Source organism: Aulonocara sp. 'chitande type north' Nkhata Bay, linkage group LG13, assembly GCF_057382095.1.
Source record: "Aulonocara sp. 'chitande type north' Nkhata Bay isolate Kocher_YH1m ecotype deep benthic linkage group LG13, A_spYH_male_GT1.1, whole genome shotgun sequence".
Taxonomy (NCBI): domain Eukaryota; kingdom Metazoa; phylum Chordata; class Actinopteri; order Cichliformes; family Cichlidae; genus Aulonocara; species Aulonocara sp. 'chitande type north' Nkhata Bay.
In genome coordinates this window covers 11,729,385-11,792,376 of record NC_141356.1, presented here as the reverse complement: position 1 = coordinate 11,792,376, position 62,992 = coordinate 11,729,385, and the positions used below count along the sequence as shown (strand labels likewise).

Genomic DNA, 62,992 nt, shown 5'->3' with positions numbered 1-62,992 from the left:
AACAGTGTGAAGCTGCAGCGAGAGCTCGTCCACCCACAGCACCGATGCTCCTCGACATACTGGTTCAGGTGTTCCCTCCAGGAAATTACTTATGGAAATAAAGTTTGTTGCTAGGCAGCATCGTCCAAAATGTAGTTTACTGGAAAATAACTTATTAGTTGCCCAGCAACATTATCTCATTGGCTGTGCTTGGAGACGTTGAGAAAAACTGAGAGGTCCGCAGTGAGGGGCGTAAACTGTTTCAGTTCATGATTCACACTTATTAACATGTTCATCATCGGGTCGAGAGGACACGGAGAAGCTGCAGCCTCACAGAAAAACAGAGAGAAGCTGGACCACAGTGAAGACTAACAATGATGAGATGAGACAAAGGAAAGAGTTCGCATTAAAGGAGTTTCCAGTTTATTCTTAGTAGTTTTTACTTTACTTCATTTACTTACAAGAAAATTGTTGAGGGTACAAAACTCTTCCTGTCCTGTGAATGTGTACTGTTAGATCTACAGGTGTTTGTTTTTGTAGCTGTCCAGTGTGCAGCAGCTGACGGGCATATTAGCTATCTGGCCTCAAAGGTTCAATTAGCACTGTATTTTTAGCCTATGCAGGAAAAGACATGTCCACAGGTGACTGCTTGGCAACAATGGCAACCATGTGTTTGTACAGTCATGTGAAACTGTGTCCCTTATGCACCACAGTGTCTCAGTCAGGTTCAGGTCTGGACTTTAACTGGACCACTGCAGCACCTTGATAGTTTTCTTTTTCGGACGTTTTGTTGGAGATTTGCTGCTGTGATTGGGACCTGCAGAAGGACAGAGACCACACCCCAGCCACACACATTTAACAGTTAATGAGCTCAACTAAACAAAAACCTCTGAGCATAGTTAAACCCAGCAATTGATTATATAGGAATACTTTTACAGTGATATATGCTACAGTTAAAATTTCCAATAATTACGTCAACATATATATATATTATGTAAGTAATTACAGTAAGAGAAAAATTCTGATTCCAATCTGATTTCAAACTATTCTATATACTCAATTTTTTTAGTTTTTACTGTCTTTTGTAATCTAAGAAGAAGAGTTCTGCCTTTAAGTACAGAAGCCCCGCCCCCTTCTGTTGTCCATGTCCAAACCTTCTGTTTGTTAGAGGCAGCCAATCATGAAAAACTTGGCTAAAACTGTTGTTTTGTTTTTGTTTTTTTCAGTGGATGAACTTGGGGCAGGACAAAGGTCCAGTATGAGATAAACAGGGACTATTTTGAGATGTGAATCAGGAGAGAGGCACCCAAAGCAAGCAGCGTGAACAGCCATCGTATTTATCTGTTAACCTTTCTTATTTCATTCCTCACACATCACTTCTGTCGTTTTCCATGTTTACAGCTCAGTGAAACATCCTGAGTGTCTCTGAGGGGAAACTCTCCCAAAGTGTGCAACACATTTCGTGTCACGTCTCGTCACAGCCAGGTGTTGTTAGGGTCTGTGACACCTGTCTACAGATTCAGAATGTAAACATCACATTCACGCTGCTCCCCGAGGTAGTCTGACACAGAAATGTAATCAGCTTTATCACTTCATGTTTTTCTTCTCTATATTATCAAATGTGATAGCTCGCTGCATTAGTCATGCACCTCACAGTCTGTAAGACGTTTGGATTCATTCACTACAGATTTCTCTTTAACGCTTCAAGAAAATTAACAAAAAAAGTGCAACAGCAAAGTGAATACAGGCACCAAAATCTGTGGCTGGTCCCTCTGCGGTCAGTAAGATGATACGAATTTTCAAAATGACCACAAATATTTACCTAAATGTCCATTACTACAGAATTTCAATCACCAGATCAATTCAATTTAGTTTTATTTATATAGCACCAAATCACAACAACAATCGCCTCAGGGAGTTTTATATTATGCAGTAAAGACGCTACAATAACAGAGAGCAAAGCCCTCGACTCTGATGGCGTCCACAGGGGCTACTGCGACTTGTACACGTAGCTGTTCATACTTTGCTTTCATACTGGCAGTAGTGTGAGCTAAGGGATTTTCAACTAGGTACATAGATGTCATTGAACTGTAGCCCCAATGACATCTTTCATATTTTTTAAATAAAACTACCGGGTCAAAATATGGATCACAAGTCCCCAGAATTATAGGTTCTCTCCATATCTTCCTTTTTGCTCCATGGACAGATGACACTGTTTTCCTGCAGTACTACTGACTGTTCACTATTAGCAATCATAATGGAGTAATGCTTTGCCCGCCAGGGTAGCAAGTAGGTCACATGACTGAAAACTATGACTATGGGGTTCAGTATCATGTCCAGTGTAACACTGGAGACTGACCTGCCAACATCCCAATTAGTTAATTGGCCACTCTGTCTCCTGAGCAGCTTCTAAAAGTCATAAGTGAGAGTTGGGCAGGTAGTGAGGAGTGCTTTCTAAAGTCATCATCTGCACATGCCATTAAAGATGATATGAAAATGCTCAAGTCTAGTTGCCTAGTTAAGAGTCACTGGTCATCTAAAACTTATAAAGGTTTCTGGGCTTTACCAAAAAAATGATCTGCATGCCAAATTTGGTACTTTCCCTGGAATATGAAGTCATCTGTGGGACTAAAAATCCTGTAAAATACAAATAACCATGTGTTTGTTATTGCAGAGTGCATGTCAGTGTGTTTGTGAAGCAACTGTTTTCTGCTACAGCTGATAACAAAGACCGTGAGGTCAGCTTGGATGTTGCTGTTTGAGTCTGAAGCGATGTGAGGACCTGTCATCGCCACCTCCCTGTAACCCCCACCACACGGCAACACACATAAACACTTCGTGTGAAAGCTTAAAGAGAAACATCTTGGTGTGTATTATTAGACACGGGGAGCTTGATGGCAGTAATGAGGGTCTTTAAGAGAGTGGAGATGTGTCGAGATTATCCACAGGTGTTATACTTGCACAGGTCTGCATGTTGGCGTATGCAGGCATATATGGACAAACACTAAAGCAGCAAATCAGAGAGATTCATTCCTCAGGTTGAAGGGGTGACTGTGACTTCAAGTGTGCACATGTGATCATCCTCATAAAATCAGGGGCAAAGATCAAGTTCAGAAAGCCAGCACCTGCTGTAGTTAGACACACACACACACACACACACACACACACACACACACACACACACACACACACACACAACACCCTATACAAGCTATTTCTGTGTGACACCTCTGATGGTAAACAATTCATAATTCCCCTCTAATCTCCTTCCTGCCTGATAGAGTCTGACACAATGGAGAGAAGTTACTCAAAAGAGAAATAACATAAATAAGTAAAAAGGAAAACAACAGCATCTGGATTGAAATGTTTCTAATTTTCATTTTCATGCATGTTTCCTATGAATTTCGCTATAATAAAATTGTAATCATTATGATTAACATGTTGGAGCAGACGTCACAGTCAACCCACTGCAGCTGCTCATAGATTCTGTTGGCAGAAAAACAGAAGAAACGACAGACTCGTGTTCTGTTGGATAAGTGTAAGGTGAATTTCCAGCTTTCCCCTCTTTCCCGGCACACTCAGTCCATTTGTATGTTCGCGTGGATGCTTCACCACCAGTGCTGTTACCAGTCCTCCATCACCAAGTCCCACCACTAACCACACTTCACATTAGTTGCAGCAAAATGTTCTTTTCATCTTCACATTATCTCAAACTGATTAAGTAGCTTTGGGACAATCTGGACCAGTGTGTTACACGGTGCTAACTTGAGTTTTGTGTAATTATTTCACGATTGTGTCAGCAATGAAAAGATTTTGTATATTTGGAGGCCTCGATGAACTGTTCTGAGAGACAGAGGCATACATTGCCTCGGATGTTCTGTTTTCATTGAAGGAAGGTGAGAAAGTCCCAAAGCTTGCTTCAGTATTTCAACCCTTCATAATTATGAGATACTTGACCTGCTGCAAGGGTGACCACACATGGACTTAAACTTGTCACAGAGTGGGTGGCATAGGAGATGGACTTGGTTTGGGTTCAAAAATGCTAAAGAGTTAGCCTCAAGAGATCCAGTGACCAAACTACAAGATTAACCTTTGCTAAATAAGAGAAGCCTGATGAATAAGGCAAATGTCTGGTTCTTATTTTGAGCTATAAACACAATCTTTTTTTTACCTTTTAAAGAATCCCTTCAGATGTAACTTTGTTTCTATTTTAAGTCTTTGCTCTACATGCTGTGGACGGCACAGAAGCTAAACCAGACAGTGAGTCTACAGTCCTGTGGCATGTATGCTGTGTGAGTCTCGTGGTGTGTGTTTTCGTGAATACGTATCCTGAAGAATGCCAACTGCTCACCATGAACAGGTGGAGCGGGTGCTGGAATGGGTCCGTGTGGAGGAGAGGCTCGCCGGCGGCGAACAGCAGCTCCAGAGGAATCCGAGCTGGTCCTCAAATTCAAGGTTAAAGACAGGAGGAAGGGAGGGGAGAGCTAATAATTAGAATAATAAAATGCTTCTTGTGTGACAGCCTCTGCAGTGTGTGCTTATACCCATGATTGTGATATAGTTCGACTTTTATTTTCAGTCCCTTCATAAAAAGGCTCACACAGAAAGAAACCCACAGTATTAAGTGACCTGTCCAAATTTCAGCAAACAAATTACTTAAGAAAAATTGTCTGTTTTATTTTAAGACAGAAAAAAAATGCTTGTAGATTCATACAAATAATTTTTATTAACAAATAACTATATGAATTACCCCCTCCCAAACACACACAAAGTCTTGAGATAATATTAAGTGATAATATTAAAATGTTATCGTTTCATACACACAAACATGTTTCAGTTGCCTCCTGCCAAATTGTGTAACTGCAGTTCCCATAATGGCCACATGAGGTTGGCTCCAAAAGTGAGTCAATCCCCACAGACTCAGACAATGTTACTCAGTGGGTAATGTCATGGTGGTAAACAGCAGTCATGAGATACACTTTGTTGTCAAGTTGTGAAACTGAGTATTAAATAAAACTGAAACTGTCCACTGCAGTCATTACCCGTTCTCTTTACTCGTACTTCCTTGTTCTCTGTCCTCTCTTGTAGTTCTTCGTCTTTGTGGAGAACTTGGCTATGGTAGTTGACTTTCCAGTTACAGGTCAACACTGAAACTACGCTGTTGGCTTGTCTCTGTGTAGCCTCTGTGTTCATTGAATTGCCATAATCCATCTCTCAGACATGCACGACACCCAACAGAGTAACACCGTTGCTTTGTTTGTGTGACACATGCAGTTCTTCCACATCTCTTGAAAAACCTCATAAAGAAGACAGTGAGCTTGCAGATACGAATGTGTATGGATGTTTCATAACTGGTTAAATCTATACAAATCCTTATTTGGCGTACTGATGTCTACATGTTTTATTTTACTGGCCATTCATCCATCTATCCCCTACCGCTTGGTGCAAGCAAGCAGTGATGTCTATACTTCTGTCTTCCTCGAGCTTCCAGGTGGATTGCCACCTCATGATAGCAGTTGGGGTGATTTTTAGAATAGAATAGAATAGAATACCTGCATTTATCTTTGTGCAGGTGTGCCCAAAGCAAACGGAGGTGTGATAAAACAAACTCAATGAACAACAATATCTTGCTGGCACAGGGTTACTGGGGTCCAACCCTGGAGCCATGCTTGGGGAGCAGCTCGTGGACACAGCACCTGGTAGCTCAAAAAAGCCGATGAGCTTCTCTTCCTGAAGCCCAACACCTGCAGAAAGACAGCGGCCCAATTCCCAGTACCCTAAACTAGCTGTAGAGAGCAGTTTTTCTTCTCGCTGTGTTTTTTATTGCATTTAATACTGGCGAGATTAACCTCAAACATAATTTTTCTTACTTTTCTTTCTAGAAATATGGTGAATAAAGTTTTTCATTGCAATATTGTTACAAAGCAGAAACATTTATTGTCAGTTGTCTGAGTAAAGCTAACATTAGACCTGATAAGCTTCACCAGACTGTGGGGTAGTATAGCAACAAAACAGCTGAGCATCTTTTAGGGAAATGGGGTGTGTTTTATCACTTCAGTCAACTTTTGTCTGTTTTCTTTTTTAATCACAGGCTGGAATATTCAAGTATCACATTATAGGAGTAATAGAAGGAGGTGGTAAACGTTTACTGATTACTCAAAAGTAATTAATCATGGTCCTCTTTTACTACCGCCCTGCTGCCCGGAGCATAGCTGTGGTCAGAGCTGCAGTGCAGAGGGATTTTCGTGCAATAGTACCCATCACACCCTGATATTAATCCCAGTTTGGTATTTTCTGACTCAGCTGCTGTTCAGCTGCTGCACGCTTCATCAAGAGGGATGGCCACTCAGCCCCCACATGTGGCTGCCTACGATGGATTGCTTGTGCTGATGGAGCAAAGGGACTCAAACGTTCCTTGGTACGACCACAACGATAATTTGGGTAAAGACATCAACATTTTAAAAGATTAACAAAATTAGTGCCACTTCTTATCAACAAGGGTTTTTAATGTGAGGTAAAGTACTGAAAACAACAAATGCTCACTGGTGAGCGAGCACTTGGTGATCGTTGGGGAGAAGAACTCCTTTTTAACAGGAAGAGCTTTGAAAGATGAGGAACAAATCCCACTCAAATCTCATTTGGACAGTTTCTTGTACCACTGCATGTCCACTAATATGTTGAATTTGATAGGAAAGATACGCTTGTGGACTGAAAATTAAATTTAAAAAGAAAATGGGCTGCCATCCATCCCAGCATGCTCTGGGCAGGAAGTAGTCTTTCTCTCTGGATGAGAGGCCAGACTGTGACATGGTAAAATGCAGTTTGGAGCTAAAAGCTGAAGCCTGATTTCTTTGTTTCTCTTCAGCTCACTAACAGAAACTTTGCACATGGCTATGTAAAACCATCCATCTGTGGAAGTGTCTTTGTGAATGTGACTGATGTAAACCGGAGAATAATGAGTCATTCAAAGTAAAAGGATAACTGAGGATGAGTCAGTCAGCCGGGAAACTATTGAACGAGCCTTTGAGACAGGAAATAAAGATGAGGGGTAGAGGAATAGACGGGGCGAGATGAGGAGCAGGAGAAGAAAAGGAATTGTCAGAATGAGAAAAACACAAAAGAAATCAAATGCATTGAAGTGCCAGAAAGGAAAAGGCGGCAGTGAAAATGAAAAGAACGGAGTGGATCAGATTGGAAAAAAGAGGACTGGAAGAGAAGCATTCATGAGGCAGTGGTCAGTAATTGGGGGTTCAGAAGTCAGCCCACATTCCTGTAGAGTGAGGATATAGAACAATTGTGGCGAGCAGTGTAAGCAGGCCACTGAAACACCCCGAGATTGTCCAAGACAGAGAAATAAGGAGGACAGATGCTACTCCTTCTACTCCCTTTAACAGCATTTGGACCAAGGAAGTCTCCTTTAATATGAACTCTTCACATATTGTTAAATTGCGTCACATTTTCAGTAGCTTGGCTCAATAAGAACGTCTTTTGTCAGGCCACCAGCTTGTCAATTTATTAGTCACTATTTGATGGATCACTAGATGTTCTGTACAGACATTTATGATCCCCAGGAGAATCATTTTAATAGGACTGGCAATCCAACAAGCTAAGGTTGAGATTTCTTCTGCTTTTAGGGGAAGAACTCAGTAACCGTGGGCTGAGCTGACATTAATCTGGTGCACACATTCGTATCCTCCCCGGGATGATTTGTCCTTACTCTGATGATCCCTTGACTTCACATTTCCATTGAATTTGAGTTGGAATACCGGCAGCAAAAGCAATATTTATTAATCTTAAAAATGATTTAAATCAGTGTCTGTCGCTGTGTGAGGATACGGGGTTTCTGGATGTGGCAGATTCCCATGGTATCTATGAGACAGGTTGACAAACGGATACGTTATCATGGTCCTCCAATTTGTTTCGCTTCCGCTCTGCAGTCCTTTCCGCTCTCTTTCTCCCTGTGTCTGTGTTGGGTGCATGTTAACCAAACCTCTATTTGCAGGGATGCAATCCTTCTGGCATTCCCGCCCTTTGCTCCAGCACACCTGTAGGTAATAAGTGCACCTGCGCATCATCATCTGACTCCACTGCATATTAAACACAGGGAAGACCTTCATTCTGCACCTGACATCGTTGGTTCAGTCGGTTTCCCACCTTGTACTTTTGGCTATATTTAGAATTCGTGACTGAAACTTACCTTCCTCTCCTTCAGTGCAGGAAACCCTGGCATGTTTGTGGAAACGGGGTTTGTGAGGGTGAATCTTTTGTGGAAGGCCAATATTTGCTGGATTGTTGTTTATGGACCCAAGATGGAAAAATTTTTGTTGAAGTATTTTTTCCTGTAAATAATCTGATTCTGAAAGTCCTGTTTGAGTCCACCTGCAGCACTATCTGCGGCAGAATGATAAGGTCAGGTATATCAGAATACTTTATTCATCCCGAGGGAAATTATGAACTCAGACCCAATTCTATGTTTCCCCACCCAACAAGAAGCTCCGTTAGAAAAGCCCAAACAGATGCTGCATCATTTCTGGAAAACAGGACACCATGTTTCAAAGAGTCATGCAGTTTGGAGGTATCACACTAAACCCAGTACGACTCCTTCTCCTTCCACGGTCCTAGACACCTGGTCTGCTTCCTCCACCACCCCTGGAACACTCAGTGTTTTGTGGCCTTCAGACGGCAGTGCCACACCTATTCATCTGACAGTGCTGAAACTGTTTTTCTCAAAGTGGACACGCACTGCTCAACTCTTACCCTGGCTTTGTGGAGTTTGTCTCTAAGTTCAGGAGTGTCTTTGAAATCTTGAGCTGCAGTTTATAAACTCTTTTTTAAAAATGGCAAGCTAAGAGAAGTGTGTCTAATTATTCTACTGAGTTAAATGCAACATCTTCCAAGCCCTGGTAAATGATCTCTGAGAATCTGAGAAATGTGAATTGACACAGTTTCCTTCCAGGTTGCATCACTGAGAAGTGACCCAGTTATGGTCCAGTCAGTAACTGACAGGCCCATTCCTTCCATCCCAGGTTAGTTTATCCTCTGGTAATTTATCCTCAGCTCAATGGACGGACTGAGAGAACTAAACAAGAACCGGAAGCAGCTGTCCGATGTGTGGTCCTCTATCTCAGCTTGCTTGGACTGAGTATGGAAACAGTGAGACCCTGACCTCATCTGCCAGCGGCCTTTCACCGTTTGAATCATCCTTGAGTTACCAACCACCTCTCTTACCAAACATTGAAGGTACGAGTCCTGTTCCTTCTGTTTAAGACCATCTGCGCTGTTGCGGGACACTCTGGCATGAGACTCAACCTGCCCTCCATGAGAACCAAAGAGAAGAATAAACACATCACGATCACAGTCGGACCCCTGCTCCAGCCGACGTACCAGGTCAGAAAGTCTGGCTCTTAACCAAAAATATTCCATTACACACTACGTCAAAACTGTCTTCAGATTTTACTGGGCCATTTGAAATTGAGACTATAAGTAACCTTGACTCTGTCCATCTACTGTGAAACATGAGAATCCATAATGCCTTTCATGTCCTACACATTCAGTCCATTAGGATGATGATGATGAAGATCGGCTAATCAAATACATTTGATTAGCTGATCATAAATGCATACCAGAGAGAAAGGGGTAATAATGCACAAGAGAAAGTAATCAGACTTAACCAGGCAAGAAAACACAGAAGCCACTGGAAAAAACTAAGGATTACAGGCCTGCATCAGCAGGCTGTTATTGTCTGTGTTTAGTCAAAAACAGCCTGCAAAATGATAGCAAACCCACTTAAGAAGCAAATACTATGAGAGGTTAAAAAAAGAGTCAGCAATTTGTAAGACAGATGCAGCGCTATCTATAAAAATGATTGCATATATATAGCTTGTGTCTCTATGTAGAGTAGTGTCAGGGTTACACAATAGATTAACTGTGACACTTTCAGGGATTTAAATAAACAGATAAAAATACAAAGTGGTGAAACTGTTGCCATCCTAAGAACAGCTTCTTCTCTTTCTCCCCCACATACACTCGTGCTCTTTATTGATTCTTAGTTCTTCTAATTTTGTCTTCTTTTTCTCATCTGATATCCATCTACTCCTTGTACGTATTCAGCCCACCTAATTTCACAGATGCTCTCAATTCTTCAATCACGTTGCTGCTTCTCATTCTGTTCTTTCGTTATCTTAAATTCACCACAGAATCATTCTCTTCCATCTCCATCATTTTGTATCTTCTCCAGCTCTTTTATTCGTTTGCAGCTGTCTCAGTTTCTTATCCCTGTATCTTTTTCCTTCTGTACCTTATTCTTCTGACCTGTCAGTCTCCCTCCTGTTTTCTCTTTAATTGTCTCTCTCTTACTCGCTTTCTTATGTTCAAGCTTTTGCCCTAATTTGAACTGACATAAACTTCAACACACACATTCTTACACTTGGCAATAATTGGTCTAATGAGAGCATGTAATTTTTTACCATCAGTTGCACTGGACCATGGGTTTTACATACTTCTGATATATTTGCATTAGTATTATTATACTGTGCACTAGAAACATTTAAAAGACGTAAAACACAATTTAAAACATAAATTAAATCCCTGAATATTGTTTTATTCACCTTTATCCCCAAACCTCCAGTATACTCCAGTCTAATGGAAGCCTTAAAGTTAAGTCAACATTTCCAGCTTTAACTTCCCACGACTGAAACGCTGCTTGTCTCAAGTTTCATTATCTGTCTTGTAACTCACCGGCCTTCTGGGAGCCAGAATCATGATGATCATTAATAGGGGTGCTGGTTTTATTGTTGCCTCATTATAGTAACAAGAGGCTGGAAAGCCTTTGCTGTTCATGTGTCATTTTCATTTTGTCAGGTCTGTCCTGGCAGGAACTAATGCATGAAGTCTGGGTGCACTTTAATAAGAACAGCCTCCACCTCTGGGATGAGATTCCCAAAACAATCTCCTGCAAGAAAGAGAAACACTCTTTTTTTAGGGGGGGCTGGAAAGGCAGCATTTTCATTTTTGGAATTTTACCATCTCAACAACTCTCCCTCTGCAGGACTGGGAACTTTGTTTCCATGGTGATACATTCCACTTCCCAAAACAGGAGGTCATATCCCACAGGGAGATGTCACTGAAGACTTTTTGTTTCCCCTCCTGCGGCCCCTTGTGTGAGTCAGTGCTGAACCAACAAGTGTACTAAAAGCAAACATGGGAAAATCTAAGATATTCTTCTTCTTTTAAGATTAATTTTGCAGTCATAAATCAAACACTGACATTATGGCCTGTCCACTAACTTACTCATGTGTGAGTCAATAAAAAGAACCTGAGGCCAGTGGTTCCCAGAGGGTACCTGAGGTGAATTTGAGTGTCCTGGAGTGTTTTGTGTTAGCCATATTTATGACTGCACTAAAACAATGAACAGATTTACTGTATCAGTATTTTGTATCATCAAACTATAATGATTGTAGCACATGTATATCTGCAAGCGCCTTGAGGCGACTTTTGTTGTGATTTGGCGCCATATAAATAAAATTGAATTGAATTGAATTGCATGTTTGTTCCTGAACTCCTCCTACATGACTAGTTTAGTCTTGATGAAAGTTTTTAGTAGATGCACCTATGGTATTAATTTAATTCATTTTGAATTATCACATCCCCAAAACTTTCAGAAAATTTGACCTCTTACCTTGATCGAGGTCACTGAGATTCAAATTTGTCCAAGATTTTTAGCAGATACATCTATGATATCAATTTGAAGCTCACACATTGCCTCAGAATCGAGTTATCGCTTTCACACATACGGGCAACCACCTAAAGACCCCACCATCCTTTTACAGCTGAGCGGTAAAAACTGTTATGCTGGAGAAAAATCATTTTATCAGTTTCCACTTTTGTATAATGTTATGTAAGATTCAGTTAAGTGTCTGTGAAGGTTCTCAGTCATCCAGGTCATCGTAGTCAAAGGAGCTTGGAAAGAAAAGCGTCTGGACTTCTTTAAGTTACTTGAAGACGTTTCACCTCTCATCCGAGAAGCTTCTTCAGTTCTAAGGTCAAATGGTGGGGAGTCCCAGATTTAAACCTAGTGGGAGTTTCCCCCCACAGAGGGACAAAAGGACCCCCTGATGATCCTCTAATCGCCTGAGCCAAGGTGTGAAACTGGGTGTGAAACAGTTTCACACCTTGGCTCAGGCGAAGTCCAGACGCTTTTCTTTGCAAGCTCCTTTGACTAAGATTCAGTTAAGCATCAATCCTAATGAACATATTTGAGTACGGGAAGTAGAAATGATGAAGGAGTACTTGAGTCTATTGAACAGGCCTGTGGGGGTACTTCAGATGAAGAAGGTTAGGAAGCACTGCACTAAGTGATGAATTAATGACATAAGTGTCTGTAGCAGATATCACAATCCAATTCATTCTCAAACTAGTTTCAAATGCTGCCATTCTAAGAGATCTGAACAAAGTCTTTGTCACTGATGCTTCAGCAGTATCAAACTACAGAGGTCTGTATTTATTAGCTCGAGAGCCTAGAGCAAGGTTTGTCAGCCATTTGGGTTTTCACTTACTGATTAAATTCATTTTCCCTCACCTTATACTTGGACACTGAAGAATGACACTTACCCACTGCATTTAAACCTGACTATTTTGTAGGGAGGTTGCAAAGCTCTTTCTCGGCATTAGCTAAACCTATACCAGTGACCCTGGGAAACATCTTAGAGTTTGTGTTCTATTCACTCTTTCTGTGTAACCACCATATTTACTGTGCTGAATGAATGAGTTAACAAATACCTGCAAATTTTGATATGTTTCCATCATCCTGGGTCCTGTCTGCATCATGGCTATTGAAGATTGCCTGGAATAGTAAAAATTAGCAGCATTAAAAGTTTCCCCACACACAGACTTCATCTGGGTGAGCCCAGGTATCAGTGCTGACTTTTTTTTTTTTTTTTGCCTATCCAAAGGAATGACTTTGATTGATTTATTGGTGGACAGCCTCTTTATTCTAGCCCCATATTCTGGCCCTGGTCTGCCCTGTTTTGTGTTTCCCCAGCAGCTGGTGTACCAGTCTCTGTTGTGGCTCTCCAGGGAGATTCTCCTCCCGTGTTGGGATAGAATTCAATTGCACCATCTTGGACTGCAGCTGCTTAATGTATTTTTTTATGCTCCAGAGATCAGTAGTACGCTGGAGGGCCACTCTAACTGGAGCCTGCAGAAGGCAAGTTTATCAGGACTACAACAGAAAATGGATGGGTCAGGCCGTTTCTCCATGTGTAAAGAACGGAAACATGTATCCATGCACTTGGATACACCTGCATGGGAATGCCCTGCTCCTCCCACACCCACTGCTGCCAAAACAGAATCAAATCCTGTGGGAAACACACACTTACACCTGCATTATTGTTCAGACTGTCGTCAGAGCATTTTTAGCATCTGATTTAAACAGTAGCTGTCAAAGACGAAGAAAACTTTTTATACATCCTGCTCATTTATGCAGTTCTGCAGACGCTGTGCTGGTCTGTTCTGGTGAAAGAAGATGTTCTCGATTAACTGGTTGATTTGCCAAAACAAACAAATGCATACAATACAAATACAAGAAGTGAGCTTCCTCCAAAGGGTGACTAGCTTTTAGTGTTGCTCCTCCCAGTCCAAACATGCCAGTTCACGTGGTTGGGGCGTCTGACCAGGATGTCTAATTAACACCGAGGGGATGATGGACCAATTATATCTCTGTGCTTACACTGGGGAAACTTTGGTATCTCCCCAGAAGAGCTGGACAACATAGTCATGATAAGTCAAGGGCCTTATCCATAATTTAGAACTTGTTTGGTGCAATATGGTTTTTCTATAGCTGAAATGTTTATTTTGCTCCACTTTGGAATGGGAAAATTGCACAGTATGTGACATGTGATATGCCCTTCTTTGGAATAAGCCACAATCTACAATTTGGAATCAGACCCACATTTCCTCTAAACCTGTTGAGTTGAGCTGCATCAACACTGAAAATGCTTTGCTTAATGTGCCGGCTGCTTTCCATATAACTAACCATAAATAATCTTGGCCTATTGCAAATGCAACACACAGCCTGTGGCAGTCTTGGTTGTTTAAATATTTTTTCTTTGGACGGCAAATAATTATTTTCGTTGACTGAAGTAAGTAACAGGGATTTGTACATCATGAAAAGCCTTCTTTTAATGCATAACTCTGAGCCACAAAGTAGTGCACATCCTGCACCAGCAGGTTCTTGGCCACTTGAAGATGCTGGTCAGTGATAATGACCATTAACCAGTGCTTGCCCTTGACGACAGAGCGAGAACGAACTGAGCGGTGAATGGATAAACAAACAAACTGAATCATCATAAATCTATTATTTAATATTTATTACTTTTTTATTATAGAACTAGGAATAAAAAATACTATAATAATAATAATAATAATAATAATAAACTATAATAATACTAATAATAGAATTCTGGATCAGCACCATGATGCAAACTTGTGGCCATAACATATACAGTATGCTGGAGAAGGCATAAAATGTCACTGTGTATATGTGTGTGTGTTTTATGTGTGTCCTTTACACTTCAACGATTGCTCCTCAACATGTCAAACAGACACCATGAGACTGTAGTCTAGTCTCCCTGCTTGATTCAGATGACAGCTGTTCCTTCTTCAACGAGACTGTATATTTACCCAAACTTATTATCTTTCCAGAACAGAGTGCTGATGAAGCCCGAACACACCAAACTACAAGTTATCACAAAATGCCAGAACTGTTGAGCATTAAAAAAACCTGACAGGGGAATATGGCCATCTATTTTATACAGTCTATGGTATAACCCGAGTTAATTAATAACTGGGATTTCGTCACTTACTCGTGTTTATAATTAAGTTGTGAGAAATGTTGCCTTAAGAAGCAAACAGTTTTTCTGTGGCAGCACACACCTGCACGTGTCTGATCTGATTTCAGGACGTTTCTTTCTCTAACGCATAAACTCTGCAGTCACATCGCTCGCTCGGGTCTGGCCAACTGAACAAAGTGAGTAGCGGCGTTGATCGCTACACACCGCGGCTCGGTGTGTGCATGTGCGTGTTGTGGGCCAATAGCCACTCAGTTACACAACTGCTTTCAGTTTCCGAGCCCTGCCTGCTCGCCTGGTGGTTCCCCGCCCACCGCTGCTCTCTGCTGCCTGCCTGCCTCTCTGCTGGGCGGACTGGGGCAGATCCGAGCCGACCAGTTCCGTGTTTCTCTGCTCACCCAGTTTACGGAGCAGACCGTACCGGAGGACCGGACAGCGTCACGGTGGACATTCCTGTCCAGCAGCGGCATCCGTAACTCCGGGGACGACGGGAAAGTGAGCGCGGAGGTGAGTAATGTCTTATTGCTGCTCATTATTTGTGCGCGGACGGAGAATCCATCAGCCGCCGTCGGTCGCGTTACGTTTCAGCCAAACTTTGACGCTACTGGCTGTCCCTCCCTCCCCCTTCTCTCCCCTGCTCCCCCCTGCTCCCTCCCTCCCCACTAACGCAAAGTGCGTCGCGCACACATGCGGGGATCGCGGTATGTTCACGCAAATGTATGCCTGGCGCTCCTCGTTTAAGGCCGTGACACGAATCTCCGCAACTTTTATCGTCGCTGCGATCCGCGCACCGTAGGTGTGCAATCGCCGAGCAGAAGCTGCGACGCGCGAGCGCGAGCGTTCGCGCGTGCGTCACACGTCCCACTGTGTCGCTGCAATGTGCGCGTGTCGTCCATTGATGTTGTTTTGACAAATGTGACGTAGACCGTGACGCGCCGTAACGATGAGATAAGCAGATTCTGTGTGTGTGTGAATAAATAACGCTCGCGCGTCTCTGTGCGCGTGCGCGCGCTCCTAATCTCGTCGGGTGGATTTCTAAGCTGCGCACTTGAGATTTTTCTAGCAAAAAGCGAGACGCGCTGATGAGCGTGGAGTGGAGTACACGCTGTTTCCTCCGTGGACTTTGTCCGTGCAGCGAGTGGGCTCCCTCAGTCCAGCACTGCACGCACACCTGACGTACACGCAGCACCTGAGCCGTGTGTCCGGGTTCCAAACTGAAGGAAGCGGCGTGAGGGTAAAGTGCACCCGGGATGACGAGGAGTCACCGTCTTCCTAAACGTCGTCCAGTTGTTTCTCTTTGCAGTTCTGACCCTGCAGCACAGCCCGCATGTAACATCGTGTGATACAGCCGGGTGTGTGCAGGTGGTGGGCCCAAAGTTTGCGCTCAAACGCTCACTGCGTCCGTCTTTGAGCCAAAGGTGAGATTGGCTCAGGTGTCAGCTTGGTCAGTAAGCTGCATCCATATCGTCTATGCTTGTACACAAATGTGGCATAATTGTGTTATGCCAATAATTGCAGATGGTAAATGGGCTGGTTCTTATATCACGCTTTTCTACTCTGAGCACAACAAGCACTTCACACAACTTGTACATTCACCCATTTGCACAAGCACTTTTTTTTTCCTATGCTGTTTCTAAGTGCTTCCTATCTAACAGTCACGCACTGATGGATGCATCGGAGACCAACATGGGGTTAGTATCTTGCCCCAGGATATTTGGCATGCAGACTGGGCTCAAACCACCAACCTTCCGGTTAGTAGGTGACCTGCTCTACCACCTGAGCTACAGCCACCCCACAGAGCAGTCAGTCACGATATTAAAACCAGCTGTTTAATCCTGTGCAGGTCCCACTAGTACCGCCAAACAGCTCTGACCTGTCAGGACTCTCAACCTGGAGTTCTTTGGGACACGCGGGTTCTGGTGTGGGACTCTCACGAGTGCTCTATTGACTACTGGATACTGAGTGGGAGTGTTTCAGTGCAAGGTTAGCTCATTGCACTTTGAGCAGCTTTTTGCAGTGTGGGGCGGTGCTCGTGGTCCAGGTGAGGCGAAGCAGGTGCTGCTGGATTGTTGGTGTTGACGTCCAACCTTGTACTGTAAAACAACAACAACAACATTATTAAAACCAGTGAATGGTTTTAATAATGTGGCTGATCAGCATTTGCTTTCCAGCCACATTCATATGCCACATGTCTCCTGTAATACCTCTAAATTGGCACAAACCCATCCCACCCTTCGTGGAGTTATGTCTGAACTCAAATCATCACCTGAACATTATTATCCTCACCAAAAATCGCTTGAACTCTGACAGTTATTATGTATCAGGTGAATTTTTGGCAAACATCACAGAAAGAACAAGAGTGCTGGATATGGTAAATATCTACAGCCTCCCCACACAAAGCAAACAGTTCATGCAGTAATTTGTATGATAATTTTTGTTTAAATGTTGTGTGGCTGTTGTGTGGTTAACGAAGGGAATGAATCTGACATGAAAATGCTGATTAATTTCACATCCAGAGAGATTTACCAGCCATTTACTGTAATCACAGCACTGACACCCATCAGTTGTTTACAAAAGGGGGTATCCACAGTAAACATGAAACTTCAGAGTGGGTTTTGTGGTGACACCACATGATTAATATGCAGCTCGGTGTCTATATTTGAAGCAGGCAAGCCAAAATTCAGCCAGATCCATCAAAATGGGGATGGAATGGGGGCAAGTTGGAGAGGTTAGCTATTCATAGTTGGGGTAGTGCAGTAGAAATGGATGCATGTAGGTCAGAGCTGTCCTGCTGGGTGAATGATCACGTCACTGTTAGTTAATGATAACCACATTCATTATTAAGTGTGCAAATACAAGATGGCAGCTGAACTAGAAGTTTGTGCTTTTCTAGTAAAGTCCCATGCTTGCATTTTAGCCTAACAGTTCTACTATCATAAGCTTTCTCATTTGGATATGCAAATTGGGACAAAATCTATCAAAAGAGCCAGATGTGAACCTATCCTCAACTGTAGACATGGTTTGGAAATGACTGGATATTGCTGACTGTCCCTCTTTCAGTCTACTGACTTAAAATAGTTTGTAATAAAGAAACAGCCATGTAGAGGCCAGCAGGTCACTCGAGGCTGCTTACATGGTGTTGTGCAAGGGAGAAACAACAGAAAACAGGAAACATTGATTAAAGATCCAGATGAGGCAGAAGAGCTCCACTCCAGGCTCTGTGGGTGTTTGAAAAGCAGCACCACATGAGCCTCATCGAAAGCTGGTTAGGGCAGAGAAGATGAGGGGTCAGAGTTAGAGTTAATCATTAGGCTAGCTTTCAGGTGGTACCCAACCCCTAGCCCCCAACCCGAGCCCTAACCCTATTTGTCCCATCAATGTCAAGCTTTGAGAATAACTTGAGAATCGTTACATACTATTCTTATTACAAAGGGTTATGATCATCATCAGTGATGACTTAAACCTCAGGGGATTATGGCAAAGTACAGACGAAAGAAGAAACATTTCAAGGTTTATGGTTAGAGGTAGTTATAAAGGTTAAAGTGTGGGAATACTTAAGTTACTGCTTGTACTGATATCTGTATGTACCCAAGCGTTATAATACTGATTTATGAACTTATCAGAAACTGTGACTTAATCGTGTTTTTCTGACTCGCATCTCGTTGAAGACCAATGAGAAATGACTCACAAGGACAAAAGTAAGGTGAAGCTATTAGTCCCATAAAACCAATTTAAGATTATTCACCTTTGGTGAGGTTTTTGTTTTCACCACATTTTGAGTCACATGTTCCGTCAACAGTCAACACACGACAGGCTTCTCTTAAACACTCAGCCCTAATAAAGTGGGGTTAGTTTACTGTATGGGGAACTTCGTAGCTACCAGATTAAAAAAAACTTCTCATTTTCTATAGAAGGAACTGAAAACAAATGATGGCTGCTTCTCAAATGTCAGGTGTCATTTGTGTCATATGTCATAGATACTGAGCATTGTAAATTCTAAATGCCAAATGTCACGGTTCTGGGTCAGTTTGACCCAGCATTTTGAGTTGTTATGGTTTGGGGTTTTTTTTCAATGATGGATTGTTCTTTATGTTTCTCTGGTGCTTTGTTGGGTTTTATGATGAATCTGTGTTTCAGTTATTTTGGTGTGTTTTTGCATTATGGATTGTTTTCTTATTCTCTTGTAGTGCTTGTGGTGGTGATGATGATGATAGATATTATTAGTTTCTTGTTTCTGTTTATCCGTGTTTAAGGATTTGTTGTTTCATGTATTGTTTGAGTTGCATGTGTTATATTCTGTCTGCGTCTTTGTTTAGTGGGTTCTTGTTTCCTGTTTTATTGTGAAGGTCTGTGTCTCATGTGAATGTGTTCAGTTCTACTGCTCCCCTGTCTCATTAGTCCAATTTCTCCCAGCTGTGTCTCCCTCCTGTTTCTCATTCCCTGATTACCTCCCTGTGTATATAAGCCCTGTGTGTTCCTGTGCTCTCTGTCGCGTCGTACCATCAGGTCATACCTGTGTGTTGCCGGTTCTCAGTGTTCGTTGTTCTGTTCATGTTTTGTGCTTTGCCAGCAATAAAGCTGTGGTTTTCTGTTGACATTTGGCTTCACGAGTCCTGCTTTTGGATCCTCACCTCCGCCTGCCGCACACAGAGCCCTGACACCAAATGAGGCAGACAGAGGAAACCAACAAAAGAAAAGTGTAAACAGACCCTCAAGGGCCAAAAACCACTTGCACAGGGTTAACTGGAGGAGTAATGTGGTAGAACTGTATGTCAAGTGAACATAACCATCAAATAGAAAAAAGGAAATCTATTTTTCCTTTTGAATTTCTTCAAAACACAGGATAAGATGTAAGGTTAGACCAAACCCTAACCCTTTGGTGGGTGAGAAACCAACTGGTTAAATTCACAGTTAGGAACTGTGTGTAGAATAACTGAAGGCTGATTTAAGGCCTAGCAACTAGCTTTCGCAAGTTGCTCAGTTCCTTTCATACATCGTTTTATTGTGTTTGTGCAGGTTCTCAGTCATCCTGGTCTTTATTAGTCTTGAGGGCTTGAAATGAAGATAAAGGCAGCATCGCTTCTCTTTTGTTTGTGAAGATGGAAGGACTCTTGGATGAGAGGTAGAGCGTCTTCACAAACCAAAAAGAAGTCCAGCTGCTTTTATTTCAACCGCTTTAGGTATTGCGTTGTATCTTGTGTGAAGATTCGTCCTTTGAAAGTATTTAATTTGGGTTATTTTAATATTATCTTTATTTTGTTTAGAATTTTTGAAGATGTCTGTTAAAGCCATCAAGCTCTTTCCTCTTACGATGTATATGGGTGGAGATTTCTGGAAAAGTTTACAGCACTAAAACTGTTCTTCTTCTTTTAGGCTTTCCTAAAGTCAATCCGGTTTCTAATCAGAGCTCCACTGTCCCATCCGTTGCAGGACTGCTGGTTCTTGAAGTCTCTGAAGGTCCTTTTTCATGATTCTGACTGCATAATCGGGCTCGCTGTCCTTCTGCAGATTGAATTTGCATGATTTAAAAAAGTTGCCTAAAACTTTTGCACAGCACTATTTTCAAATCCATCGACACATTTCCCCCCCAACATTAATTTTTGTTTTTGATTTTCTTTAGGTTACTTCATCATGACTTAAAGGATCATTACGCTGTCCGCGTCAAGAGTAAAGACCACAGCGACGCCACCAATGGTGAACAATCTGATTATGCAGAAGACTCTGAACTCTCTGTAGCTCACCTGGGAAGCTCCATGGATTAAAAAGGTCACTTTACCAAAGTCAGGGAGGAAGACGTGACGCCCGCTCTTTGGGAGTTCTGTGCCTGAAACAGGATCACATCATCTGGACGAGCTTTTTGTATTTTCTGTTCATTTGGAGTAATATGGTTCATGGACGATGGAATAAAATATCAGTGGGAGTTATTCCTAAACAAGGACTGACTGCAAAATTCAAGAATGGAGCAGGATTTTACACAGTAGGATCTCGTATCTCATATCAGTTGTGGATGGTGTAGGTACCTTGTAGGTACTACCCTGGACACGGTGGATTTTACACACAATTCATCTACAAACATCTGAAGTGCAGCAGGCAGTATTTGTCTGTAACTGGAAAAGTCTTCCTTTTCTCACTGTTGTAAATGGACGTCTGAGCCTTCTAAAGCTAGAAGGGGATATTTTCCATCTTCTGTTTGGTGTCTCACTGTTGGCAAAAACAGGGAAAGCCCTCCAAACATGTCCGGTACGGGAAGGAAGCACTTGGTCAGAGACTTTAACCATTTCATCACCTGCTACCTGTGTCGAGGTTACCTGATTAAACCGACCACAGTCACCGAGTGCCTGCACACATGTGAGTCAAAATAACACGCAGCAACACACAGAGGTGACAGTAGGGGTGAAAATCCATCGAGGTAGTGGGACCAAACCCAGACCGATCTAAGGTTACACGTAACCCTGACCAAACTTTAAAGAGCCGTAAAGAAGCAGGGCAGGGCTCAGTCAAAGTACAGCTACTGTGTATGACAGGTGTGAAATGAAGAAAAGTACAGATGTTCAAACTGTTGATCCGCCTTGGTGTCATGCTCATGTCAGACTTAATTAATAAGTAAGTTACCACTGATGCGAGCAAATGTACCCAGCTGCAAGTGTTAGAGCAGAGACTCCTACAGAAAGCTAGAAGCTTCAAACACAGTGTCACTTCCTGCTGTTCCTGTTTTTCAAACCCAGAATTACAGCTACCATAGTTCCAGTAAAATTCTACTTTGACAGACTATTTGAAGTGGATGTGAAATTGTAGAGCAAGGTGAATGAGGCAAATGAGCTGTGAAGCATCGGAACCGATGTCGGCACTAAAACGCCGACAAAGTCTGAAGTTCAAACTGCAGGATTTCAGTTTTTTCATAGAGAGATTTGGAGGCTTCCCCTTTTTCAACATGAGACTAGTTTGGGCGGTTTGAGAGTGTGCAGCAGATCGTGACAACCTGGTGATTGTCAGTGGTTTAGAAAGCTGAAATATCAGCTCGAAACAAGGCAAGCCAACATGCTGCCCCAAAAAAACCTCAATGACAAGGCAAAATGATGGTTTCACAGATGAACAGCTCATTTCTCTGCCTCTCTCTCTTTTATTCTGAATGACCTTTTAAAAGATGGGTTTACCTGCCTTAACCTAGAGCAGAAGCTCATTTTGAATATATTTCTTTTGCAGTCTGTAAGAGCTGTATTGTGCAGCACTTTGAGGAGAGCAATGACTGTCCTAAATGTGGCATTCAGGTCCATGAGACCAACCCACTGGAGATGCTCAGGTAACTTTGGCTACATAACATGTTTTTCTTCTCTCACTTTATCTGTTTTTTTTCCTGTCATTCGCATGTTGGACACTTTGTATTTCTTTTTATTTAATCTTGAAAGAGCTGCAAAGTTTTGTAAATGACAGTTTTAAGAGTTTCATTCTTCTCTGAACTTCTTGTTGTGTTTCCATTATTCAATTGTACTTTTCTACATTTTGCTTTTGTGTGTATTTCAACAGCCCGAGCTACTGATTTTCTCTCTTCTATTCTCTCCTTTGGAAACTTTTATTCCTGCTTGACCTCACCTGATCGCTCCCTTCACCTCCACCATTTAACTTCTATTGCCTACTTTAATTTCTTGTTATCCCCCAATGCATCATCCCCTCCACCTCCTTCTCACTGTCATATTCTCAGGTTAGACAACACCCTGGAGGAGATCATTTTCAAGCTGGTACCCGGACTCAGAGAAAGTGAGTTTGCCAGATGGTTTCATCAATCTGTCGCCTCAGTTTGCAGTCGGTGTTAAATTATGTGACTATTCATGGGAGGTCGGGAAAAGAATTTACAGCACTCCCATCACACAAATCACTGGAAGACTAAGGCTTGCAACCAGTTTTAATGAAATGCACAAATTGCCTCCAGCATGCACTCTAGCAAACATGATGCTGCGTCTTGGTGGATTGAAAGCAGTTTAAAAAAGGAAAGAGTTACAGTACACCATCAGAAATGCTTCCAAAAGACTAAAACTGTAACTTTTCAGAATTTAATTTGCAGCAGCAATTATCGCTGTCATTGTTTTAGACATATCTTGCTTACTTTTGTCCCCTTTCAGTTTGATTTTTCTCTAATACTCATTCTCTTTAGTCTGTAAACATGTTCATTTCTGCTGTAAAGTTGGACATTTTTGACCTAAGGTTCACTTTTACGGCCAGTCGCATGTGGACAAACCAATCATTTGTCAGCATCACATTATTTCCAGAGAGGTGGAAGCTCAAACGTTTAAAACTAGATGAAGATGTACAGCCTTCTCTCTGTGGCAAGGCCAACGGGAAGCCAAGTCAACATGTCTAACTAAAGTGGTGATGGCACTATAATTTTATTGCTCCATAACTTCACCTCAGCTGATAGAGCACTCTGGCAGCAGAACGATGGAACAAACGTCATATATTTTTGTAGCTTTCGGGCCTCTCGGCCAAATGGTGTAAAAGTCAGCGTCCTATGAATCCTCTCGTATGGTCTACAGAGAGAAGACTGTGGACAGCAGACAAGGGTTTTGGTTTTTATCTGTCATGTAGATGGTGATGGTACAAGCACAGCATTGCTGTTCACAGTAAATAATAATGAGCTTTACGTTACAATGCTGTTCTATCCGGATGGTGAACTACCGTCTAGGTGTTAAGAGATTCTGAGTATGAAGTCTCCAGGCCCACTGACGTCTTAAATGTGCAACAAAGACAGGAAGAAGATAGGAGTTTTGTTGTCCCTGTTGCTAGTAAGCTGGAAATCATGCCTGGAAATTCTACTCGACATAAAAAAATCCCAGAGGTCACAAAGAGCATCGAGAATTAGCGATACAACGTAAGCACAAGTGAAGTTTACCAGTGTCTCCAATTATGCTACCTGCTCTTCACCCTGGTGGCCCGAGTGCATTGTCTGGCTAATGTTCAGAACGCTCAGCAGACATCAAAGCAGATCTGGATCTGCTGGATCTGGATTTAAACCAGAGGCAGCAAAACTGGTCTGTTGGCCAGCGTAAAAAGTGAAGGTGTCACGTCAGATTAAGAGGCGACAAATGGGCTGTCAAAAGGGAATTAGAAGAAGACTTCCAGGCTGTTTTGAGGAGATATGAATATGAGGGTGCCTGTAAATTTTGGTGATAACACAACAGTGACCACTGTCTGGTACCAGGCGGCCTGGGTTCAACTCCCGGTGTGGGAAGAGCCAATATAGCAAATTGTCCTTAATGAAGGGTGTTTGAGATGTTAGAATACGCTTCAATTGAGTGATAAAATGGCCCTTTGAGGCTGACAGCTAACTTTAATTATAGCAGTTATGAGCACATCACAGCAGGGCTCGGTTTGATGTGTCCAGGAGAAACGCAGAGACTTAAAATAAATACATTCCCAGCTTTTCTTCTCTCTAGCAGCTTTAAAATTGGTGCAAGTGGCTCATTTTCTCTTATGGCAAGACAGCATATTGACCTTTTTCACAGCAGTCGTTCTGACATGTCAAAGCATGCATAGAAAAGAGGCTGCATTGTTTTTTGGAGGAGGTCCTTGTATCACTGGAATGGCTGGAATAACCAATCCATTGTTATTGTTATTAATTACACCCGCTTTTCCTGCTGTTCAAGGCCAACTGTCTGCTATGAAAAGCTTTTATTGTGCAAGTAAAATAGTTTTGTAAGCTTAGTTAAACTCCTCCTAGGAGCTTCAGTGAATCAGTTTTATGAAAAACAAAAGTCTAAATTTAGTACAGGAGAAATGTAGCTGTTTGATCCCAGACTCTTAACACAGCGTAGACAGAATTCAGTAACCGCGATGTTAGAATCACCCATCCTCTTCTGATGGATTTGGTCTCTATGATTGCTTCATACTTCATTCTACTTTTGTTTTTTCCTGTCAATTAGAAGAGGAACAGCAAGAGCTCGAGTTCTGGAGGAAGAACCAGCCCAAAGAAAATGGCCAAGGTAAGCTGGACCCAACAAAACCCTTTATATAGTAACAGTAACACTTCATAATAAGCCCGCAGCCAGGGGTGTAATTCCCCTGTAATTAAATTAATTTTATTATAAATTTGAATGCAGTTATACAAATACATAAAGTAGGCACTCTAGAATAATTATTTACTTATTTATTTCATTAAATATAAATATTGAAAAGTACAGTGTGCCTATGATGTAAGACTGGGAAATTTTGTTTGTTTTTACACATAATGACACACTACTTACAATTACGCTGTACTTAAAATTAATCATGCTTTATGTAAAATGACACATTACTTCAAATTACTTACACACGTGACTAAAATTGACTTACAGTATAATTATTTCTTTGTTTTTTTATTTATAAAAACCTGACTTCTTACCCCCTTTTTGAACTGTACCTACCTGTAAGTATTAGTAGGTAAATATAATTACGCTGTCATTTCAAATAAAACACATTAGAATTCCATTAAATTACAGGAGATTTCCACTGTGTCACAGATTTCTCACCTCGTGTATTAGAGTGGGTGGAGATGACTGAAATAGGAACACTGTCATATGCAGTGTAAAGAATTTGCCATGTAGGGGGACGGGTGGCTGCGTCGCCTCTGTGCCTCTCACACCTTTTCTTTAAAACTGGCAAAAAGGAAAAAAAACCATGCCATGGAGGAAGGAAGCCAGTTGTGGTTGTTGCATCTTACTCAGAATGTCTGCACGCTTGCTTTCATTATTAGAGAAGAAGCTCTGTAAAGAAGGGGGGAATTTTTTATCAAGTTTTGATACATCAGCAGGGAATTTTCTTGTCAGACTTCGTACCCCCCTTCACCACATTTTTCAGTGCAAACAGAGCTCATGTTTACAGAGATTGACCAATGCACCAATGCATCAGGTTCAAGTTAAAGAGAAACAACCCATATGGAAAAGAAATAGTAAAAACTTATAAAAGACTTGCATAAGATGTGGCCTATTCATATAGTGAATCACAGAAGGCTTATATGATTTATTCGTGAAAGCGGCCCCTTTCTCATTACTTTCATATATTGTTTTAGGAAGTATCCAAAACATACAAGTTTCATTTATATAATTTTTCAAGGGATCTTATATCTGTTTTCACTCTTGTATGCTTTTCATACAAGTTTCACACAAGACAGATACAAACTAAGATTTATATCTATCTTTTTTATATATATCTTTTCCATGTGGGAATGTAACAAGTAATAACTGGAACAGTTGAAAACCGATCAAAGGCTAGACTTGAATATTGTGGTTGATCATCTGGCCCAGAGTTTTAGCGATGCAGCTTATCCACAACTAACATCCTTAACCTGCCTGTAGAAAACCTGAGGTGTCCACGGTTCGGGGTCCCCGATGCTGGAGGCGACGCTGGTGATGGTGGAGGCAATGAGGCGGACGGTGCCGGCGATGACGACTATCACAGGAGTGACCCACAGATCGCAATCTGCCTGGACTGCTTACGCAACACAGGACCGTCGGGGGAGAGCACGGTCACGGTGTGTGTTATTTTACATATAACCTTTAATTAAGAAATATTAAATACTTGTACAGGCATTGAAACACAATATCACCTTGTTTTGGTCCTCTCTATGATGTAAAAGGGTATTCCATTTCTTTGCTGCTGTATGTGTTGGTAATGTTTCCAAACTTCACGGGTGCTTGGTGCATAATCCCCTGTAAAGATGTAATTGTGTTTTCATGTCTTTTCCTTTAAAAACCTGCAATTATGCCTCATTAAATCAGTGTGTAAGAGTTATTCTCTCATCCAATTAGGATTTGATGAAGAGGTTCATCCGCTGCTCCAGTAGAGTCACCGTGGGAACAATTAAGAAGTTTCTCAGTCTTAAACTAAAGCTGCCGAGTTCCTACGAGGTATGGAGCACACTCTGTCCTCCTGTTTTCATTCATTAAAATATGTGTGTCATGATTCAAAGGCATGTTTTTCTTTACTTAACCACACAAACTCAGAGTTATCTTTCAAGTTTTCGGTTGATCGGTAGGATTACCTTCGTGGGGCTTGATTGTTGGATGTTGAGCAGTGATAGTCATAAAGCTCTGCAGCTCTGCCCATAAAAGGCAAAAATCATACTTGAGTTTGAGTTTGACTGGTCTCCCCTTCAGGGTCATCTCCCCGTGCACTTCTGGAGCACCTTCAGCACTCCTGCAAGTGCTCAGTCCCATTCTGACCACCTGCACTTGAGTTTCTGAGCTTTCACCATAGATCTCAAACAGAGCAAAGAAACGTTACAGTGGCAAACTGACACTTTTAGAGGCTTAATTTGGCTTCCTGGAAAAAAATAAATGAAATCATGGGGTTTTTTTTCTTTATGGCCAGAGTTGCAAAAATCACTCCACTTTGAATATTTACAGGGTTAAACTTACTTCATAATGTAATGAAGTTACTTTCTTCACTACTTTGGGAGGGCTGACTAGAGTGTAGGGACCTCTTTATCTAAGGGAACCTTTTAGGAGATGTCTGTCCTAACTGTACCTCACATTATTACTTTGCTCAAACAGTCTTCACGCACATTTTCATTTTTTCTTTGTACACATAAACACAAGAGTTACCACAAAAATGGCTTCCCTCTGAGAGACTAGGGTCCACTCTTTGGATCTGTGGTGCATAGAGTCATGGATGTCTTCTTCTCAGCCCACTGTAATTCAAAGAAATGCTGAAATGCGGTGCTTTCCAGCCACATCACAGATCTGTTTTAGTTCTGAACTACTACAGTTCTACTACAGTTAGTGGGACCTGACGGTACAGGTGTTGTCACACATTCAGGGTGTGAAGTCTGACTGTCAGAGGCTGACTGTCTCTGACGAGGATCTGCTGGAGGTTTCTTCCTGTTAAAAGGGAGTTTTTCCTTCCCACTGTCACCAAAGCTCTTGCTCATAGGGGGTCACCTGATTTTTGAGGTTTTCTCTGTATTGTTGTAGGGTCTACCTTAAAATAAAAAGCGCCTTGAGGCGACTGTTGTTGTGATTCAGTACTGTATAAAAATACGGTTGGATATCATTAAAAAATGCAGTGTAGGCACAAAAGTTAAAGTTGCAACATGCTGAAATTCCATTGTATAAAAAGGAAAATGATGCATGTATTTGGTAGCATAACTCTGAATTGTTTAACCAACAGCTGTACTGTGTTACATATAAAGTGCAAAATGCTGGAGAGTTCAGTTCAACATAATGAAGATTTAGTGGATTGCATTAAAACGGCAGAGAAACAGCATGTGGTCAAATATGAAGCCAAACTCTGACCAGGTTAACAGTTCGTAGCCAGATGTTCATTAATATTCCATGCAAGCTATGCTATCATCTGCCAGCTTTAGCAAAGGATTAAGAAACTGTTAGCTTCCACATTTGGAGCAGGCCGAGCTAAAAGTGGTATCACACACTCTCATTTACACACTCACATATTCAGAGAAGCCTCCCACTCACCACCACAGTGAACTTCCCCTCTCCTTTCATCTCTCGTAGAAGTGAGAGCTCAGCTTTTGTTTTCGTTTGTCACCTTCTCTGTCTGGGAGGCAGCTTGGGCAAAACTTTGTGACTGTAACCGCTTCGTTAAAAGCTGTTTGTGTTTGTTTTGGACTTGTCAAAGCGTCCTTCTTATGTATTTTCCTTCTTTTGTTTGCAGCTGGATGTTCTGTGTAACGGAGAGATCATGGGCAGAGATCACACTCTCGAGTTCATCTACATGACCCGATGGAGGCTACATGGAGAGAATGTAAGGCTGTCACGTTCACTTCCTGTTCATGTGTGAGTGTTTGCATCTTCGTGTGTAGATGCATCGCTGCAGGAAATGTTTGTGTGCACGCGTGCGTCTGTGAATCTTATGCATTCATGCACTTTAGTGAAAGCATGCGGTCCTGGTTGAATGACTTGTATATTCAGTGTGAAATGCTTTTCCAAAGGAGCATTTCTGTTCAGAGAAGGTGTCAGATTGTGAAAAAGGAAACTCGAGACTTTTTGCAACATAAATTTATGGTGTTGGTACAGAATACTGATGTTCAAGAGACGCCCGGTTTGAATAAAAGATTCGCCTCTCATGTAACATTTCGACATTTCATCTTTATCTCTGTTTGCTAAATTTGAACCACGTCCATCTCCTCTTAGAGGCTCGGGGTTACTCTGCATCCTGTTTGGTTTTTGTTAAGGTCACTTTGCAAAGTGAAGTCAGTCATATCTGCATGTTTAACAGATGCTTAGTAATGACAGTCAAAACAGGAAACGCATTACTGATGATAAAAGAGATTCTGTGCACCACATTTATTTTGTGCATAAGAAGGTATATTTCTTCTTCACAGCCTTTTTTATATCTACAAGAGGAGACAATGGGGTTGTTTTTAGGTCACGTTCTTACCACCAGGATGTCAGAGACCTCTCTAAGGTTAGGGCTCACCAAAATGCAGCTCTTATATGCAAAATAACACGACTTGTATAATGTTGATAACACAGGTAACATTATCTGCTTTTTGAAATTTGGCTTATTTAACATGTGGCTAAAAGCCATAATTCACTTATTTAATAAATGCTGGATTGATTTGATTAGACGTAAACAGCGCAGTGTCAAAGGAAAAGCTTTGTGTCAGTTTAGATCCACTAAAAGGCATTAGAGTTGATTTGTGGTTTCGATAGTTCCCAGGTGAATATTGCTGAAAAAGGCAGATTAGCTCTGTGAGGCCAAACCTCTGATGTTTTGGAGAAAGACAAAAAGGAAGGAAAGAAGTTTCTGATGTGTGGAAGAAGAATTTCATTAAAAACAAAATTTATACTGTGCAAAAGTTTTAGGCAAGTGAGAAAAACATGTTAATCATTTATTTTCATCAATCAACAAAATGCAGTAAAAGAACAAACGAGAAATCTAAATCAAATCTATACTTGCTGGGACCACCCTTTGCCTTCTTCTAGGCACACACACAGTTTTTGAAGGAACTCGTCTCGTAGGTTGTTCCAAACATCTCAGAGCACTAAGCACAGATCTTCTGTGGATGTAGGCTTCCTCATATCCTTCTGTCTCTTCATGTAGTCCCAGACACACTCCATGATGTTGAGATCAGGGCTCTGTGGGGGCCGTACCATCACTTCTTGTACGTCTTGTTCTTCTTCTTCCTCGCTGAAGATAGTTCTTAATGACTTTGGCTGTGTGTTTGGGGTCGTTGTCCTGCTGCAGAATACATTTGGGGTTAATAAACAATCACTTATATTTCTGAAAGCTTTCTTTGTTTACAGCATTTTTCACACTTGCCTAAAACTTTTGCACAGTCCTGTATATTCTTATTGCCACAGGTTATGGTTAGAGGTGCATGTATTAAGTAACATGAAGCAGAAATAGATGGTGATTTCCAAAAGTAAATCTTATTTTTATACCTGGCTTAACATAAATATGTTCAGCAAAGTTACAGGAAATGTAAAAAATCAAATTTTAAGGCCTTTGTTTTATTGATTTTTTTTGACTATTTAGTTTGAAAATAGGAATGCTTTAAAATGCTTCCAAAAAAGCCGATGTCATGATGTACATTAACTGACACACACACACACACACACACACACACACACACACACACACACACACACACACACACAAAGCAGGACTTGTCACTCTGAAACGTGCTGGTACTCTCAGCCTTGGGCTTCAGGGTCATCAGTCCTGTGACGGTTCAGCGAGCCAGTGTGTCTGCCTTTGATCTACAGTAATTGTGCTGACTTGTGCATGAGTGGCTGTGTATCTGTTTGCACGGGTGAGTATTTGCATGAACTTCTACTGCTACTGAAAGCTCCCGTCCATTTCTGGATGGTAACTAATGAGTGCAGGCAGCTGGCACAGCAAGACGCTTCAGATACCGGGTCAGGTGGAACTGAGAAGGAAAGGCAGCAGGAAGGAAGTCAGTATGAAATGACAAACTTATTAAGCGTGTAGCTTTTCAGCTCCAGCTGAGTGTCATCATGTCCTCTACAAAGTCCGCCTGCCGCTGAGCTAAAATGTCTTTTTTGGATCTGTTTCACTGACTAGTCAGAGAGGACGGAAAAGAAAACAGAATTATTTTTCCTTCTCATTATATAATCGTGTCGCACTGTGACCGGAAAGCTACGCAGGCCAAAGTTGCATTGAGTCAACTTGAAATGAGTCCCAGCAGAATTCGGATCCAGTCTAAACTCAGCACATGCCAACCCTGAGGAAGATGGCGTCTCTGCTGCTTTATTTTCCAGCAACGCAGCTTTTTTGAACCTATTAATCCAGCTTGATTGGACATCCGTCTTCTTTACTAATGTTACAGACTGTTTTATTGTGCACAGATTGTCAGAATTGCAGGTCACGTCTTTTTCCATCTGGGCCTTTTTCCCATATGGCGAATTATCCGCACAGATTATGAACACATGGTTATTACAGGATTTAGGACAATTAAACAAATCATTAAAAGAGTGCTGCTTTGGAGAGTGCAAGTAGAACAAAAAAGATTTTTCTGTTACGTAAACTTTTACTGAAAACATCTTGAAACCACAGATAAGAGTGAGGATACTTAATCTCTTCGGTCAGTCCTGTTCCAGTGCTTATTTACCAGTCATCACAAAGCACTTGGTGGTCTCCCCTCTGTCTCCACTGTGAGTCTCTGTGTAGTAAATGTGGCCTCGGTGATACAGGAACTGCCACAAAGGTGGTTTTGAGTACTTTGGCAGGACTCGTTTCATAACTCATCCTCACGATACTTGATGAGGCACCTAAAGGGAGCAGCCAAAAGAAGAAAAGGTTCATGCTCATGGACGTGAAGTTCTCCCTCACTTACCTGAACACCGTTTTTCATTCTATTGCTTTCATATTTATTGATTTGTGTCTATGTGTCATAAGGTGTGATACAGTCTGGATGTAGAGGCACGAGTACTTTGCCAGCAGCGTAAATTATGTCTCCAATTAACTTTTTTTTATTTCCTTCACACCTTCTTACTAAACCCACTCAGGTTTAGGCAGTAAAATCACTTGGAAGGATTAGAAAAAGATCACCGCTTGGTTAAAATGTCGTCACCCTTTAAAAATGTCCACCTGCACGCAACGTTTCAGCAGCAAGAGCTAAGTGAATGTCGTCCGTCCCATGAGTCCTGAGTAAAAGTGCTAGATGCAGTGGGACCAAGTGTGGATTTGATAGAGTTAATGGATCTGGAAAGCCAGTCCAAAGCAGGGAGACCGAAGGAACTGGAAGACAAGAGGCAGGCTGGTTGGTCCATGACAGAAGTCATGCACATGGAGAAATGAGTTAAAGTTTATATAAGGCACGGTGATGATGAGATGATGCCAGGGGAAGACCATCTCTGAATCGAGGAGGGGGCCTAAGGGTACATCTGTCACCATCTTACAATGCTGTGCAGCCATTCCCCAACTCTCTGTGAATGGGACTCATGGCCATTGATCAGTGGTTGTTGATCAATGGTCATGAGAATTTGCATAATTAAGATTAAGGAACTGACCTCCCAGCCCTTTGTTTCCTCAGCGGGCTGGTTTCAGTCATTATGCAAATGTACTGTTTCTAAGGTTGGAAACCTGCAGTCAGCTGACACTGAAGAAGTCACTTGGATGAAACGTTTCTCCCACAAAACGCTACGTCCAGATGAACAGAATCAACTTTTGGAGATTTACTTACCTTTAAAGCATCAAGATACTTTAAAGATTGATAAAACAAACACACAAACAGAGCAACGAGAGGCAAAGCAACTGTGGAAAAAGGAAGAGGACACTACAGTTTAAATTCTCATAGACTTACCATCCATAAATACATATTGTAGGGAACAGACCAGGGAGAGCATAACATGGGCCTCAGATGACTCAGTCGCAGTATCCCATCCTAGTAAGGACTGTGAAAAACCAGGCTACGTGTCAGTTATCAGTTAGGTTGTTGTCACTGATCGTAGTTTAGTTCAAATAACGTTTTTCCTTCTTAAAATGTTTTTTTTTTAAATCAAATCACTTTTTGTCCTTTTTAGCTCAGCTTTAATCAGTGGTTTAATCAGACTATTTAATCTCTTTGAAAACATTTAGACGTGGAGCTCAAAATATTCCACAGTGAAATAAAACACTTGGAGTATCCCCAGAATACACACTGACTCCAGGTCAGCGCTCAGAAATTGAAAGCATTCAAGCCAAATGTAAAAAGAAAACATGTTGAGGGAAAACCTCTCACATGACATCAGGAGCCACATTTTCTATCTCACCTCCGCCCACCGCCCCGATGCTCCACAACAACAGACAGAAGTCTGTCCGTCAGAATTATTTATGCCCTCGCTGGTGAGTCATGAGGATAAACAGCCAGAAATTATTTTTGAATCCTGTTTGAACCCTGTCTGGTTAAGGAGAGGGATGACAGCGAGAGCGAGATAGATGGATACAAAGCGCCAGAGTCGGGAATGGAGGCAGAAGTCGGACAGAAAAAAAGATACGAGCCATTCATCAGTCTCATCCTTCTGACAACTCTGCAGCTCGGCTTCATTTTCTCCCTCCGATTTAGAGGCCGGTCAGGACGGATCCGCTCACACGGGAGCAAAGGAAAATCAATCTGTAACCTCCCGGGATGTCATTAAGTCAGGAAACCGCTTTCTGACTGCCACCGTGGTGACCTGTGCCTTTTAACACAGGACTGAAAAACGTTTACGAAAAATACTCTTAATGTACACGCACTGATGTCTGTTAGTTCAAGTTCAAGTTCAAGTTCAACTTTATTGTCACTTCAACCATATACAGTTTAAAAATACACAGTGAGGCGAAACAACGTTCCTCCAGGAACCAAGGTGCTACAAGACAAGTTAGTGCAAAAAAAATAATAATATATAATATATCTAGTAATAATATTGTGCAAAAGAGCATTTACAGGTTGGTGTGTGCGATGGTTTGGTGGTGTAGGTCAGTGTGTTTGCGCTTGTGTTGGTTAGTCAGTCCAGTCTCAATGTTTTGAGGTATTTGAGTTAAGCTGAGTGATAATGTTAGTGTATGTGTGTGTGTGCGTGTTTATCAGTCAGTCCCTTTTTGCTGAGGAGACGGATGGCTTGTGGAAAAAAGCTGTTGCACAGTCTGGATGTGCGTGCCCGAATGCTTCGGTACCTTTTTCCAGATGGCAGGAGTGTAAAGAGTGTGTGAGAGGGGTGTGTCCGATCAGCCACAATGCTGGTGGCTTTGCGAATGCAGCGTGTGGTGTAGATGTCCTCAATAGAGGGTAGAGAGACCCCGATGATCTTCTCTGCTGTTCCCACTATCCGCTGTAGGGTCTTGCGGTCTGATATGGCACAGCTCCCAAACCAGACAGTGATGCAGCCGCTCAGGATGCTCTCAATAGTTCCTCTATAGAAGGTGGTCAGGATCGGTGGTGGAAGCCGGGCCTTTCTCAGTCTTCTCAGAAAGAAGAGACGCTGTTGGGCTTTCTTGTGCAGGGAGCTGGTGTTGAGGGACCAGCCGAGGTCCTTCTCCAGGTGTACGCCCAGGAATTTGGTGCTGTCAACGATCTCCACAGAGGAGCCGTTGATGCTCAGCGGTGAGTGGTCGCCTCGTGTCCTCCTAAAGTCAACAACCATCTCTTTTGTCTTGTCAACATTCAGAGACAGGTTGTTGTCCTTACACCAGTCCGTTAGTCTCTGCACTTCCTCTCTGTATGCTGACTCGTCGTTCTTGCTAATGAGACCCACCACGGTCGTGTCATCAGCGAATTTAATGATGTGATTTGAACTGTGTGTTGCTACACAGTCATGAGTCAGCAGTGTGAACAGCAGAGGACTGAGCACACAGCCTTGTGGGGCCCCAGTGCTCAGTGTGGTGGTGCTGGAGGTGCAGTTCCCGATCCGTACTGACTGAGGCCTTCCGGTCAGAAAGTCCAGGATCCAGTTGCAGAGGGAGGTGTTCAGGCCTAACAGGCTCAGCTTTCCGATCAGTTGTTGGGGGATGATCGTGTTAAATGCTGAGCTGAAATCTATGTACAGCATTCGGACGTGTGAGTCCTTCTTGTCCAAGTGTGTCAGGGCAAGATGGAGTGCAGTGGAGATGGCGTCGTCCGTTGAGCGGTTATGGCGGTATGCAAATTGCATTGGGTCCAGTGAGGGGGGCAGCAGGGTCTTGATGTGTCTCATGACGAGCCGTTCGAAGCACTTCATGATGGTGGGTGTAAGTGCGATAGGGCGGTAGTCATTGAGACAGGACACAGAAGACTTCTTGGGCACGGGGACGATGGTGGTGGCCTTGAAGCATTATTAACGAATGGTATTTAATTATGTTGCTAAGCACTAAAATCTCTGCTTACTCTGGTTCATTTCTGTTTAAATGAGTCAGATTGGACTATATGAAGGCACCAAGTCACACACTATTAATCAACGGCTAATCTTTATCCACAGCGCGCTACAAGGAATTAGAGCGCTTTATTAAAGGATTTTAAATCCATGAAAAGCACCATGCTAATCTAAAGCACTTTGCATATTTACCAATCTTAGAATCTTAAAGTTGGAAAAATATGTTAAACTGCACCTAAAAGTATGCAAAACTCATCTGTGGTGTACAATTGGCCAAGAATCAAAAATCAGTGTGTTGTGTCATGTGATCAAAGTCTTAACAGTAGAAGACGGGGAGAGGCAGATGGTGATGGCGAAGAACTGTCCACATAAAGTGTCCAAACAACAGACGTCCAGTCTCTGAGTCATGATGACTAAACACAGCTGCTCCAGATCTGGAATTTGGCTCTGATATTTAGAAAAGTGTTTGCCGTTTTTTTAAAATAGCAAACGCAAAATGTGTTTCTGGGGTCGGGTAGAGTCACAGACTAAAGCTGCAACGCAGACGTTCCATCTCTCCTGCAATCAATTCACCTTGTTAAAGCACATTTCGAGAGCTGGCACCGTGCGTGCAGAAGCAGGGAAGCATTTGGGCCGAATGATGGAACTCAAGTGTGAAACTCAAAACGTATTCCTCAAACATCTTCATGCATGTTTTCCGCATCCAGAAAAAGCTGAGCTTATTCACAGCCCCCACCGTTTGGACTCTAAAGAAAGTTTACAGCAGAAAGAAATCTGACTGCCTCAACTTTGTGTTGTTGTGGGACGATATTAACCCTCTGAGGTGACGGTGATGACCCAGCACTAACCGTAACTCCGATTCTGAGCAATCAGAGGATATGTCATCTTGTTTTCTCATGAAATTGTTCTCTAAAGTCTTGGAGAAAAGAAAATAGTCATTCTAACAAACACACATTAAAAGCTATTAACAAAAAAGAGTGAGCTTGGGCCTTCTCCAAAATATAGGATTAGGGTTAGCACCTGTGATGTCTTAGACCTTGGATCAGAGGAGGCATCTGTACCGGAACAGCAGAGATAAGAACTTAATTTATTCTTGGAAAAGTCTCTTACACCTAAAATAAAACTGCAGAGGTGCCCTACTGGGCAGTAGTGCAGAAATAAATCTCCTGGTATATTCAATTACAAGAAGGCATCGGACCAAAATGTCCTAAAAATAGACACAGCATTATTACTTAGTATTTAATACACTGTCCATGTGGTACAGTGAGGAGCAACACAGAAACAACTGTAGTTCGATGGCAGCACATGTGAGTTTCACCATGTGTAGTTCCTTTGAGTGTCATGATCCTAATGTTGGGATGTAGGTCTGCAGAGTGGTCGGCTGACACATTATAAATCAAAGAGTTTCTAAACTATTTAAAGAAACTTGTTTCATCCCATTTGAAGCCACATTAGATGCAATCGTGAAGTTCACGAACCCAAAAAACAAAAACCATCCTAGATTGAAACTGGGTCGTTTCCCACTTCAGCTCCAACTGGGCAAATATTCAGATTCCAATTATCAATATGATTTTAAAGATTATGAAAACAAAATACTCCCAATAAAACAATTATCTTTTGTTTCTTGCTGTTCTTATTGTTACATACTGCACCTCCTCCATAAAAGATCTTCCACAAAGAATGATTATTAAAGATTATTTTGCCTAATTGCCCAAACTTCTTTTACATCCACATGCAGCCTACTTTGATCTTATGTGGGTTGGACTGGAATATAAGGAAAAGAACAGTTTCTCAGCATGTCTCAGGTTTTCTACATGATAAAGAAATATTGCTGTAGTAAAAACATCTATCAGCATAACTCTTTAGGCTTCAATTGTAAGTAGTGTATGTATAAAAAAGTAATAGAAATCTATTACTCTGTTGTAGTAAGAATGACCATGTGGAAGATCTGTATTAGCAGGAAAGCAAAAATACTGTAAAAAGTCCAAAATTTATGTCATCTTTCACATTTTCCGAAGCCATCCACTGGTGCAGGTTGGAGTCTTCGCCAGCTTGTCTTCAGCCCTGGGCCTTATGTTTGACACCCGTGGCCTGAGGTACAGGTTCAAACTCCAGCCCTCGAAGTCCTGAAACCTGCTGCAACACACCTGAATACAATTAGTAGCTCATTAGCAAGTAGCTCAATGGCAGTTCAGCCATTTGATTCATGTTACAGCAGCTCATGAGATAATCAACATGGTGCAATAAAAGTACTTTTAGAAGTACATTTTTCCAAACACTTACATTTGCTTATATTTACTTGAGTAGCGTTGGGGGTTGCCACCTCAGCATGCAGTCAAGTCTCGGTAATGACCTACTCATTTTATTCAGGTGTGTTGCAGCAGGGACACGTGTGAAAGTTTCAGGACACCGGCCCTCGAGGACTGGAGTTCGCCACCCCTGGCTTAGGGTGATCACTGCCTCTGACAGTGGAGACGCTGCTTGTCCTGTCAGAGTTAAGGTTGGTGTTGGGCTGGTTTAGGAAATCCCTGATGGAAAAGAGTTAAGTTCTGTCATGGTGTCTATGCCAGTGAGTAATCAGGTTACAATAAGATTATAATATTTAGCAAAGCAAATGATTATTGCCTAATGTTTTGCTGACCTTAATTTGAAGGTCTGCAGTTGTCACTTTGTTTCCTGGAAGTTCAGCTCTGAGAATGAACCTTTGTGATCTGTGATGTGATAGCTTCTCCAGTGTGTCTGAGAGCAGAATTTCAGTCTCAGGGGGGCAAATCTGATGAGCAGGGCAGGTGTTTCCACTGAATGACCTTCACACGCTTCAGGATGGTACGGTGGAACTCAGCTTTGACTGACCCCAGGTCTGAGTGCCAGTTTTACATTTACAGTCTTTGTCCTGAATAAATAACAGTGTCGGTCTCAAGCATCCATCTTTGGGTTAACAAGGTCTTATCTTTGATCCACACATGATGTGGATCCTGGATATTGTCTGGTTTTTCACTCTGGTTGCATTCAGACACAAGTATCTACAACAAGATAACATGAAATTATTACAGCTTTCTGGTAAATATGTTATGTTAAATATGTTAAATATTAGGAATCTTCAGACATGCCATCAGCTTCAAGCACAATGTATGAAAATCAAGTGGGAGCTTCTCACTGGAGAAACCGTCTGAAAGCAATTTATCGATCAACATGTAGATTGATGGATTTATATTGTGATGATTTCATGATTAGCTGTGAGACCGGGCTGGAACAACCTTGCAGACTCAGCACAGCGTATGTATTTCTGCAGTGTAATTGCACTGTATGGGGACAGAAATGCTGAGTGAAAGAGTGTCAGAGATGCAGATGCAGATGCACACTGACAGAGCTGTTAGATTGGCTTCAGTGTTCTTTTTTATTTTTTTATTTTTTTTTTTGAGGCATGATACAGCAAAATGCAGAGGGAGATGACAGGAGCTGCACTCTGCTGCACCAGCAGCCTCGAGCTGCCAAAAATAGGAGACAGACTCCAGAATCAGGAGACTCCCTCTTCGCTTTGCAGCTGCTCAGACACAAACACTTTTTCCTTTTTGAATGTTTCATGAAAAGGGTAGCTCACATCATCTGAAAGAGGCAGGAATGTATGTATCTGTCAGGAATGACAACTTTCTTATTTAACCTCAGTGATGGAGGGATAGCACATGGACCAGAAGCCCATAAAGAGGCTGAGAGGTCAGCTTCCCTGAGGCCAGCTGGGATTAAAGCTGCAGAGATTGCTACTCGTTGATGCGTTTGCACATAGAGAACAAAACCTATTGGATCTAATCTGCTTATTTTGCCGGTGGCATAGAAGTCCTGTCTCTCTGGTGCTGCAGTGTTGTGAGTTCTAGTAAAATGTTGATGTATTGAGGAGCTGCAGAACGACAACTTTTTCCCTCTAACGGGCCGATCAGTTCTCTTCATCACATCAATTTCTCTGGAGGATCTTTGCTGGCGATGAAAACTGGGTCTTTGGGACGAGCCAACAGTTTTCATATAAAGTGTCTTAAGTTCGCCTGTCAGGTGGGCACGCTCATCATTTTTACCCCTCGACCTGAAAGGCTCGGGGCGGGAGGCGGGATGACCCAACTTTGTGAGCGCGATAATTGATTTTCAAGTTGATACCACTGGTGCATCTACAAATACTCTCAGTGACGCCGACCTCAGGGTCAGAGGTCAAGTTTTCAGAAAATCTCGTGAATGTGATAACCCGAGAAGGAAGTCACCTAGGAGTTTCAAATTCTGCGAGCTGGCAGTATTTTTTCATCAGTTTGCAGATATTTGAATATTTGAGTTCTCCTGTAACATCATGATGCACCTGAGGGCAGGATTCACGATATCATGTTCTTTCTTTTCGTCTTTGCTCGGCACCTCGACCAAGCAGGTTTGCATCCTTGCTGAAAACAGTCACTTTGTATTTTTGACTTTTTAAGTCACAAAAAAATCTGCTGTTCCTAAAGCACCGATGTTGTTTTTAAAACCTGAACAAATTCCATGGATGCTCCTGCGACAGATATGAAAGACACAAAAGTACACACTGGATTTGAACCATGTTCTTCTGCTTCAGGCTTCCTCCATCGCTGCAGAGCACAGCCAGGTGGATCCGGAACAGTTTAATAGAAACTGCATTACATTCAGAGGCGGTGTGTGTGTGTGTGTGCATGTGTGCGTTTCAAACCACCTCTTATTTAATTCCTGTAACAAGTGTGAAAGTATGTGTTATTGTTGTGACTGCTGTTCCTGCACCTTTTACAAAGCTCTGTAAAGGTGCGTTCACTAGATGAACCGGCACAAAGCAGCTCCTCGCAGCGCCGTTTCTCCGATGATTCCTGTTCGTTCAGCAGCAGCAGCAGCAGTGTGCATCGTCCTCTGAAGTGTGCTTAAGTTTACAGTGTAAAGAACAAACCATCGATCGTGTCTCTCTGAAACAGTTTCTCTTGTTTCTGTCTCCTTCAGACATATCCCATGGTACTCGAGTACCGGCCACGCATCGACTTTGGCTGAACCACGAGTGCAAGAAGAGGACCACACACACACACACACACACACACACACACACACACACACACACACACACACACACACACACACACAGTCATCCATACAAAGCAAGCAAGACATTAAGAACATCTGCATTTCCAAGAATAAACTACACATACACACACACGCACACACACACACATACACACGCCAACCATATGCAGAAAAAGAGAGAAATTTAAATGTATTTTTGTACAGCCAATGATGAAGTGCTTACGTTGTTATGTTAAAGAGCTTTTATGCTACATAGAATAATATATGCTATAATATATGATATTTTTAAATGTATGTCCCTGTGCCTAAAAGAGCTGTTCGGATCAGAAATGAAGTATGACCATATCTCCTCTTTGCCTGTCTAACTCTAACTGTAGAATAAATGTTGATTTTCTACTGCTGGCGGCTGTGTTTGTCTGAATCTGCGGTTTGACTGCTTCACTATCTCAGCTTGTGGTTAAAGAACGGTCAGCGTGTGTGTACATATGGTTCATATGGAGCTGATACCGGGTATCACTAAGAGGTCTTTGCTCAAACACAAGTATCAGCACCGAGTTAACTAGTGACCCTTTAAGTTTAGCTCCGCCTCTCATTTGGAAAGCCTTTTTAAACTAACCTTTGTTGATCCGACAGAGAGATTCTGTCACGGCGTACGGGGTGGACTCACGCGCTGGACTCCGGGGATGATGCACACAAGGAAATTTATTGTAGAACAATGTCCAAAGAGAGAGTATATACACAGATATGAGGCAGTGCTATTTACAAGGGGGTGCGAGGCAGTGCTATGTACAAAAGGTGAAGGGGGCAGGGCTCCGGGGAAAATCCAGGGGAACACGCTCGTCTTACTCCACACAATCCAGACACGAATCCACTCGCACACCCGGGGAACAGTCCAGGGAATGCGATTCTCGCAACGATCCAGCAAAGAACAGCCATTGCTTCCCCTCTTAAATACCACACTGATAAGGCACAGGTGTTTCTTCCTCCGAGGGCGTGGGCCAAGGGCGTGAACCCATAATGAGTTCAGCCCTGGCGAGAAAGCGGAGAAGAGAGAGAGAGAGAGAGGACTAGAGAAAAAGAGGGGGAGACAGCTGATCAGCGACCAGCTGAACCCCCAGGCCGTGACAGTACCCCCCCCCCCCCCCCAACGGGAGCCACCCGGCGACCCCCAGGCCTCCCAGGATGAGCGGCATGGAACGCCCGCACCATGTCCCCGTCCAGGAGGGCCGCACGCGGGACCCAAGACCGCTCCTCAATGCCATAGCCCTCCCAATCAACCAGGTACTGCAAACCACGCCCCCTGCGCCTGACATCCATGATGCGCGAGACGGAGAAGGCCGGAAGGCCATCAATGACCCGGGCGGGTGGAGGGGGCCCGGAAGGAGGGCACAGAGGGCTGGAAAGACAGGGCTTCACCTGAGAGACATGAAAGACATTATGGATCCGCATGGTCCGGGGCAGCTTAAGGCGGACCGACACCGGGTTCACCAGAGAGTCAATCACAAAGGGACCGATAAAGGTAGGGGACAGTTTCCTAGACTCCGCCCACAGCGGAACGAATCGGGTCGACAGCCAAACTTCCTGTCCGAGCGCATAAACAGGCGCCGGGGTCCTGCGGCGGTCCGCCAGGCGCTTGTTCCGCTCAGCCGTGCGGAGAAGGACCCGCACGACCCCCTGTCCGAGACTATGTCCGCCGGAATGCCATGGAGACGGAAGACGTGCTTTGTCAGGAGCCGGGCGGTTTCCAGGGCCGTGGGAAGCTTGGAGAGGGCGACAAAATGAGCCGCTTTAGAAAAACGGTCAACGATAGTCAAAATGACAGAGTTACCTGACGAACGTGGCAAGCCTGTGACGAAATCGACAGCTATGTGGGACCAGGGGCGGCCAGGCGTAGGCAAGGGCTGAAGGAGACCAGAGGGGGGTTGATTGACACATTTGTTCCGAGCACAGACTGAACAGGCCGCTACGTACTCCCGGACATCCTTGATGAGGGAGGGCCACCAAGCGAAGCGCCGAAGGAGTGAAACGGTGCGGAGGGTCCCCGGGTGGCAGGCGAATTTTGCTGTGTGCGCCCAATGTATCACCTGTGACCGGACAGCGGAGGGCACAAAGAGTAGTCCAGGGGGACCCGTTCTTGGGTCCGGTTCTGTTCGTTGGGCCTCCCTAATGGCCGATTCAGCCTCCCACGTCAGGACCCCAATGACACACGAGGGGGGAATGATGGGAGAGTCCCGAGCGGTCTCCTTGGAGGCAGCGAACTGCCGAGAAAGAGCGTCGGGTTTGGTGTTGCGGGAACCCGGCCTGTAGGTTATGGTAAACTGAAACCTTGTGAAAAACAGGGCCCACCTAGCTTGGCGAGCATTAAGCCGTTTGGCTGACCGGATATATTCCAAATTCTTGTGGTCTGTCCAAACTACAAACGGCTGGGCAGCGCCCTCCAGCCAGTGACGCCATTCCTCTAGGGCGAGCTTAATAGCCAACAGTTCCCTGTCCCCAACGTCATAATTTTGTTCGGCAGACGAGAGACGGCGAGAGTAGAAGGCACAGGGATGGAGCTTGCCTTTCTGTTCCTGGGATAGAATGGCCCCCACCCCAGTGTCCGAGGCATCCACCTCCACAACAAACTGCAGGCCGAGGTCAGGATGAACCAGGATGGGTGCGGAGGTGAACCGATCCTTCAGGAGATTGAAAGCCTTTCGTGCTGACTCCTCCCAGCAGAAGGGAACCTTAGGAGACGTGAGACGAGTTAGTTGGAGAGCCAGCCTACTGTAGTCACGGATGAAGCGTCTGTAGAAATTAGCAAAGCCCAGGAAACTTTGGAGTTGCTTACGGTCTGTCGGGACGGGCCAATCTACGACCGCCTGGACCTTAGCCGGGTCGGGCCTGAGGTTACCTTGTTCAATGATGTAGCCCAAAAATGAAACAGTGGTCACATGAAATTCACACTTCTCGCCCTTCACAAAGAGACGGTTCTCGAGAAGACGTTGCAAAACCAGCCGGACGTGGCGTTCATGTTCAGAGACGGAGCGTGAAAAGATGAGTATGTCGTCGAGGTAGACGAACACAAAGTGGTTAAGAAAGTCCCGAAGCACGTCGTTGACAAAGGCCTGGAACACGGCTGGGGCATTGGTTAAACCAAACGGCATGACGAGGTATTCGAAATGGCCCAAGTGTGTGTTAAAAGCCGTCTTCCATTCGTCCCCCTCTCGTATCCTAACCAGATGGTACGCGCTACGCAGATCTAGCTTAGTAAAAACTGTGGCCCCTTGGAGCAGGTCATAGGCTGAAGTTAGCAGTGGTAGTGGGTATTTGTTCTTGATGGTGATATTATTGAGACCTCGATAATCAATACAAGGCCGTAGGCTCTTGTCCTTCTTAGCAACAAAAAAGAACCCGGCCGCAACAGGGGAGGATGATGGGCGGATCAGACCTGCGGCGAGTGACTCGTTAATGTACGTCTCCATGCTATCCCGTTCAGGCTGAGAGAGACTGTATAAGCGGCTGGTAGGCAGTGGGGCGCCTGTGAGGAGATCGATTCCGCAGTCGTACGGCCGGTGAGGGGGAAGAGAACGTGCTCTATCTTTACAAAAAACTTGCTCAAGATCGTGATAGACTGAGGGTACAGACGAGAGATCGGGCGGCTCAGATGGTGGGGGGTTACTCAGAGGGTTCGCGGGTGGAGTTGCGGCTTTTAGACAAGACATGTGACATTCCTCTCCCCACCCCAGAATGCTTTCCCTCCGCCAATCCAGGACCGGGTTGTGTAGAAGTAACCAGGGGAATCCTAAGACCAGCGGTGTAAGAGGAGCCTTAAACACAAACAGCTGCAACGTCTCGGAATGGTTGCCAGAGAGGGTTAACGATATTGGCTCCGTAATATGGGTGATATCCGGGAGACGCTGCCCACTGAGGGCGGTAACTTGGAGTGAGTGAGGCAGCGGTTCAGTGTTTAATTTTAATTCCCGAGCAAGGGACTCGTCAATGAAATTCTGCTCTGCGCCTGAATCGATTAGTGCGTGGAGTGGATGAGAAACCGAACGAACCATTAGCTTAGCCGCAAGCATCAAGCGAGGAGGAGATGGTGAACAGGAAACCTCGCCCACCCGTACTCTCCCCTCTACTGGCGGGCGCGGTCTTTTGGCTGGTATGGACAGGAAACGGCCATATGACCTTTACGGCCGCAGTAGAAGCACTCACCAGCCCTCCAACGCCGTTGTCGCTCTTCCGGCGTTAATCGGGAGCGCCCTATCTGCATGGGTTGCTCACCCTCGTCTTCATAGTTCCGGTCCCATCCTCCCATTCCACTCGCCGTACCTCCGCCGGAAGCCGTCTCCTCTCGTCCTAGGGGCTTCTGGGAGTTGTAGTCTCTAGTGCCGCGTCGCGCTCGTATGTTGTCATCCACCTTCACACAAAGGGTCATAACATCAGGAAGAGTAACAGGTAATTCCCTCATAACCAGCTCCCGTTTTAGCTCGTCACACAGGTTATTCAACAGAGTACTTATCAGTGCCGACTGCCCCCACCCGGTCTCCTCTGCCAGAGTCCAAAACTCAATCGAGTAGTCGGCCATGCTCCGTCTTCCCTGCTTCAAATTAAGCAGTCGGTGAGCCGCTGCTTCGGCCCCGGTGCCTCTCTCAAAGACATTCTTAAACTTAGCGAGAAAATCGGCATAGGTTATTTCAGGATCCGTTCTTAATACAGCCTGCGCCCAATTTAATGCTTGACCACGTAGCAACTGAACAAAAAAAGCAATCTTAGCTGCATCCGTCTCATAAGTCCGCCGTAGCTGGTTGAACTGTAATGTCACTTGCGTTAAAAAACCCGCAGTCTTGCGGAACTCACCAGAGAATGGTTCCGGTACGGGCAGCGACCGCTCTGGAGGCTCCGCATGGGCCGGCGGTGGAGGAGCGGAGGTCCCGGGCACAGAGGGCTCGTGAGCCGGTAACCGTGGAACAACGGGCGGAGATGTAGTGGGCGGGCTTACCAGCGGTATCTGTTGAGCGATGGCTTGAGTTAGCGCTGTCAGCTGCTGATTAATGTGCAGTAACATTTGTTCGTGGCGGTCCAAGATAGCCTCCGTGGAGATGACCGGCTGCTGGGTGGCTGAGTCCGCTGAGTCCATGGTGTGGCTGGATCGTTACTGTCACGGCGTACGGGGTGGACTCACGCGTTGGACTCCGGGGATGATGCACACAAGGAAATTTATTGTAGAACAATGTCCAAAGAGAGAGTATATACACAGATATGAGGCAGTGCTATTTACAAGGGGGTGCGAGGCAGTGCTATGTACAAAAGGTGAAGGGGGCAGGGCTCCGGGGAAAATCCAGGGGAACACGCTCGTCTTACTCCACACAATCCAGACACGAATCCACTCGCACACCCGGGGAACAGTCCAGGGAATGCGATTCTCGCAACGATCCAGCGAAGAACAGCCGTTGCTTCCCCTCTTAAATACCACACTGATAAGGCACAGGTGTTTCTTCCTCCGAGGGCGTGGGCCAAGGGCGTGAACCCATAATGAGTTCAGCCCTGGCGAGAAAGCGGAGAAGAGAGAGAGAGAGAGGACTGGAGAAAAAGAGGGGGAGACAGCTGATCAGCGACCAGCTGAACCCCCAGGCCGTGACAGATTCAGCGAGTGCTCAGCTTATTTCTGGACTCAAATGCTTTTCACAAACACATTTTCATTTGCAAGCATGACAAGGAAGTCGAGCAGACCTCGGAACCTGCAACTCTGTTACCCACATGCGGTGGTGCTCTGTCACTCTGATTAAAAATACAGCATTAATATGGAAATGAACAATGGCCCTTTTTTAATAAGATCTATTTGCTTTCACCACACTGCTGCTGGTTTAACAGTACGCCAGATCTGCAGTTGGATTTACATCTAAATTCAACTGAAACTACTATTTTTAAAGCTGTAAGGCTGCTTTATTTATCTTACTATAACACACCAAAATTCCTCCTACATGATCAGGAGCTGAGCAGCCAAACTTGGCACATCCTGGGCCCTGGGAGGTTCACATATGTGTCAGGTATTATAATCTTATGATATTTTCCAGCTATCGCCTTGTTTTTAGCAGTCATGAACCTATAACACCTCAAAAAAGAGTGGTATAATTTTTATTTCACCACAACTGCAAAACTTCAGTTAATGACTGAGGTATTATGATGCTATGTGGTTACCTGGCAACCACCTAACAGCAAACTAAACTGAACGTCTATGAAAGATGTCTTATTTGTTTAATTTCTGGACAAAAACATCTCAAGAAGTGCAATTCTACATGCTTAGCAACCACATAGCAACAAGCTAAAATTAACCATTTTCAGGATATAAAAACCATCTATCAGCCTTATTTTTTATCTCCTTTATGTGATTAAATATATCAATTTGCAAGAAGGACTAGCCAAAAACTACTGTAGATATGCTACTTTTAATTGCTTTATTTGCACAAATCCAGGTAGGGTTCAAAGTGGCTTGCACAGCCGCTCTGTTTGAAAGGTCTTTTTCCTTTCAGAGCATCAATGTTTCCTTTTGCTCTCAATTGTTATTTTATTTCTATAAATGCAGAAATGCAGGAACATCGTGGTACTAATGTAATGAAAATATACCACATAGTAATTTAAACCTCACTTAAGTGGAGTTCTGTGGAAAAATATTTTAATTATTTACACTCAACAGACAGGTGTTAGCTACAAGCTCAAATATGAAGAAACTGAGATCATCCTACAGGATGAGAGTGTGACAGGAAGGCGGACAGCTGCACCGTCGCTTGTTTCAGAAGGATATTTAAAGTGGAACTACAGTGCTTTTCTGTCCTGTATATTCTGTTTCAGTGGCCGGTGTCCATAACAAACATGGTGAAAATTTGAAATGAGATCACTGTAAGTAGAAGTGAATCGCATGAGCCAAAAGTTCAGGTTTCAGACTGCAGTAACCCTCTGAAGTCTTATGTTCTCATCTTAGCCCCAACACTGAAACCCAAGCCAGTGTTACAGAGAAGAGCAAAAAGCACTTCCTGGAGACAAAACCTAAATAACCACCGAGGTCAGTCAGATTATTACAGTTCACATTGTTTTTGTCCAACAATTACAAAGAGGTGGGAGAAGTTAAAATGAGATAAATAACTCATAACTAGTGTAGCATCCACTGTTTCTGACAGTTTGATGAAGAACCTTCATGACATCAAAGAGATTTGGCTAAAGGATAAGAAACTAAAACTGCTTGGTTAGTTGGCTGTAATATGAGTGGACTACCCGAGTGGAGTCCAAGAATAAAATTATGAAATTCTGCTGGAAATGTGCACAATAATTCCCTTTAAAGTCTTAAAAAGACACTGAGAGCTGTTTGGGTTTAAATGCATTAGGATCTGAACGTGACCAAACATCCCAGCAGAGCCTGAATGGAGAGAAGGAGCTTCTTCCTTGAACCTTTGATTCTTCCGTGGACTTAAAGGTTTTACACATTAAATCTATCATATGTGATTTTTTTTAATAAAAGGCACATTTCTAAATTGCGAGCTAATCTTCTCCTCTGAACTAGAGAAATGGTCAAGCCTAGATTGTTGCAACGCCCTTTTTTACCAGATTATAAATGGTCTCTGTCACACCTCCAAGCAAAACAAAATTCATCACCCCAGTTTTATTCTCTTTGCATTGGCTCCGATTTTAGAATTCATTTTAAAATTCTCACACTTATCTCAGCTTCTTGTTAAACACACTGCTGCTCGCTGTCTTTGCTCACGAGCTCCAAATCTATCGGTTCACCGTTAAAGACTTTCGGTTTAATCAGACGTTCTTTTATTAGTTCTTTTGTTATTTTTTCCGTTCTCTTTTAATATTGTCTTTAAATTGTTGTTAGATCTTTATCAAGTCCTTTATAAATAAACTTTACTTTACAAGAATTGCAGGACTTAAGTCACCTACCGTGTTTGCTTGTGACCTTTAAATACAGTGGTTTGGATAATCTCACCACATGTTTGCTTTGACTACTTCTTGGCATATCTGCAGTCTCCACATAGACTGTGTACCTGCATTAAACCAAGGCTTGATCAGATGTGAGACGGACCAGTACAATTAGGACTACTCGCGACTATAAACACAGATCAGAAAGCTCCTGGTGGTCTTACTTTTGCCTACAGATTCTGACTTTTCACTCAATGACAGAGAAATAATAAAAGAGAAAGACGCGACACGCAAAGAAACAGGGATAGAAATCTGTGGGAGAGATAATCAATACCTGAAACAGGAAACATATCAGCTTTCACTCATAGATGTAGCCATGTTGTGACAGGCATGTCTCTCTACTCATTTCCATCATAAACTTGCAGGTAAGTGGGATTTTTCTTCCATGTTGTCACTTAGTGATGAGCAGAGACACAGTTACTCTAATAAAACTCTGAATTTTATGTAATTTTACAGCAAAGATTCACAGGAGGATTCCTTTCAGGGGAAGTGATGCTTCTTAGTTCAAAATCAGAATTTATGTTTTGAATTGTTTTTGCAAAGGAGCTCTTATGTCTGAGGTGTTTGTTGGAGGGGATACATATGGGCTTAAATATTTAAAGAACTCCAAGGCAATCCAATTTCAAAATAAAATAAAAATGCCGTATTTTCACAGCATTAAAAAAGCATTAAATTAAAGTGATTTAATTTTTTATTTTGAAATAAGAGGAAGGGTTTTTCAAATTTAATTTCATGTTTATTTTGTTACATGATGTTATCAGATTCTCCTCATACTGCTTTTTACGTCGAAGAATTTAATGTTGTTTTCATTCATTTATATAGAGGCAGTGAATACCTGCCAAGCGACAAGGTTTGCTGCTAGAAGGACTTTCCTCACCATAAATGCTTTCTTGATTGCTCATCATTGGCAGCACACACGCCCTGCAGTAGTCAGGGTCACGCGAACCATGTGCTGCTTACTAAACAGTCAGTTTGATGAACTGCATTTGAACTTGTAATCATACAGAAAGAGGAATCTGTGTGATTGCACAGACACGCCTCATGAAAACATCTAAACAGAGAGTTACAGAGTGGGCCTGCATCCTTATGAATGTGTCTGAAATCATCAACAGGGCTTCTTCTTCTTCTTCCCTGGCAGTTACACTCACACACGCCCTTCCAGCTGTTTCTCTTTGCCCTTGCAGTTATTTTTTCAGGTCAGAGTTATGTAGGCCAGAGGTCCCTGTGGTTTTTATGACTCACATTGATGCTGCTGACCCACCAACACTGTAATCAACCTCAGCTTTATGAGGAAAGATGAATCGGAGGCAACAGCATTAATGGTGAGCAGATGAAAAACCTGCGCTGGACAAACTCGAGCTGAAACTCTAAAAACCTGAGCTGACACAGAATGTATAAACCTGCGAATGCTTGGTATCTAACAAATACTAATAACACTGAAAAGAATACAGGTGCTTAACCTCTGGGCATCCACCAGGTCGCCAATGATCAGCTTAGAGTTCATCTTTGGATTATTAAGAGTTCTTTGAAACTATTTTATACGAGAAAAAGGAATCGTACACAGTCCTCGGCTAAAATTATCAAATCGGCTGCTCAATTACTCAGTGTTGAGGAAAAAAACACCTATGGAAACGCCTTGTTACACCCGGTTTATTCAGGACACAACAAAGAAGACAGATGCACAAAAAGGGATAACAAAAGAAAACGAGCTGCTAACCTATAACCAACGTGTGCCGTAAATTAGAGATAGCTGCAAAACAAGCAAAGCTGGAAAAGAGTAAGAAAACAAATATCGGTGCCATGAAAAGGAGAGAGCGTCATCTTGGAAGGAAGCCTCCTTATAAGCTCCCAAAGAGGCAGGGAGGAGGTAGCATCTGAAAAAGAGCAAGCAAAAACAGACCAACTGAGCAATTTAACGAACAACAATTTCTAAGACGAATACCTGCACAAATGTAAATCTGCAAATGTTGTCAGACATTAACGAGCTGTTGCACTTGGAGGCGTGGCCCCAGCACGAGAGCTGTCAGCTCAAACAAAGTGTCAAGACTGAAAGTGTGCTGTGAAAATGGAAAACACAACCGCCAGCAACCAGCACAAACTAGCAAACAGAAGAAAATAAGGTTAGAGCGGGCTAAAGGAGAAGGTGGAGGAAAGTTCAGTCATGAATCTGCATCGGCTCAGGGGATGATGCTGGAAGTTTTGTGTGCTCAATTCCATTCATCCATCCATCCATCCATCCATCCATCCATGCATCCAGCCTCCTCCCGGTGGGACATGCCCGGAAAACCTCGCCCAGGAAGCGCCAAGGGGGTGAGCCAGCGGCTCTACTCTGAGCCTCTCCCGAAAGGTCGAACTTCTCATCCTATCCGTAAGGGAGAGGCCAGCCAACCTTCAGAGGAAGCCCATTTCCGCATCACTGCAGCCACAGCACCAATCTGTCTGTCGATCTCCCGCTCCCTTCTCCCATCACTCGTGAACAAGACCCTGAGATACTTAAAGTCCTCCACTTGGGGCAGGAACTTGTCCCTGACCCGGAGTGGGCACTCCACCCAGGGAATTTTGTGTGCTCAATTCCAGAGAAGCATAAAAACAAGAGGAAAACAATCAAATTTCCCCACTTACTGATGACGCAGGTCAGCTAAAAGACCAGGCAAGGTGACAAACAGGGGTACATGGAAAGTTTTCTCAATCCATGGACGAAGCGTAGCTTTGGCGATGACGATCACGTCAGGATGATGACGGGAGGAACTGACCTCCCAGCCCACTGTTCCTTCAGTGGGCTGGTTTGAGTCACTGTGCAAATGTACTGTTTATAAGATTGGGGAAACCTGCAGTCAGCTGAGACTGAAGACTTCACCTGGATGATGATGAAACGTTTCTCCCACTGAAAACGCTACGAACAGATGAACAGAATCAACTTTCGGAGAAGTCTGTGAAGCTGTGTTTCAGTTTTACTTCCCTGCATTGTGATTTAGTTCAGCTGTGTCTCCCGGGTGTCTCCTCTCTGCCCCGATCACCTCTCTGTACATTTATAGTCGCAGTCAGAGTGTCTGTATTCACAACCATCCTGCTGCATTTGAACAAAGTGTGTGTGTTTTGCATTTCCACACATCTCGGCAGATTGTGTGTGCAGCTCAAAATAAACTTAAAGCTGCCAACAAGTTTTAAGCCGTTTTTTCATATGTTGTAGATCTGCATCACAATATCAGTATGACTAAAGAGTCCATTCAGTTGGCTTGTTTGCAGGCGTATTTTACTGATGAGTCGATTCAGTCGTCCATCAGTTTTCTCAGGCACTTCTCCGTGTCAGGGCTGCAGGGAACCAGTCCCAGCTGACTGTAGGCATGAAGGGAACTACACTGTGGGCAGGTCACAAGTGTGAGTGACTGGATTCACTCAAGCTTAAATAGATGAACTTGATAGTTTTGCCAAACTGTGAATATTGAAAAATAGGTGGCAGAGTGTAGTGTAGTGCACTCGATGCTTCATCTGCCCACAGTTTGCTCCTCTGCCTGAGAAATCTTCCTAAAGTCTTTCTCTGTATTCCCAGCAGTCATTATGACTCTTTACCAGGATTTAGCTTCAACTTTCAGAGGACGTTCTGCGATCATAGCTGTGAATAAAGGTCCAAATCTGTATTTTGTTAAGTTGCATTTAATTTTTTTAAGCCAGTTGGAAATCATGATCTAAACTTTATTTTTAGACAATGTGCTGTGATTTGGATTACATGGATTTGTCTTAAATTGATCAAATAACTTGAAATTCTTAATTGTTTTTCATTCTTTCTTCTTAAATCAGATCCTACATCTCCCAGCATGCCACTCGACTGCCTCTGCAGTGCAGTGGCTGTGTGAACTTGTTTCCTCTGTGAGTTCTTTTATCTGTGTAGGTGGAGAGAGTGATAATCAAAGAGCGAGAAAGTAATATATTTTTCCCCCGCTGAGTAAAAAAGGAGAGTTTCTGAGAACAACCTGTGTTCTAATTCAGCGAAACCGCTGTGGGAGGACAAATGAGTTTCAGTTCCTTCCTCTGTTAGATTCATTACAGGCTGTCAAGGCGAAAACAAACAGGCTGGGTGAAAAAATGGAAAGGGAGTCGTAACAATGACGCAGAGCAGGGCGTTGTTAACACTCGGGGTTTTTACAGCATCATGACATCACTTCACTTATAGTTTGTCATGCAGCACTGACAGATACTGTGGAGGTGAAGCAAGAATTAAAGAGTGGTTTGAGAATAGCATGTTGTCTGACGCCTTCCCAAAGTCTCACATGAATACTGAAATGACTTTTGATTTGCATGATTTTCTCTAGAGCCTTCTCGATGAACACATTTAATAGTTAGTGATACACGGCTATAAATGAGTAAACGAGAAGAGCTTCACAAAGGAAAAAGTGGTTTTGATTCTTGCATTTTACATGAGGATGAAAAGGCACCAAAGTCTGTCTTTGAATAACACAATATCATGTGAAGGTGATGAGAGGAACAGGCTGATTACATCAGTTTCGTCTTCACCTGTGAATAACCTTACTGATATACTTCAATAGAATTATACCTCAGATTGAATTCAGCCTACTTTCTGCAGACATCCTTCTCTGAGTCCTTCAGCTCTGGACCGCTGCCAGTGCGCTGGACACAAAGACGTAGTGACATCAGTGATATTGAAGGTAAACAGCGTCTGGAATGAGACTGCGATGAGTCTCGTATACCTGCAGCTCTGGTTAGACTCACTGACAGCCACACCAAAGGTTCAACCTTGGAAAGCAAACTCTTTGCTTTTATTAAGAATATATTATCCTTCAAGCACTCTCCACAGAGTGCACTCCAGGTACTGTATGAGACTGAAAAGCCTCTGTGTGACTGATGAATGTGCTTTTGAGGCTGATTCTTTTCTTGTTTAATGTATTTTTTTTTAACCAAAGAGATTCAAAAAGGATGATGCATCATGTTTAAAGTGACCAGTAACTTTCTGTTTAGGACCACCATCAAGTCAAGCCTGAACCTAAACGGGCAGTTTAGGTTCAACTAGAGACCAGTTGGCAACATCTGGCAACCTCTGGCTTGCAATACTGCTTTGGTCACTAAATGATTGTCGTGCCCATAGGTTGCATGAAAGATGCAGATTTGTGTGCAAACACTTTCCATTTACTCTCTGAGCTGCAGTGAAACTTGAAGAGGTGCGATGCAAACTGCTTATGATGAGCAATCACTTTTAAAGTGAAGGTCGTAGTGCCATAACCAGCACACTGCAACTTTTACTCTGAAGGTGAAGAATATCCGTTTCTAGTTTGAATTCAGTTCAATTCAGTTTTATTTACTTAGTCGCTTCAAGGAATTTTATATTGTAACATAAAGAATACAAAATAAAACTGAGAAAACTCCCACAAACAGACAACCATCTTTGAGCAAGCACTTGGCGACAGTGGGAAGGAAAAACTCCCTTTCAACAGGAAGAAACATGCGGCAGAACCAGGCTCAGGGAGGGGAGGAACACAGAGCAAAGACTAGCATTTCAAAGCCTGGAGCAAGGTTAGCAGTTAGCAAGTGTTTGCAGACAAACACCCAAGCTACAGGTGACCAGGACACCACGGAGGTTATTAGTCCAGCACTAAGTACCCCTGCAGCGGGGCATGGTTGACGATGCTGCTGCAGTGCGATTGACACACCTGCGCGGCATCTGCAATCACGCCTCGCCTGCTTAAGTTTGGAGATTTGGTTAACAATGTTGTTGTTGTGTTGAGCTGGCAGTGTGTTAGCTGCAGCTGTGTGTGAGTGTTGATAGAAGATGCTGAAAAGCATGTTTATCCATCGGGTCTGCCGTGGTCGTTGTGACCACATTGATGCTATCTGCTTCCAGCAACCTCCCACATTTACTTGCTAACTGGTGACCAGTGGTTACAAGGGGTCACTGACTGATCTTAACTACTCAGCTAGAACACACATTTTTCTCTAGCAACAAGAGATTGTCAGGGGTTGCCAACTAGTCTCCAGACCTATGTGATTTAAATGGCTCAATATAACCAACCAGCAGCTTAGTCTAAAACACAAAGCATGAGGCATGGCCACAGACTCTGTGAGTCTTTGTGTGTCATTATTGTGGTCATTATCCTGTTGTTGGTCAGTATTGCCATCCATCAAGGCACAACCAGCAAAGTCCAGCTAATGGAGAAAAGCAGGCAGTGTCTGACAAAATGAGATTATTTGACATATTTGAATTTACCTGTTTGCTGTTATTTCACGGTTATTCTCAAAGGAGAACGCCTTTTTATTGTGTATGTATTTTAATATCGGATCATACGTGAATGGACGGTGAGGCCTGTGGTGTATCTGTAGACATGAAAATATGGACTTCTATAATGTTTGTTGCCAGCTTATTATAAAAACAGTTCAAAAGATTTATACCTGCTGTTCTTCTCTCTCTGCGGATCTCATCGAGTTCTTTTACCTGTTCGAGGTTTTCCACTGGCTTCCAGGTGCTGATTTGTGCAGGATGCAGCACACACAGCTTCAGTGAGGAAACAATGAGGTAAATATTGTGCTTCTTTGGACTCACTGCATCGGTTTGGCAAATGGATTGGAAACGCTCAGGTCGGGTGATGTGACAGACACGTGAACATTTCTGTAAACAAAATAATTTTTTATTGAGGTGAGGGGAGTTTATTGCTCTCAGCTCATTAAGGATCAATATCAACTGCAGACATTAAACCGAGTTTGTTTCTCATCCCCTGTTTTAGTGCATATTTACGTTTTGTGCCATTATGTTTCGGAGCAAAGCAAAACAAATGCAATATTTAAAGCTGGGTTTGAAGATGTGCCTCATTAACTGCATTTTCACTAACTGACACCTGTGATCACGACTCACCGGCTAATTTCATTCACAGAACTGTTGTTGCTGTTGGAGTATTTTTGTTGCATTTTTCATTTCGAGGTTTACAGTTCATCTAATTTACAATCTGTATCTATGCAGTTCAAGAAATGTTTTGATACCAAGTAAATACAGTGTCAGATTGTCAATACCAACACGTTTAAAGTACCTTATATAGGGGCAGAGCAGTGTGTCATGATTTATAGGATGAATCATCAGTTAGCGAGTTGTGAACATTATTTACCACTAAATCACCACTAAGGTCATTTTTCCTTTTCACAAAAACGAGTTTTAAGGCACTTTGAGTCCGACTCTGTTTTTCGAATGTGTTAGTGGCTATAAATTAAATAGACGTGACACTTTTCATTGTTTTTCATTTCCAAAAATGTAATGAACACATTGCAGCGGGCTGCATACTGAAAGTATCGATCATATTGGGCCAAGACCATTTCGATACCAATACCAGCGTTGGTATCGAAACTATCGATGTTCGCCCGCCTCTTCTTCTCTTCTCTTCCTTATTCTGCTTGCTTAGCATTAACTGGACACTTGGCATTCCACACTTTCTTCCACATTTGTCCATTAGAGGTGCCAAAAATTAATGTGCCACTACTGCTTTGAACTCTAAAACCCTGAATCCAGATTCAGAATCGATTCAGAGATGGTCTGTACCTTTTCAAGTAAAGAATAAAGAAGTCACGAAACGTTTCTCCCACCAAAAGCAGAATCAACCTTTTGGGAAGTGAAAGAAATGTGACCCAGTGATATCAGCCTCAGGTGTCATGGATGCAGCATATTACCTCACCCTGATACCATCCCACCATTCAGTATCAGTGACCGGCACAGATTTCCACGTGTCAAAGATTGGGCCAAGTCAAACAGCAGATGGTGCGGGACATCCTGCAGCGAGCGTGGAGCTGACGTCGAGGCTGCTTAGAGAAACAGCAGCCGGCAGAGCCCTGCTGAGAGGGTCTGCATGTGCATCAGAGTACATGTTCACACTGTGCAACAGTGGAACAGTTTCCTTTACCCACATATCTCACGACACCTGCTGTAACTGCATTCTCCTTTCTCTTCCTGCAGAACATAAAAGGAGTTTTCATCACTTACCTTAACATGATCAAACACATTTATGCCACCAAACGTAAATTTGGGGAGTTAAATCCCCACTACACACCGAACAGTGACAGGCAGAGTGTTTTTCGTGTTTAGCAAAGATTTTATAAGTTGAAATCTCGAGTCCGGTAAAATTTTCAGACAGCAGAAGCTGTTAATCCTTCTTAAACGAGTGATCCATTTACAAACCTGAGATAAGTTTAAAGACATGTTTCACTTTTCCCCAACATATTCTGTCATTGTGCATTACAATTTACAGATCACAGTGGAAACGTACAAAACATTCAAATATAGAGTTTTTCTTTTCTCAGCTGAACATCTTTATCATTCAAACTGGTCTCAGTCGAGATTCATTTTCCATCCATGTTCACATCTGTGAAATGAGGCATCACCACAAAATGAACAGCAGTAAGTTTCATTGAACTGTTTAAGTAGTTAATCAGTTCACTTTCTAAAGCCATCCAGTGGGTCAGAGTGGACCATTTGGCGGGCCACTTTTGGCCCCAGGGCCATATGTTTGATACCTCTCCCTTACACTACTTTCACTGAGTAAGTTTTACAAACATGAGTTAGAGACCAGCAGAGGTCAAACGTATTGATTTGTGGTGTCAAACTGGGCGCTCTAACATGAAAGTGTGTGAGATTAAATAAAGATTTCATCTGTTACGTAAAACAAAGGCTTTTCCAAACAGCATGACTCTGCCTAAAGTTTTGTGGTCACTGGTTTCATCAGGTTTGAGATAAGGTTACGCGTTACGGTGAAGTTAATTTAAGGTTAAGCTTGGTTTAAAGTTTAGAGTAAGTCTCCAGTATGTTACGTGTGCATGAGTTTGCAGAGTGTGTGTGATTACATCTGTAAGGCATGTTGCGTATGTGTGTTTAGGTCATAAACGTATGTGTTGAAATATTTAAAGCAGCAGCTCCACCTTCTGCCTTTCGTCGCCTCCTCTGAGTCACATGTAGAGACACGCAGCTGCAGTCGCTGCCGCACAAAGCAGCCAATACAACCTTTGATTCCACTGATTTTAATTAAGGTTCTTGAACAGTGACTCGACTAAGGTGGAAAAGTTGTTTGTTGTTTTTGCTGAAGCAGTGCAGTTATTTGTTGATACTGCTTCCTTATTGTGGGAGACATCCTGACTTTATCTGACACAGTTTGTGGTGGAGCACATCGTTGTGTATTTTTGGAGTCGTGCTATATACATCGTGACAGTTGTAGTAGTCTTTGGTCCTTCTTCCTTAATGTGACCTTGTTCTGTTGTTGTTTAATGGTGGCTGATAAACAGATTAGAATTCAACTTAATTCAGTTGTATTTATATAGAACCTCAATATAATCAATATGAAGTCAAATCAAGATGCATTATATTGATTTAAGAAAGAAAACCCAACAATCAGATGACTCCCTAAAAGCACTTTGGCCACAGTGGGAAGGAAAACCTCCCTTTGAACAGGAAGACCCTCCAGCAGAATGGGCTCTGAGCGTTATTTGGTTGGATTTTGTTTTTCAGGTCAGTTGCATGTTTACACAGCATTTCCTACAAAATACTGCTTTCTAAAATGCAGAATCGCAGTTATCGCCCCCTGGTGGATAATAAGGAGAATCCAGGTAAATGACTTCTTGTGCTTCTGGGCTTCACTTTTCAGACAGAGAAGTTTATCTTTACGCTGCCTGCAGGTTAATTACAGGTCGACAACCCGGTTATCTACATCTTCACCTCTGCCCTAGTTTTTGGGGCTGCTTTTAACCCTCTGAGGTCTCAGTCATCATCAGTGAGAGCCACAGCTGCTGCTATGAAGCCCTGCCCCTTAATTCTGAAGACTGGCAAAAAATAAAATGAAATTAAATAAATACATAAAACAATGTTAATATTTTTTCATGTGTTTCTGTTACAACTACTTTCTTTATCCCCTGATTTCCAGGACCTTGGAGAAGTTCATGTTCATATTCTGATAAGTTAGGATTAAGGTCAATACCAATGCCGACTCGGACCTCACAAGGTTAAATTCCAGGCTTAAAAAGCAGGAGTAATATGAGTCAAGCATCATGACTTCAGCTGTGCTGTGGCGCCAAATCTGGACCCTAACCTCAGACCTGAGCCGATCAGCATGTAGAAATCTGCCTCACTTAAAAGTGCTCAGGCCAGCTTTAGTTGCAAGATGACCGAAAGAAGCAGCTCAAATATGGCCGAGCCAATTCTGGAGCACCGTCCTCCACACATGTCAGGCTTTTGGCAACCGGGACCCTGAATAAGCTGCTTGTGTTTAAAACCATTAACCGTTTTTAAACCGTAAGAAGTCATTTTATCTCTTCCAACTAATAAAATCATATCTGTCATTTACTCAGCTACATATTACTCTTTTATAAATGGTCACTTCATTACCTCTGAGGGCTTGTTGGACATACTAAGAGTGTTAGCAGTAATGATGATGACATGCATTGCTGTCCACTCAGCGCATGGCTTCGTGCTGATGGCTCATTTCAGGGAATGTCATGCTGATATACTGGTGACCCATTAGGATGCCAAAGTAGTGACTGTGTGACTGCAGGGGGCTGCAGGTTAAAAGTCATTCAGATTTACAGGGCGTGAGGGTTTTAGGAGGGGTGTGTACAGCGTATGAGTGAGCCTGCCATGTGTGTCTCTGATAGCACTGAGTGTGACAGATGCAGAGTGCATGAAGCAGCCAGTAAGAACTTTAACTTGATGACAAAGATGAAAATGACACCTTTAAATTAATTTTTCAAACATGTCTCTTCATGAAGAAGCAAGAGGGACTGGTTTATGTCAGAGGAGCTTTCTCTCTTTATGGCTCATACACATACGAGCACACTGAGATATTATTAGCAAAACTGTTTTATTCCAGTTACTCAGTGTGTGGTTTGTCAACAAGGCTTCAGATCAGAGAACATTCAAGTCCACCTGCTCAGTTTACCAGTCATGTAGGTAAATGGTGTCTGGGTGCTGCTGATGGCTCACTCCAGGCGTCACGGTGAAAACTGTAAGACGAGCTGACTCTGCTGACTCACTTCTAACTGCTCGCTTATTTTGTACTGAGGATTTGTTCTTATTTTATCACTTTATTGCCTCAAGGAGCAAAGTATGGCCAGAATGCCCCAAAATAGTGTTCGATTGTTATTCAGTCTAAAACTATTTTGATTGTAATAAATTTTCCTTTGGTACACTGGTTCCAAAAAAGAGAGACTGCTGTGGAGTTTATTGGTTAAATGTAATTTGCCATGATTAATGACCTCACAGTGAATCACGTGGGCAAAGCACCAGGCTGCAGACCCTCTCAGTGATGACTGCAACATCGTAAAGGGAGAGTGACCCAGTGGATATAAGACAAGCTGCAGTACTGGTGAGGCGAATGACTGCAGCAAGTCCATCCTGCAATTTTAACTCCACGCCAATGCAGTGGGTTTCATCAGTGACCTGCAGACTGGTGGATAGCAGACATTTGGCAAAATGTTCTCGCAGCATTTAGGTGGATTTTTCTTTTAGGTTTTGCAATAAATTACTGTCGTAACATTTGACCACCAGCTGTGAGTAGTGACTGAAGTTCACTGCTGTGGAAATGACCTTTAAACTCTGGTGTCTAGATTCCACCTTAACTCACATACTGCCATCCATTTCTCCAGATCAAAAGGAGTTACCTAAGGTGGTTTGGGTATCTGACTAGTTTCTAGACATCTTCAAGGTTTTTCTAACACTTCTGGAGGACACTTCAGTTAAATCTTTACTTTTTCTAAATAATGCATTACATTTCTGAATTACTCATTTAAGAAAGCCTGTCATTTTAGTAATCGCTTTGGAAGCAGAGCAAGATGTTCAAACTCAGTGTATGTAAAAAAGTTTGCACACACATACAGAAGACAACAAAGTCTCAACAACTAAGCAAAAAATACCAAAAGTAAAACGACAGACCAGCACATCCAATAACATTTAAACACGTCTCCTGGGAAACCACACTGACCTGATGGAGAAAGAAAGTCAAAATGACAAAATGCTCAGATGTGTGAGTAAATCTAATCATACCTTTAGCCCAGCACGCCTACATCAAAGCTGGGATTGTCAGATATTTTTAGTTTCAGCTTCATTTCTTGCCAGCACTACACTCAAACTCGTGGCCCGGGGACCACTTGCGGCCTACATCACTCCTACTTGCTATATTGACGTGAAGACATATAATGCAGTTTGGCTCTTGAAGAGACTTTTTTTTATTAGGGAGGATTTGTTCTTTAAAAATCAAAAAATGATTTAATGTGAAAGAAATATGAGCAGAGAGTACAAACATGTGGAGGGATTGGCTGTGACAGCTGAGTGAGAGAGTCAAACACTAATGTGAGCACTGATGTCGGCATTTTGATTTTGTTAAATACAAATTTAAGGATGTCAGACGTGCTGCCGCGTGTCCAGGCAGCAAGAGACAATCAGTGTGTTTTTTTGTTAGATCAATGAAAGGCTTCAGTTAGTTAACAATTTGCAGTTTTGTCTTGTTATACAATATTTGAAAACTAACAAAACGACTAAAACATTTTCTAAAATATTTGTGGGTGTTTTCTTGTTTGTTTGGGTTTTTGGGGACTACTTGAACACTAAGGTGGCCCTTCAGTGGGATGACAGTGCCAGCAGTGGCCCACAGCTCATTTAAGTTTGACGGCCCTGTTTTACAGGGTACGAATAAATGATATGATAAATGATGCAGTTGGAAGTTTGCGTTGGTGCCTTTTATGTCAGCAAATACTCTGTGAACAAAGTGTAATGTACAGTATGTTAGCCCGCCTGCAGGGGCACCAAAACAGAAAAGCTGTCACTCATTCAGGAGCGATCGGCCCTCCTGGTGTACCGAGTTTTTGTTTTGTCCTGTTACTCCGAAGAAAAGACTCCAAACGTTACACAACAGACTCAACTGTGAATTGAAACAATCGTTCACGTTCAGTCTTTGTAAAATTATTGCTGTGTGTCAGATCTATTTATTTAGCTGCTGTAATGTCATTTAAGTTGTTTTTTGGTCAGGACTTTCTCTCTGTCCTGACTGCTGAACATAAATTATGCAAAAGTGTCTCTGTGTATTCTGCTGCAGCCTAATGGGAGCGGGTTCAGGATGATTTAAGGGTGAAGGAGCTGCTCTCTCTTCGCGGGTTTAAAGTATGAATAAAGGCCCTTGTGGCAGCTTCAATAAGGAGCTGTCCTTGCAAAATGTAAATGAGCCTGGCCTGTGATTTGATACTGGACCAGAGTGGGAGCGATGACACGCAGTTGATGGCCAATATGTGATTAAATATATTAGATGTTTGAAATTATTAAGATGGTTTATTTATCGTCGTAATTTGAAACTTCCTCTATTATAGCAGCCAAAACGAGAAACACAGACGTGCATAATTCTCCAGTCAGAGATCAAATAAATGTTTTAATCTTAAAATCAAAAATTCTAAAATTCACTGATTTTGCTTCTCTGTTTGTGGAGTGAAACAGACTGAGTGAGGACCTGAAGCAGTGTGAGGAGGAGGCAGGCTTTAGGACTGAACCAGCTGATATGCTGCTACCTCCCTTTCTTCATGTGTTCAATACTTTGCCCCCGTGTCATTTCTCATTATTACACATGACTGAATTGATGGACATCTATGGTTTGATTTCTTTGCATGAGCAGATCGGATGAGTCTTTATCAACATCTGGTGAGAATTTCATGTCAGCAGCACATTTATAAATATGTTGTATTAGAAAGTTGATGACGTGTTGGATACTAATTTTACCTGCTGTATAAATATCTGTAAATATGTCTATGTTACTGAGGTTATAAAACATGTACTAAACAGTGAGGGAGGACTTATAATAGGATAGGGCATAAACAGGAAGGAAAATGATGAGTAGTTGTGAAATTAAATACTTTTATTTTTTTTTTGTTGTTGTTGTTGTTGTGGGTTTTTTTTACATGTTCAGAATAAAGCGACTTCACAAATGAAATTCTTTTTACAATTTTCCTGACATGAAGTAAAATTATTCAAGCAAAAACAATTGAATGAAATATGAATTAATTAAAATAGACCAATAAAATTACTGAATAACATTCTATAAAACGTGAAGTCAAACCTGAATATAACACAACAAAATGACTCCAGTTGAAGTAAAAAAAAAAACCCCACTAAAAAATAACTTACTGAATGTAACTACGAGCCCAGCAAATGTCAGACGACATTACAGCCGATCAGTGTATCAGTGCGGCGCTGAAAAGATTCCTGATGATTCTCTGTGAAAATATATATTATATATTAACGTGTGTGTGTGTGTGTGTGTGTGTGTGTGTGTGTGTGTGTGTGGTGGGAGAGTGACTTCACCACAGGTGGTTTTCTGAAATAGAAAGATGACATCATGCTCTGAATCGCTGCTTCATGTGTATTTCTGTGTGTTTGTGTGTGAAGGATTTATTTGGACTGGAACAAAGAGTGAGAATGTTCTATATGAGAGATCCATAGGACACTGTGTGTGTGTGTGTGTGTGTGTGTGTGTGTGTGTGTGTGTGTGTGTGTGTGTGTGTGTGTGTGTGTGTGTGTGTGTGAGTCAGTGTGAGTGAAACAGTTTTATGGCAGCAGGTGTGTGACAGCATGTTTCACATATGTGAAATATGCAGTTACTTCAGTGTCTGTGTAATTTTGTGCCCTTGAACGTGTGTGTGTCTGTGTGTCTGTGTGTGTGTGTGTGTGTGTGTGTGTGTGTGTGTGTGTGTAGGCAAAGTTAATATGCTAATGTTCACTCATCTCAACCTGGTTCGGGAACAGCACCATGCAGGACAGACGAGCTCTACAGAGGGTTGTGCGGTCAGCTGAGCGCACCATCCGCTCCGAGCTCCCTGACCTGCACTCAATCTACAGCAGGCGGTGCTGGACCAAGGCCAGGAAGATCGTGAAGGACC

The 62,992-nt window shown here is 42.8% G+C and overlaps 1 protein-coding gene and 1 pseudogene across 6 annotated transcripts; one reads left to right on the top strand and one right to left on the bottom strand.

The window, feature by feature from the left end:
• Nucleotides 1–15,070: 15,070 nt before the first annotated feature.
• On the top strand, nucleotides 15,071–40,540 carry pcgf5b (polycomb group ring finger 5b). 6 transcript variants are annotated; one of them, XM_086258730.1, is made up of 10 exons: nucleotides 15,071–15,332; nucleotides 20,199–20,282; nucleotides 20,446–21,173; nucleotides 22,029–22,125; nucleotides 22,525–22,580; nucleotides 24,740–24,799; nucleotides 26,150–26,325; nucleotides 26,603–26,701; nucleotides 28,467–28,556; nucleotides 40,064–40,540. In XM_086258730.1, the coding sequence occupies exons 3-10, from the start codon at nucleotides 21,059–21,061 to the stop codon at nucleotides 40,109–40,111; spliced, it is 741 nt and encodes a 246-aa protein (XP_086114856.1). In that variant the 5' UTR covers nucleotides 15,071–15,332; nucleotides 20,199–20,282; nucleotides 20,446–21,058; the 3' UTR covers nucleotides 40,112–40,540. The 6 variants fall into 6 exon arrangements, 5 of the variants coding, with proteins under 5 accessions (XP_086114856.1, XP_086114853.1, XP_086114857.1 ...); XM_086258731.1 differs by lacking the exon at nucleotides 15,071–15,332 and adding an exon at nucleotides 15,496–16,243; XR_015124394.1 differs by lacking the exon at nucleotides 15,071–15,332 and having other exon boundaries at nucleotides 16,254–20,282; nucleotides 40,064–40,167; nucleotides 40,202–40,540.
• Nucleotides 40,541–40,784: 244 nt separating this feature from the next.
• LOC147315736 (uncharacterized) lies at nucleotides 40,785–41,590 on the bottom strand (annotated as a pseudogene).
• Between the last annotated feature and the right edge of the window lie 21,402 nt (nucleotides 41,591–62,992).

Excerpts from the sequence above, each read along its gene's own strand:
- pcgf5b (XM_086258727.1), top strand. The coding sequence starts at position 21,059 with ATGTCCGGTACGGGAAGGAAGCACTTGGTCAGAGACTTTAACCATTTC. Across the intron at positions 22,581-24,739 it reads GGTACCCGGACTCAGAGAAA|AAGAGGAACAGCAAGAGCTC; the intron begins GTGAGTTTGCCA and ends CCTGTCAATTAG. Across the intron at positions 24,800-26,149 it reads GCCCAAAGAAAATGGCCAAG|AAAACCTGAGGTGTCCACGG; the intron begins GTAAGCTGGACC and ends ACCTGCCTGTAG.